This window comes from Capsicum annuum, chromosome 3 (genome assembly GCF_002878395.1).
Source record: "Capsicum annuum cultivar UCD-10X-F1 chromosome 3, UCD10Xv1.1, whole genome shotgun sequence".
In the NCBI taxonomy this organism is placed as follows: Eukaryota; Viridiplantae; Streptophyta; class Magnoliopsida; order Solanales; family Solanaceae; genus Capsicum; species Capsicum annuum.
Genome location: NC_061113.1, coordinates 217,156,850 through 217,226,818, shown reverse-complemented (window position 1 = coordinate 217,226,818; position 69,969 = coordinate 217,156,850). Strand labels below are relative to the sequence as shown.

Sequence of the window (69,969 nt, the reverse complement as noted above, 5' to 3'; positions counted from 1 at the left end):
AAAAAGAAAAAAATAGAAAAAGAAGAAGAGTAGAAAAAAAAGGGAAAAAATTAATATAGAAAAAAATGAAAAATAATAATACTAAAAAAAGAACCGAGAAATAAAAGCTAGAAATAGAATTGAAAAAAAAAAAAGAAAAAATCAAAAGGAAAAAAAAGAAGATGAAAAAACGAAATAAAAAAGAGAAAAACAAGCTAAAGAGAGAGAAAAATAAAAATGAAAAAGAATAAGAGGTTATTAAAATATTATTATTTTGTCATCGCATTTAAATTTTTGGAAATATTATTATTTAATTTAACTAGTATATGGGCTTGCGCGATGTGCAAAAATTATTAGAGAAAAAATATAATAAATAATATCTTGTTTGCTTCACATCCTATTATTTATTTATTTGTTGATTAATTATAAATTTCAAATCAGCTGATACGTTGTCGTTAATAAGAAGACCATCAAGAAGGAAAAACCATTTCCTCCATTTTAAATTATCGTAAAATATTGTGTTATGTGCGATACGATTCAAATATAATTTTACTAACTATAGTTAAGTAACAGAGGTGCATGTTGTAATGATATGTAATGTATTTAGTGGTTTTGTTTAAACTTGGTGATATAAATATTATTACCAAATATTTATGCTTACCTATATAGAGCGCCAAATCAGATACTTTCGGCCCTCTTGTTTCTCCCTCCATAGAAAGAATGAATTAAATCTTGAATATTTATTTATCTAGATAATAAATAAAGCAAAGATCATCTCTTAAATGATATTGTTATTGTCTCAGTGTTTCAGTAATTATGCAAAATGTCAGAATTTTCTATAATTAAGATCCAAACTATCAGAATTTTTGTTGTCTGCTTTTATTTTTAATAATAAATTTAATCCCAAGTGTAGAAGTATTTTTTAGCCCCAAGTATCGTTCAAATAGAACTTCCCTGTAAAAGCTTATTCTCCTATATTAGAAGTGGGAGTGGAGTCTGCTTTGTCGACATCTCTGCTTGTCACCTGCTTCCTCCGTGTTTTTACTATATCACCCCTAATTAATTATTATATGATATTTAAGTATTAAAAATTAATAATATTTGATAAAAAAAGGTAAAATAGATATTTATGATATTTCTGCTTCCGCATTTCAATCGTAATTTTTCTATATTACCCCTAATTAATTATTCTAAGTCATCTAAATATTAAAAATTAATAATATTTAATAAAAAAGATAAAATAAATACAAAATGATAAATCAACTCTTGATGTTTTGAATTAATTTGACATCTTATATGAGGTCCACTTAAATTTTTTTCGTAAGTATTTTTATAGCAGTTTTGTTATATCACTTCTAATTAGTTATTATGAGTTATTTAAGACATGCCTACTTCGATATTTCAATCGTGGTATTTGGTTGACTCTCAAAATTATATCAATGTCGGTTCAATTGGAATAGAAGAAAAATTATTATATTTCACAATAATTAAAAACTTAAATTATTTTTAAAATATAATTGACTATCAATGCCACAAAAGTTTGAACAAGAAGAGTATTATAAATTAGCTAACTACTTAAAATAGTAAATTATAAAATCAAAAATGTATTATTAATTATAATAGTTAACAACTTAAAATATCAAAAATATAATTAATCTATTATATGTTTCAAAAAATATATTATTTAAAAATTACAGAAAAAGTATTATAAATTACAATAGTTAACAACTTAAAATATCTAAAAAAAATAATTAATTTGTTATATATATCAAAAAAAATACTTAAAAAATATATTAATCACAATAATTAACAACTTCAAAAAAAATTAAATATAAAATATTTGATTGAATCTTGAAATTTTATGGATGTTATATTAACAACTTAAAATATTATTCTTATACAAATTACATTAATCTAAATATAATAATATATGTCTAACTATGAATTTATCAACTAAACAAATAGCTCTTTTAATTAAATAATAAAATTATACATAACGTAGAATTTTTAAGTATCAACATTGGGCCCATGTGTAGCACAACAAAGCTAACTAGTATGTAAAGAAGTCAACCCCTGCAATATTAGTTTATATTAATTTTGAATATGATTTAAACTAATACAACACTTCCCTATGATGGCATATATATAAGAATAAGAAGTCAACTCCTGCAATATTAATTTATAATTTTGAATATGTTATAAATGTACCATATATAGTGAATGTCTACTTTATCATATATCGTGAATACCTACTTTACCATATATTGTGTATGCCTATTTATGGAAATGTTACAAACCCCAAGGTTAGTTTTTCCCTATAAATAAAAGGGTTTTCCTTCATTGTAATTCATCCCTCAAGAGAAATAACAATTACTCTCTTCTCTCTACTCTTGTTCTTTATTATTTATTTTTTCATAACATGTTATCAGCACGAGACTCTGCCAAACAAGGTGAGATTATAAATCTAAAGTAATCCCAAGGTTAGTTTGTTTCTATAAATGAAGGGGGTTTTCCTTCATTGTAATTCATTCCTCAAGAGAAATAACAATTACTCTCTCTTCTCTCTCTACTCTTGTTCTTCATTCTTTATTATTTCATAACATCGATTTATGCCTAAGACACCTTTATATGGATAAGACGTTGAGTTTGAATCTCAATGCACCATATTGATGATATTATGATGGTTAAGGCAAAATAATGGGTGTTTGATGAAAATTCATGAAACATATCTCATTAAATATGCTCCATTCCTTGAATTGAATGTGGTAGCAATAAATCTTATGTATGCCTCAATTTGCTTTTGTAGTAGCTATCATAATTTGATACGCTTAAGGCATGATTTATTCCATTCCTGAGAATGAGAATTTCGATTATTATAAATATAGATCTATACCCTGGGGTGAATGTGACTATATATACACTTGAACGTATTTTTTGTTGTGAAGATATCACAATCCACCTCTAAAAGAGGTGAAATAATTGAAAGATTGAATATCTTCAAGTTACTGTGGTAAGAAACATGAATGTAAAAAGTTACCCAAGCATGATGAAATTACTTGCCATAATAAACTAAGAATTTATTGTTTATTGATACAAAATTTATGTCACAGTAAACAAGAAGTTCACTAAAGTAAAAGATACATGTCATGATAAACTTGGAGTTTACTAGTACAAATAAATTCATAAGTTGACATGAACGATTATGACATTCCTAAGATATGCATATTGAGTATTAAACATAGATTGAAGAATTCAAAAATTCTTCATGAACTTTAATGTTGCTTGTTCTCATGATTCGTCGGTTGGACCAACTTAAAATCTGAAAAGTATAAAAGGTGAATAAGGGCCTGTTCACCTATCATGTGATCTATTAAGATGCATCAATAATATGATCACTGTGTATATTTATTGTCAACCTGTAGTTTGACATTCATAAAATTGTTTGCTCAACAAAATTGAGTCAAGAACATAATTTTCAGATTGTGTAATCAAGACAATTCATCTTGATGATGATGGTTTGGCATTGAATGACTTCGATAAATAGCTAAACCATTACTAATGAGAACAAAGCCTCATGTGTTGGTCAAAAATATGATATGTTACATACCATAGCACTTGTATGCTTTAGACCAATAAATTATGATCAATTCTCCCTCAAAGTTGGTTCTGAGTCAGGAACCATACATTGTCCATCTAATAGTTTTGTTGTACGGTATATGATTAATAAATATACCATAATGCACAAAAGTGAATTCCTAAAAGAAAATGGAGGATGTATGTTAGTTTTCCTAACATAAGGGTGAGATTATAAGAAGCTAAAAAATATGTTAGGAATTATCATCAGATCCTCTTCAAAAGATAATTCAAATCAAATGCCGAAAGCATCTCATATTAAGTTACAAGTGCTCCTATTTTGTGTCCCTAAATGACAAAGTCTATGCATGTGTAAAGCATGATAGACCAATCGGTTCCAAATAAAATAATCCTTTAAAAGGATAAGGAACAAATAATCATAATAAGAAGACAATGTGCTCTTGAAGAGCCTACGACATAACACTTCATGAAACCTTAGGAGAGGTTCAGGTACCTGAAAATAATGAAGTAATAGCTCTCAAAAATGTTATGTTGCATTGTGAACCTATATGAAATGATATATCATTAATATATTTGACACAATATTGACGTAATATTGTGAAAGATTATGAGGATCTGAATTCTACATTTATTTAAGCATGCTGACGTAGAAACATTTATCAAGTAACATGAAATGGTGCACTTGGTAAGTGAAAACTTATTTGATTTACACTCCACACATTTGAAGATGTCAAACATAAAATGTTGAATATTGTCACTTGACAAAATATATCTTGCAAATACTACAAAGCCTGATATAGCCTTTTCGATTGATTTGTTAGCAAGGTATAGTTTTGCTCCTACTAGGAGATATCAAAATAGGATCAAATACATGATCTTATATTATTATAAAGATTTCAGTCTCGATCTTATTGATTATGCTGATGCTGGGTATTTAATTAACCCGCATAAATCTCAATCTCAAACAGGTTATGTGTTCATATATGAGGATACTGCCATATCTTGGAGATATACAAAGCTGTCTATCGTAGCCACTTCATTAAACTATGATAAGATAATAGTTATTCATGAAGCTAGCCAAAAATGTGTATGGTTGAGGTCCATGATACATTTCATTCGAGAAAAATGTGGTTTGAAATGTATGTACCCATAATTTTATACAAAGATAATACAGCATGCATAGCACATCTTAATGGAGGATTCATAAAAGGAGATAGAACGAAGCACACTTCATCAAAACTTTTCTACATACATGAGCTACAAAAGAATGGTGATATTAACGTGCAACAGATTCGTTCAAGTGACAATGTGACTGATTTATTTACCAAGTCTCCTCCAATTGCAACTTTCAAGAAGATGGTGCACAAGATCGAGATGCAAAGATTCAAGGATGTCATCATTAGGGGGAGTTAATACACGTTGTACTCATTTTCCCTTACGAGGTTTTGTCCCACTGGGTTTTCTTGTAAGGTTTTTAATGAGGCAACCTATATGCGTATTATCTATCAATTAGACATTCAAGGGGGAGTGTTATAAATGTACCATATATAGTGAATGTGTACTTTACCATATATAGTGAAAACTTACTTTACCATATATTATGTATGCCTATTTATGGAAAAGTTACAAACCCCAAGGTTAGTTTTACCTTATAAATAATGGGGTTTTCCTTCATTGTAATTCATCCCTCAAGTGAAATAACAATTACTCTCTCTTCTCTCTAGACTTTTGTTCTTTATTCTTTATTATTTCATAACAGAATATGAATTTAGACTAAGTGACCCATAGAATTCATAATTTAACTGTTAGTTTTTGTAATAAATAAAAAAATATACTTTCTTTGTCTTAATTTACATGTCTCACTTTTTTAGCCATTTCCAAAAAGAAATGACACATTTCTAATTAGACGTTGTTTGATAATAAGCTTGAAAAAGCATGTAAGTTTTCTCGTATTGGATTTTGACAAAAAAACACAAATTCATGTTTTTGAGTCATTTGAAGAAGTAAGACTCATACTATAGATCAAATTACTTTAATAAAATTTCAATTGCAATATTATTTGCTACTGTGATGAATAAATAGTAATGGTCTCTGTTCTACCTATGAACACTCCTGAGTCTTTATCGTATACTACGATGTAAAGCTTATTTATCTTATAGGATAGCACAAACTTACACAAACGTTAAGTCTTCATATTTGACTCTGTATTTAGTAATATTACATTGATATTGTTTAACCTCAACCTGTACACACATACATTTTCTCCTTAAAAATAATTATTAAAAATAAACTTTAAACCTTCTAAAATATGCTTGAGAACTAACTTATTGATATGTCAAGACTTAAATACGACTCTTTGTCAATTAAGAGTTTAATGTCATCCTTAGAGAATAAAAATTATCCGATAACTGAAACTCTGCTCTACTTTGGGAAAATGAAATATATGGATCAGAAGAAGATTCACAAATAAGGTTCAGGATTCTCATCAATTTGAAAAGACTTTTTCTCTTTCATAGAATGTGCTCTATATCCCTTCAAACAAAAATTAACGCTTCAAAATTAGTATCGTACTCAATATACAACATCCCAAATAAGTAAGATTAACATACTTAACCTGCATGGTACAGAACCACAAAAAAGAGAAGATAGGTGAATTGACGAGACAAGAATTAATATTATTATGTAAATAAATCTCCAGGATCTGAATCCTTAATTACCGAAATTGTAACTAAGACCAATGGAGTTTAGGAGAAATCAATGGTTGTTAGAAATAATTAGAATGAAATTCAGAATATAGAGCAATATGCAATGTTTGTGTATGAGTGCATTCCATATAACCACATTTGGTGGAGGGGTAAACAAAACAAAAGAGGAAGCCACTAAAACATGACATAAAAGGGATGTTTAAATCGATTAATACCACAACGCAAAATCTAAAGATAATGAGGGCACATCAGAATACAAAACTTATCAAAATTTTACTCAAGAATCTTCTATTGACATAGTGTTCTACTATGAGGCAGTAGTGAACTTATACCACCTTGCTTCCATAACTACTAATTTTGTCAAGTAATTAGATTAAAACCGACACAATCTTCATAATCGAATTAATTGAATTAGATATAACTGAATTATCGAGCAGTCAAAGCATTTTTACTCCAGGTTAATGCTCGTTATCGAGATAAAGAGGCCTCTTTTTTTTTAGGTACCATCAGTTTATGACTCTTTTTGTCTAATATTTTTGTTGGCACATATATTTTTAGAGGTTTGATGTTTTTTACCACTCTTTTGACATTGATGTAACTTTTGTGTTTCAATAAATGTTTTTGTTAAAATGACTGTTTTAAATATAATGTTGAAGCAAAATGTAACTTTTTACGTAATTGAAAGTTCAATGCAACTTAGTATGGCTATATGATGATATAAGTTTAATTATACGGGCACATATTATAGGTAGAAACAACCCAAATAATCGCAGAAAGTGCTATTTTAATATGCAAATTCAAAAATTAACAGATATGAGACATGTTGGTCTAAATCTAAAAATAAGTAGATAAATAAGTCAATTTGACATTTTGATAGCAAGGTTAGTCCAAACTTATCCTCTTCCATCTCCATATCCCCTTCACTATCTGACCCTTCTCTACACCAGCAAAATTCACTTTTCTCACCTCCTTACACGTTAAACTACTCATCCCATCCAAACGACTATCAAATTGTGATAAATTATCATATTATCGACCAATAATATGTAGCAAGGTTATCAAAAAAATTGAAATAAAATGCTTTTTTATTTTAGCCAAAAGATAATTACCTATTCTAAAACCAAAACTAAGTGGGCTTAACCTCTTCAAAGACCAATTTTTTGTCATAAACAACACGTCTTGATTATTAACAAAGTAAATTATAAACATTAATGCAGACCTCACACTCCTTAGATTCGGGATTTATAGTGACCATCTCCTATAGATTCATGAAGAACCCTTATTTTTGTGAATATGGGTTGGTTTCCTCGTAAATTTTGTCTGATGAATAATAATTGTTCCTTTTGCTTGTTAAATTAAAAAAATAAAAAGATAATAAGTTTCGTAATCTATTACAACTATCTTCCAGCAAGCCAAAAACAAAAAATAAAATTATTAAGATAGAAGTGGAAATCAAGTTATCAGAGGTATTGCATATAGCAAATTTCTTACTCGCTGCTGAGAGTAACATCGTAACTTTCTGTGTAATTTAGTCACATACTGCTCATGAACCTTCAAAATTTAAGACCAGAACTTGATAAATCCACATCAAATAATTACTACTTCTACAAAAAGAAAAAAAAAAGCGCATCATAATCAATTATTATCAATCAATGGCCATGAAAAAGTTTACTTTCCATTGTGGTAGATGGAGATTTCTATATAAAAGATCTCTAACTATGAAAACTTGCTTATTGCTTTGCTAAAGATTCAGAATTTTTTATCACCAGATATTGACATAAGCTCTTATGCCACTGAAAATTTGGTTTTACTTTAGTAAAATGGTAAAGTAATATAATTAATCCCATGTATCATCATCTATGCATTTCTATAACAAAACAATAGTAAAGTGACATAATTAAGAAATGACATGTTTATCAGATAAAAACATAGAATGGTAACAAAAGAAAACAACACCTTCAAGAACATCGCATGAAGATCACTGTAAGGATTTAACATGATTGTATAACTTAAACAATCTAATATAAATAATTCTATCAATTATTTAGGAACGTAGAACTTAGTAATTTTCATATAAACAAATTACAGTAATTCAGTAAAGAAGTACTTACCTGAATTCTCCATGGTTTTAGTGAAAACACAAAAGTATTTTTCTCTCTCTTAACCTTATATTTCAGAATAATATATGATGGAACTTATTCTTCTTTTGGCAAAGAGAGGACCCCCTTTATAATATGGAGAGCAGACAGTTATGTTTTCACATTTCATCAACATGATTTGTGGATATAATAATTATCCTACTAACAATTAGTCAGTAGTTTAATCCTACTAGGTAACTTCCCCATACAGATTTAGGATTTAACTTATTCAATTATTATTAAACTAACAAATAAAATTAATTATGTGGGCCATAGAAATTCACATTCTCCCACTTGGCACACACAATGTTAATTTAGTGGTTTAATATGTACGTCAATCATGTGCACAATTAATGTTAAATCCAACATCATTTGTCATCATTAAATAAATCAACTAAAATGAGTCATGATAGTTGTACGTCACTTTACTTGACATAATTCCTTCCATGTACTACAATATTAGTCTATTACCTAACATAACCTTTTAAATACATAATGAGTCCAACGATAATACTTAGAATCCTTTATCTAAGTCAGAACTTGTCATCATTATTCACAATATTATGTATACAAGAGAAAATAGGTAACAACAGAAACATATATAATTTGAACAAAGTGTCAATTACATAAATATAATAAAGTCTTTACATCATTGCTATCAATAAGACCCATTCTTTCAACATGTTCAACAAATGTTTTGGGCGGTAATCCTTTAGTCAAAGGATCAACAATCATAAGCTTAGTGCTAATATGTTTAATTGATACTTTATGTTTCTGGACTTCTTCTTTAAGCAAAAAGTATTTCAATTCTACATGCTTAGCACCTTTTGACTACTTATCATTTTTAGAGAAGAAAACTGCGGCAGTATTATCACAATGGCTATATTGTCGACTAGTACAAGTCTTGAAATAAAATTTTACAGCCAATTAGTCTGGACTGTGGCCTCAAAGCATGCCACAAACTCAGCTTCCATAGTGGATGCAGCTATAATAGACTGCTTCGCACTCTTCCATGATATTACTCCTCCACCTAACAGAAACAAATATCCAAATGTGGATTTTTTTGTATCCACACGACCAGCACAATCTGAATCTGAATATCCAACCATATCTAGATGATCAGATCTTCTATAGGTGAGCATATGATCTTTCTTACCTTGTAAGTATTGCAACACTTTCTTTGGAGTCTTTCAGTGATCCATTCCAGGATTACTTTGATATCGGCCTAGGATTCCAACAGCAAAACTGATGTCTGGTCTTGTACATATTTGGGCATATATAAGACTCCCAACTATTGATGCATAAGGAATATCTTTCATTTGCTTTCATTTCAAGTCATTCTTTGGACATTGATTGAGACTAAACTTATCTCTTTTCTGAATTAGAACGGGACTTGATGAGCATTTTTCCATTCTAAATCTCTCTAATACTTTATTAATATAGGTTTTCTGAGACAATCCCAACAATCCTTGTGATCTATCTCAAAATATTTCTATTTCAATCACATAGGATGCCCCTCCCATATCTTTCATTTCAAAGTTGTTAGAGAGATATTTCTTGGTATCATACAACAAACCAAGATCATTAGTAGCTAGAAAGTTTTCATCAACATATAAGACTAACATAATAAACTTACTTCCACTGACTTTCAGATATATACACCGATCAACAGTGTTTTCTTTAAATATAAAGATGACAATCATTTCATTAAACTTAAGATACCATTTTTGGGAAGCTTGCTTAAGTCCGTGTATTGACTTCGTAAGTTTACACATCATGTGTTCCTTTACTTTAATAGAAAACCCCTTAGGTTGATTCATATAAATTTTTTCCTCCAAATTTCCATTCAAAAAGGTTGTTTTCACATCCATTTGATGTAGCTCTAAGTCATAATGAGCTACCAAGGCCATTATAATTCTGAGGAAATCTTTTTTAGAGATGGGTGAAAACATCTCTTTATAATCAATGTCATCCTTTTGAGTAAAACCTTTGGTAACAAGTCTGGCCTTGTGATGTTCGATGTTGCCAGTTGAGTCGCATTTGGTCTTAAAGACCCATTTACACCCAACTCTTTTGTAACCTTCGGGTAATTCAACAAGGTCCCAAACTTCATTCTGTTCCATAGATTTTAACTCATCTTTCATAGCATTTATCCATTTATCAGAATTGTTGCTTTCAATTGCTTGTGAAAATGAAACTGGATCATCATCAATTCCCAAGTCAGTTTCTGACTCATGTAGATATACCAAATAATCATCAGAAATAGCAGATCTTCTTTGTCTTTGAGATCTTATTGATGCTACTTCTTGTGGTTCATCTACTACAGGTTCATCAATTATAGCTTCATCGTGATTAGTAGGAACATTAATTTGTTATTCTTGTTGATTACTCTGTTGTACAATAGCTTCAGGAACAATAAATTTAAAAGAAGTACAGGGTAGAGGAATTCGCACCCTAACTTCTTTAATTTCCACATTATGTGGTTCTTCACTCCCACTAACTTCGTCATTCTCAATGAACCTAGTATTTCCAGTTTCAACTATTCTTGTACTATGATTAGGACACTAAAATCTATACCCCTTTAATTTTTTTGGATAACTAATGAAGAAACCACTTATTGTTCTTGAATTCAGTTTTTTTTTGGTGGATTGTATACTCTAACTTCTGTCGGGAAACCCCAAACATACAGGTGCCTCAAACTAAGTTTTCTACCAGTCCACAGTTTAAAAAGTGTCTTTGGAACTGCTTTACTAGGAACCCTATTTAGCAAGTAAACGGCAGTCCTTAAAGCATACATCCATAACGAAGGAGGTAAAGATGAATTACTTAACATACTCCTAACTATATCCATTAATTTACGATTACGCCTTTCTGCCACACCATTTTATTATGATGTGTCAGGCATTGTGTATTGAGCACATACGCCATGCTTTTCGAGGAATTTAGCAAATGAACCTAGGTATTGTCCACTTTCATCATATCTTCCATAATATTCACCACCTCTATCAGACCTGATTATTTTCACCTTTCTGTCTAATTGTCTTTCAACCTCAGTAATAAATACATCTAAGGTATTAATCACTTGAGATTTTTTATGCAACAAATAGATATATCCATAACGTGAAAAGTCATCAATAAAAGTGATAAAATATTTTTCTTTATTGAAAGATGTGATATCAAAAGGACCACATATATCAGTGTGTATAATTTCAAAAAGTTGTATGCTTTTTGTGGCTCCTTTCTTTGTGTATTTTGTTTCTTTTCCTTTAATACAATCTACACAAATATTAAGGTCAGTAAAATCTAAATCTGGAAGAATTTCATTCTTAACTAATCTTTTTAGCCTTTCTTTAGATATGTTACCTAAACATTTATGCCACAAGTAAGCAGATTGTTCATTCACCAAACTTTATTTGGTTCCAATATTATGATTCAGAGTTAAGAGTGTTTCGTCAAACAGATTATCAAGTTTCGATTTGTATAAGTTATCACAAAGAGTACCAGTACCAATGAGATAATTATGTTTAAACAAACTAAAACATCCATTACCGAAGTTAAAGAAATATCCAGTCTTATCTAACTTGGACAACGAAACAAAATTTCTCAAAAGAGAAGGAACATAAAAAGTTTTAACTAAATCTAAGTGACACCCAATATCGAGAATCAGAAGATAAGTCCCGATAGCTTCAACTGGAGCCTTCACTATATTCCCCATATAAACATATCTTTCATTCTTGTTTATGATTTAGATTGTAAGGAATCCTGCATAGTATTAGAAACATGAACAGTACAACCATAGTCAATCCACCAAGCATTATAAGGAACTTTGATTAAATTTGATTCGAGACATGTAAAAGCACAAGGCTTACCTTTCTTCTCAAACCATGCCTTACATTTCTGGCAATCTTTCTGAAAGTGTCCAGATTTTCCACAGAAATGACACTTTCCATTCTTGTTTCCTTTCTTACGTACTTGAGATGATGACTCATTAACATTAAGTTGCTTCTGTTGTCTCTTAACATGCTTTTTTCCTTTCTTTTCAGCTCCTTGATGATTTACAAAGTTAATGGAGTAAGTTCCTTGATTCTTCAGCCTTGTTTTTCCTTGAACTAGCATACCATGCAATTCATGCACACTCCATTTGTCTTTCATGGTGTTGCAGTTTATTTGAAAAGGACCATACTCAGACGGTAATGAGTTGATGATGAATTGCACAAGGAAATTTTGTTCCACTTCTATTCTCAAATACTTAAGTCTTGCTTCTATGCTTGTCATTTCAATGACATTCTCATGCATAATATGTGAACCATAAAACTTTATGATGTTCAAATTACCCATTAGTGTCCTAGCAAGAGACTTATCAGCAGTTTGGGAAGACTCTTCCACAAGTTTCAGAAGTTCTTTTGCACTTTTAGTTTTGGGAAGAGTAATCTTAATGTTGCACGCAATATTCATTCACATAAACATTAGGCGTAATCTGTTAGACCGATCCCAATGCTTATAACAGGACTTTTCTTCATCACTGTTAGCTTCAGTAATAGCAGTTGGCTTCTCAGAGTAAAGTGCTACATCAGATCTAAAACCCCAAGATGGAATTTGATCTATTCGCACCAATCTGAAAAATTAAGTCCGTTAAAAGTCGTAAGAAAGGTAGAGTGAGAATGAAGGGCAAGTGTTGCAAGTAAAACATGCTCATTTATTAATACTTTGAGTTATGAGTTTAAACACATTATCAAATTCAGAAATAATTTACTTTCTTGAATGTATATTGATGTTCTCCTTTGGACGAAACATCAAAATACAATTTTAAACATAATGATGATTAAAAGTATATTTAACACAAATAGATAATATTTAATGCATCAATTAATAATATTTATTATCTTTGCATAAATAAATAAAATTAACGACACATTAAAATTATCTCCTTAATATTTATTGGTCATACGAACAAACAATCAACCTTTGGGTGATCCACAAATGTCTTATAACCAAAATTTTAATTTACCCATAATTATTAGATCATTTTTAAGCATCAACATTAATGGGTAATTAATTTAAATTTAATTTTTATTTTGAAATTAATTTCATAAAGATTCGACCACTTTGGTGATTAACGAATCTTACATATATAATTTCAAGTCACATTAAGAAATAATAAATTTTATTATTGAATACTACATTATTTTAACAACAAACAGTTGTTTCTGTGATATGAACAATTAATTAGCAAATCCTTGATGCCATAAAAAAATTACTTTCTATATATATGCATGAACAGTAATCGTGAATTACATATATTGCCAGAGGAAAAAAAATAAGGATTCACCAGTGGACAAAAAAGGAAGAAAAAGTTATACTTAATGATTTTAAGTAATCTTTTGGAGTTACATAACATTCTCAAGTCTCAATAAATTAAACCCATAACTGAAACTTGCATTAAGAACGGTTCGAGAAAAGGGCATAAATGGTCCCTTATCTATAGTAGTAGGTCTAAAATAGTCCCTTAAATATAAATTTATCAGTTTTAGTCCTTTAACTATTCAAAAACTTATCAAGTTTGACCTTTGTATATTTTTATACAAACAACCGCCGTTTATACTAACAAAAATTCACACCTCCATTAGATTTTCTCCATCACTAATTTCTCCATTGTTTCTCTCTCTTCGACACCTTTTCCTTGAATTGTTTTTATCAAAAATAGCTTAGAACTAAAAAAGATAATAACTTGAACACCATAATCAGTCTATTGAATTAACTCGATTTGGTTTAGTATGTTATCCACTTTCAAGCTGTGGAGGTGAATTGTATTATTGTTAATTGACTGATTATATGTTTTAATTTTTTTAGTCATTTCTTTGTTATTACATTATCTTAGCATTATGAATATTTTTTAATATCAACACTAGTTCTAAGGGTGGAAATGGGACGGTGCGGTGTGGGTGTGGTGCGATTTTTTTCTAAACCCGCGAGTTTAAAAATCGCACCGCATCGCAGCACCTTTAAATCCACATAAATCCGCTTCATACTCATACCCGTGAATATGCCGCACCGCCCCACTATAGATAAATTAAATAAGTTATGCACGATAAAGTGATTTAGTAAGGAAAAACCTTTAAACTTTTGTTTGATATTTTGAGTTATAAAAGTATTTTACTGATTTAAAAAAAAAGTTATGAAATTATTTATTTATAGTGTTATATATGTCGTTTTAAGTATGATAAATTTTGAAGTAAAGAGTACATATAATTTTAGGTAGATTCACGAGAATAATACTAAATTTTAGTTGTTGTTTTTTAATTTAAACTCATATATACCCGCAATTCGCCCCGCACTATTTTAAAAAATTTACTCCAACCCGCCCCACATCCACATAGCCTAAAATACGCACTGCCCCTCATATTCTAAAATTCGCACCACATCGCACCTGCACTGCCCCATTGTCATTCCTAATTAGTTCTGTGGTTGAAAAAGTTTGAAGGTTGAACTAGATTTCAGTGCAAAAGTTAATGAGGTTATCCATCAAGTAGTTTCATGTTATATAGACAACCTTCTAGTCTCGTAAAAAAATATTTTGACGTTTATTGTTGCAGTTTGGTGCTGTTTTTTTGCAACTTATTGACGTTTTTAATGAATTTTTTTGTGTAGTTTGGCATAATTTTTAGTGCAGCTTGGTGATAGTTTGACCTAATTTTTTTTTGTGTAGTTTGATGACTTTTTGAATATTTTAGTGCTGTAATTCGGTCAAGTTTGATGCAAACTGCTATTTTTTGTACTTTTAAGCTATTTTCTGATGAGAGAAATTTGAGAATAAGGTGTCCAAGAGAGAAATAATTGAGACATTAGTGATAGAGAAAATGTAATGGAGGAATATAAATTTCCATTAGTATAAATGAAAGTTGTTTGCACAAGAATATATAAGAATATACAAAGACCAAACTTGATAAATTTTTAGATAGTTAAAGGACTAAAATTGATAAGTGTATATTTAAAGGACTATATTAGACCTACTCCAATAGATAAGGGACCATTTATGCCCTTTTCTCAGAACAGTTACATTATTTCTCTTTACATTCAATAATAGGCCATATCTTAATTAATCTGTTATTAAGAACGGTTTAATCTCAATTAAAACATCAAATCATATTAGTCTTCTAATAACGGTAATTGTAAATCCCTAATTTATATAATTAGGATTCACAAAAATTTGGAGAAGACTTTTACTTTTATGTATGAAAAATCATTAGCTTCAATAACCTGGCTTTGATACCACATGTAAGGATTTAACATGATTGTATAACTTAAACAATCTAATATAAATAATCCTATCAATTATTTAGGAACGTAGAATTTAATGATTTTCACATAAACAAATTACAGTAATTTAGTAAAGAATTACTTACCGGAATTCTCCATGATTTTAGCGGAACCACAAAAGTATTTTTCTCTCTCTTAACCGTATGTTTCAGAATAATATATGATGGAGCTTATTCTTCTTTTGGCAGAGAGAGAACCCCTTTTATAATATAGAGAACAGACAATTATGTTTTCACATTCCATCAACGTGAGTTGTGGATATAATAATTATCCCACTAACAGACAGTAGTTATCCTACTAGGAGACAGTAATTATACTACTAACGGATTAGTCAGTAGTTTAATCCTACTAGGTAACTTCCCCATACAGATTTAGGATTTAACTTATTCAATTATTATTAAACCAGCAAATAAATTAATTATGTGGACCATAGAAATTTACAATCACATGAGGGTTGTGTTCGATCAAATAAAAGTAGATACACTGGAGTATTTCTAAGAATACTGTTATCGCCTGTAAAAAAACAAAAGACGGTAAAGATGACCCTCAATCAAAATACAAATGCTTGAAAATAGAATAATGTACAGACCTCAACATCAACTAAGTAAGATCGCTTTTTAAGCCATGAAGTTGTCTTTCAACAGTTTTATCTAAAGAATAATATACCAGCATATTCCTTTGAAATTAATAAATTTCATCAAACTCTTTCCTTACACTAAAACTTTAATATAACGTTTTAAGAAGACTGTAAATTAGAATAAGAAAATAGAATAGGCAGAGAGAAGAAAAAATACAATGAAAAAATGCAGCGTCATAGAAGAATGTTATACTATAAGAGCAAGGTGTAAATGCAGCATAAAGGTCTGTTATTTGTTGTTCAAGCCTTTTCTCTCTTGTATATTATAATATTTTAAATTAGCATTTCTTTTATTTTGTTATAATACTGATCTTTTTAAATGATTTTAGGAAATGATTATCCAAATCTAAAATAATATAACTACTCATTTTAAATGATTTTAGGAAATGATTATCCAATTCTACAATAATATAACTACCCAATTGCGGTAACTTCAAATTTAAAATATTCATAACTTTAAAATTAAAATTTTCATTATACTTATAGTTAGCTTGGTTCTTAAAAAAAAATCAAAATTGTCAAATTTCCTTGACTTTAAGAGAGGACGTAAGGCAGAGCAATTTTTTTTTTTTTTTGGTAAATAGTAAAATATTATTATTATTATTATTATTATTATTATTATTATTATTATTATTATTATTATTATTATTATTATTATTATTATTATTATTATTTGTTGATGTTGTTGTTGTAGTTAGTATTATGGATAATTATAAATATGATTACAAAACTGTAAGATTAAAAATTTAAATTATAGAAACTGTAAAAAAAAAAATTGAAATTTTATACTAACTTAAAACAAACAACTACTTTTTACTTAACTTTAACTAATTTGTCCTAAAATATTACACTTATCATTTTCATAGGTTGCCACTTGACACAATCTAAGTAAGAATTTCTTTCTATTTAATATATTTCTATTCTTTTCTATTTCTATTATATAGAAGAGGTGGTTTCAACCATCTCTTGCAATTACCAAAAATCCAACTACTTTCACTTAATTACATACCATGTCCCAATATATAATAATTTTATTATTTCATCATAATGGTTTAAATATTTAATATATTTTATTAATTTATATTAATTAACTATAACTACATATTGAAAGTAATTGTTTTTTATTTATTTAATTGTCTATCAAGTTCAAAACAAATTTGTTACCACAAATCACAATAATTAATAACTTAAAATATTTAAAAGATATACAGAAATTTTATTGACTCTTACCAAAAAAAACCCTCTACTCCCACTTAATTACATACCATGCCCCAATATATAATAATTTCATTATTTCATCATAATAATTTAAATATTTAATATATTCTATTAATTTATATTAATTAACTATAACTACATATTGGGAGTAATTTTTTATTTATTTATTTAATTAGCTATCATGTTCAAAACTAATTTGTTACAACAAATCACAATAATTTGTTACCACATATAGAAATTTTATTGACTCTCATTATTTTAGCAATGCCACATAAATTAAGATAAAAAAAGTACTGCAAATCATAATAATTAACAACTTAAAATATTTAAAAGATATATAAAAATTTTAGTTGACTCTCAAAATTGTATCGAAACCACATAAATTGGGACACAACGAGTAAATATATTATTTGATAATTACGTAAAAATTATTATAAATCACAATAATTAATAAGTTAAAATACTTTTTTAAAAATAGATAAAAGTTCTATTCAACTCTTAAAATTTTATCGGTGCAGTATAAATCATGACAAAATAAAAAGTTATCTTAATTAATTGCAACTAAATATTTAAAGTAAATCAATTTTATTATTTTAATTGACTTTTTGTCACCCCCCTAGCCTAGCCTAGGCATGGCGAACAAGAACCATTTTGAGTGTCAGTTATGTGGCTAACATATATACTGTGCGAAGGAGTTGCAATTTACAAATAATGAAAAGGGGCAATGTACAACTATGACCACGTATGACAACTAAACACTGTCTACGAAGCCTCTAAGTGAAATAGTAACTATACCGTAGAAGGTGGTCGGGGCAGGACCCCAACATACCCTAACTATAACCAAAAATATAATTAAAAAATACTAGACGTTTATTCACTCCAGGTAAGAGAGGATCTCATCGACTGCTTTGCTGAATACGGACGAGTGCCTAGTATAGAAGTCTGCTCATCGATATATCTGATCCTATGTCACAGAAACACTGCACCCCCAAACGTAGGGATGTTAGTACATATAAAATATGTACTAGTATGTAAAGGAGACAGAATAACAAGTAAGCATATAAGGATGCTCAATAAGTCAAACAATAGAATGAGCAACTGCGGATGACTGAATACTAGAACCTCTTATATGAAACTATAACTTATGGAAGAACGGGTGACAAATACACCATATAAGATTGTTACCTATGTGTTTACCTTATTAACTTATCATATAAGCACTTATGAATAAATTATCGTTATTAAGGGCCTAGCAATTTGCCTAAGTGATGACTTGTGCCTACTTTTAACACAAATAATCATATGATAGCCCACCAAGGGCACTCTATGTCAAGTGTACCATATGTGTTATCCAGATACTCCTGATTATGATGTTATATGTATAACTGTAACCGCGGTCTGATGCAGGGTACGCCCCTCCTTGGGACTCACTATAAGGGTCTGCCCGCAGGCCATATGCGCCATATATTGGCTCGAGTCAGGGGAACTAGTTCAACCGACTCCAAATATAAATGATGCCACAAAGGCAGGTACGCCACGCATTCGGGCTCCCTATAGTGGTCTGGTCTCAATTTTGTGCACATAATTACGTCGCGCGTGTGCCAAGCCAACCTATGATACCCTCCCGTCGTTAACTTTTATCGAATAGAATTTCGTGCGCCAATGCAAGTCTATATTATATATTAAGGAAAATATTGTTTAGTTATTCGAGTAATGCTTTTCATATACAATTGACTTCTTTAGTAGTATCGAACTATTACAATGCTTGTACTTTATATCATCACTCTTCTTTCACTTCCTTTAATTTATCTTAAGGTCTTAAAATTTAGCTAACTCTTAAATTTTTCAAAAATTTTGACAGAGTTTCCCCTGTAAATAGGCCTACTGGGAACCTGTCAGCTAAACAAAACACATACAAATACGCTTCACAGAGCGTCACTACCAAGCAAGCCAAATTACATACACATACGCTTCGTGGAGCATCACGACAAAGACAATATCCAACAGATAATACACGAGGCTTCATTTGGCCTTATAATCAAATGATAGCTATAAACAATACAGTAACTTACCTTATACTCTACATTTCAAAGTTGTATTCACGCAATTTTCTAGAATCATGGTTACATATCATGTACGTTCAGATGGTTCTTAAAATAAGTTAAGTATCTTGCCTTCTGCCCTTGTGTTGAAATAACTCACCGGAGCAAAGTAGTTCAGATTTCAGGGAGAATAAGTATAAAACATATCCTCAAAACGTTAGGATGGTATACACACAAGGAATGTTGGTGCACTATAGCTCTATCCGGAGGCTATCATCAGACTTAAGCCAACTGGATTGTCTCTGTATATTTAATATAGGAGTCATACATAATTTGCTTCTTCTTATACACCTAGAGCTCGTCTTGTCAATTTTGTGGAGCTATGTAATGCCTTTTCTAGGTAATACCTGTCTAATCATTCAAATCATACAATAACTATAACACATTAGCAAATAAGCATGAAGTACATGTGCTCATATAGATATCTAAGCCCAAAAAAAGAGACTTTTGACTTATAAATATATAAATTTTGGCAGGTGAGTAACTTATGAAATAGTAAAATATAGGAACATGTAAATGTGCAAGTAAACTCTGAAATCTATGAACATGTGGACTACATAAAAAAACTAGTATATGAATATATGAACTGGAGCACGAACTCTATCATTTGATCATATAGACGGGTATAATCTTAATAACCAATACATGTCGTTATAAAAAGTGAAACATATAACATATAATAAATTACTTCTTATGTATAAGAAGATATAAGAGCACCTAGTACATGTGTTCTAGAATTGTAAAAGTACATAGCGAGCAAGTAAGCAAATCATAACCCCTAACTGTCTCCATTATAAAACTTATAGATGAATATTTACACATAAATAAAAAAATTGTATATTATGCAAATAAATAGACCCTTGATACTCTTCAATGCATACCCTCAAAAACATATAATATTCAAATAACTATACCACATATAAACAAATGATTTATCCAACCCATAAGCTATGAATAACAATCTAGGATATATACATAACATGTAGATAAATAAACTATATCGTAACATTTATCGTATCCTTATATAAATAAGTAAACTATAGAAGTGCTTTATATATAAATTTTAACATTATGAAAACTCATAATATGTAAATAACTTGATTATGACCTATGAGCATGTGAAATATAATCTTTGATAAAATACATCTATAACCTATAAGAATTAAATATCTATCATATGAGCAACAAAACTTTACATTCTAATCATATAAACTCATGAAATGTATAACACTTACACAATTATAATATGTGACGTACAAACAAACGACATATGCCGATTGTGAAATGTAAATAATAACCCTAGGACCTTGAATGAATAGCCACTAATGCGTATGCACGTAGACTATAATCAAATATTCTCTGAAACATGTAATTTGACATTTTATGAAACATACTTATAAGCACGTTCTATATAAAACATGTAATATATAAACAACGATTCACAAAATATGTAACCTATAAACAAGAATCTATATTATAAATAACATGTATATAACTAAACCCTCATAAACACATAACAAATACTGTCAATCTATGAAAATAAGTAGTACGTAAATAATTAAGTTACCATACGCGCTATACGTATAATCCTGCAAGCAAGTTAGCTATAACATATAAATATTGAATTCATGACAACTTAAAATTGTTGAGATCTTGACCCTTTGTAACCTATGAGAAATTTCATGGAGTCATCTAGTCCTAATTTTCGTACGAGCATACTTCCGCTAGTTCCAAATAACACTAAGGCTACTTCTATCCATATTCTCCTATATTTTTTTCTAAGAGGGAGCATGGTCTATGTAACCTGATTATCCTTTCTTCCAATCCTAGAATATCCTTCTTCATATATGTTCGAACACAAGAACTGAACACTATTACTATTAGTTTAATTAGTTATCCAACAGGGCAATGACAGAGGGTAATACTTTACAAACCTCTTACTGGAGTAGCAAGTTAAACCGTTTTGCTTCTATCGATATCAGGTGCTACATCATGGAACTTGGTATCCAATATCTCATATAAATTGGTGGACAGATGGATGAGCGGGATGGTATAGACAACGTAACCAGGAACTCTTTTTAGCATATACTTATGAAGTCATTTGTTATCCCTCCATGACACGTAAGGATTAGCCGCCTTAAACTTAAAAACTGAGATTCGACCATGCTTGAAAAAATTTCTACAATCATATATAAAAAAAACTATGAACACAAATATATTTAAGGGTAATACTACATTTTTCTAAGCCAAGCTATGATTAGTAAGTTTATGATGAATATGTATCAGGTGAACACATACATCTCATCCCTTTCTTCGAAAGAAAATTCTTATAAACTTCATCAGTAATCAAGAAGTAGGTGGTTAGGCTGCAAAGACACCTAACAAATGAGTACGATCACATGAAATCAAGCGAACAAATAGTCATTATATCTTAAAACATCTGTAATCTACTATTGACAATCTATACATCTTTATCCAAATATATTCTTGTCCTCCTACGCGGGTGCATTCTTAAGCATTTTTCTAGATCAATGTATCTTTTACCGAGAGGATCTATTAATTGATTGCCAACTCTCACTATTGTATAGAAAGGGGAACCAAACCTCAAAGTGATACTAACATTATTTCTCACGATATGTCACCACAACCCACTAAAGTTCTATAATCATCTTTCTATATAATAAAATAAATCATAAAAGTCATATTCTAACTAGGCGCACTATTTCACATATATACATAATCTAAGATGTTCTAATAATATTTTACTATTCTTCAAATGTAACAATTTCCTTTTTATAATCAATTAATCAATACTATGTTTTGATCTATTCTAGCCACAAATGATAACTCTTAATTTATGTCTAGTTCCTCAATATTTTCAACTCTAACCTTAGACCGCACACTATTGCATTTTTTGTTTTGAAACAAATCACAATGGGGTAATCCCTGCCCATATATTCCTACAAAATGATATCACTTATACCTTAACTTGCTAGCCTACCAAGGATTCAAATATGCAGGCATTGCTTAATCGACATAATCAAATGCACGTATTCTATGGGGATGATCCATGCATTCATTTGGAAAAATGTATTATAAAGCATCTTTGCCTAGTTGACCAGCTAAGGATATCTTTAATTATCATTGACGAGGTACATTTACCTAATAATTAAAGCTATCAGTGAATTTTAAACTCATAAGGACCCAATTTGATTGCCTCTACTCTGAAAGTATATGTTATCCTGAAACTCATGAGTATATTATCGAGAAAAAACTAAACATTCTCCATGTACTCAAATCCTATAAGTACTAAAGGGATCACGCGGAGAAGCTTTCAAACTTGAAAATCTATTCTGTGCAACATTTATATTGGGATACGTCGCTTTCTAGGTTCGTAGTTAAACAATCCTTACTGAATAATCATATGAGTAATCTCCATATAGGTCCTACTGCAATTACCAACACCGATGTAATTATAATGGTAAGTCCACCTGAATCTCTATATACCTTTATTCTACAAGCAAATGTAAACGTGAAGGGTTAAACTCACCAAACTATTTCAAATCTTAGTTTAAGTCTGTGACCGGGCTTTTAGCTGTAAACTTCCAGTTGGAAATACTAGTATCTGATTCATTGGCCTGATTTGAGGTTGCCTTTAATAGGATGAATCGTATTATAATTAAGTAGAATGTGAATCAGAAATGACTTCTTAATACTTAACTTTGTCGCACGATCTAGATCATGAAAAATAAAGTCAAAAATCCTAAATGCCCAAGCAGCATCCCGATTATAAATGTGGTGCACAACACATCAATAATTGAGGCTCTACTAGACGCGGCTTCGTAGACTCCCTAGGACACCTTAAACCTAGGGCTCTGATACCATTTTTGTCACGCCCCTAGCCTAGCCTAGCCTAGGCATGGTGAACAAGAACCATTTTGAGTGTCAGTTATGTGGCTAACATATATACTGTGCAAAGGAGTTGCAATTTACAAATAATGAAAAGAGGCTATGTACAACTATAACCACGTATGACAACTAAACATTGTCTACGAAGCCTCTAAGTGAAATAGTAACTATACCGTAAAAGGTGGTCGGGGCAGGACCCCAACATACCCAAACTATAACTGAAAATATAATTAAAAAATACTAGACTTTTATTCGCTCCAGGTAAGAGAGGATCTCATCGACTGCTTTGCTGAATACGGACGAGTGCCTAGTATAGAAGTTTGCTCATCGATATATCTGATCCTATGTCACAAAAACACTGCGCCCCCAAATGTAGGGACGTTAGTACATATAAAATATGTACTAGTATGTAAAGCAGACAGAATAACAAGTAAGCATATAAGGATGCTCAATGAGTCAAACAATAGAATGAGCAACTGCGGATGACTGAATACTAAAACCTCTTATATGAAACTATAACTTATGGAAGAACGAGTGAAAAATACACCATATAAGATTGTTTACCTATGTTTTTACCTTATTAACTTATCATATAAGCACTTATGAATAAATTATCGTTATTAAGGGCCTAGCAATTTGCCTAAGTGATGACTTGTGCCTTCTTTTAACACAAATAATCATATGATAGCCGGCACTCTATGTCAAGTGTACCATATGTGTTATCCAGATACTCCTGATTATGATGTTATACGTATAACTGTAATCGCAGTCTGATGCAGGGTACGCCCCTCCTTGGGACTTACTATAAGGGTCTGCCCGCAGGCCATATGTGTCATATATTGTCTCGAGTCAGGGGAACTAGTCCAACCGACTCCAAATACAAATGATGCCACAAAGGCAGGTACGCCACGCATTCAGGCTCCCTATAGTGGTCTGGTCTCAATTTTGTGCACAGAATTACGTCGCGCGTGTGCCAAGCCAAACCTATGATACACTCCCGTCGTTAACTTTTATCGAATAGAATTTCGTGCGCCTACGCAAGTCTATATTATATATTAAGGCAAATATTGTTTAGTTATTCGAGTAATGCTTTCCATATACAATTGACTTCTTTAGTAGTATCGAACTATTACAATGCTTGTACTTTATATCATCACATGACTATATCGCTATGTGATCTAATATTTTAATGCGACTATAGTATAGCCATTTATTCTAATTTATAGCATATGGAGATATACGAGGTGACTTCTAAGAAGTCCTAATGAAGACGAACCAACTCTATAGATACTTGACTTGACGGGAGTAGTACAAATGTTTAACCTCAACAAATTGACGCAAGAAGCATGAATATGAGTAATTTCAAATGAAAAAGATACGTGGTCATGTACTAGGCATAAAGAAACCGTAAACTCTATTCACATATATCAAGTAAACTATCTCGGTTATTTTAGGAGGAACAAATGATTACAGGTGGTGCCTTGAAGGGGAAGGAGGTTTTAGCTTTACATACGTCAATTCTGAATTCCACAATATACAATGGGCTGCTCCTTTATTCTACAATAGGAAATCTTGAGGACTTCATAGATAAAGTAGATTTGCGGGTTCCAAACGACCCCAAAGATTCAATATACATAACCATAATTTATTTACGCCATACTCGACTATGAAATGAAATAATTAAATCACTAAGACATTTTATCGAACACCTAGTGGACATAAAGCTCCATAACCTTCATTAATAGTGTTTACACAATCACCAACTTCTATTCTTGATGAAGAAAATTCTCTAAACATACTTATATATAGAACGACTTACTTCACTGCGAGCGAGTTATCAGTTCACCTAATACATAATTCCATCAATTCTATCCAATTCAACTTTTACCTTTTATTCAAGAACACTAACTAATCGAACCCACTTCAAGATATAGTGTAAAGATTCAAATTAAATAACCCCAAATGCTTATCTATAATCATATTCAAAAATAGAATAAAGAATTTACCATTTAGAGCTCAAATTCCAACTATAGATACTATAAATTACTTTTTGAAATTGTCTGACGTTGCCACAAAATTCTTGAGCTTATGATCCGTAAAATGAGGTTATCCCTTCTCCGTTAACAGTCCTTTCTTGATAGCTTAGTTTAACTCTCCTTGTTAAAAGGAGAGAAAGAGAAGGGACAAAGAAAAAAGAGGAAGAAACATAGTAGTAACTTTGGTTCTTGTTCTGCAGGAAAGTTCCAGTGGAAGATAATGATATACTCCCTACCCTTTTCCTATTAATAGTAATTTTGAAAGAAAAATAATAATTGAAAAGTAGCCCCCACATAATTTTAATATTACAACAAATACATACAAATATATAGATATATACATACAAAACAAATATAAGGAGGCATCAAATATCGATATAAATAATTATCTTGTACCACCCTAGCTAATACTTAATATCATACTCTTCTACAATGTTAACTTAGATTAAAAAAAAAAATCTGAGGTGTTACACTTTTATATATAAAATTAATCTTTTTATTTGTTTATTTATTTATTTTAGTAAATTTAAATTTTAAAATTATTTTTTTCTTATATAGAAATACAAATATTTAAACTTAAATTTAAATTTTTAAAGTTAAAAAGTAATAAATTTAATTTAATAAAATAATTTTTTAATAAATATTTTCTTAGAATTTGTGTTGGATCAATATGTATCAAGTTAAAAAAAAAAAAATATATATATATATATAGTAAAATTTTATTATTGTGAAAGATAAATATAATGCACTATCCAATAATGTTTAATAATACCATATTTTGCATATACAAATATAACATTCCGTATTTAATTAATATACTATTTCGGTGAATTATAGATGATTACTATTGGATATGATAAAATTATATTAATTTTTATAGTAATAAAATAATAGTCGCTCTTAATTAATTATTATGAGTCATCTAGGTATTAAGAAAATAAATAACATTTCATGAAAAATAAAATAGACATAAAATACGAAATTAACTCTTAATGTTTTAAATTAAATTTTCGTCTTTCGAACGATGATTTTACTATATCATTCCTTATTATAAGTCATTTATGTATTAGAAAAATAAGAATAACAAAATGATATGTCAACATAAAATATTTAATTTACTATCAAAATTATATTAGTGCCACATAAATTGAGAAGGGACAGAAGAAGATATAAAGCAACATATATTATTTGAAAATGAAATAAAAAGTATTGTAAATAGCAATAACTAACAATTTTTTTAGAAAAAATTGACTGATTTCTGTTTCAGCTGCTTCAGTCGTGATTTTACTATATTACCCCTAATTAATTATTATGGTCATTTAAGCATTGTGCCACATAAGTTGAGATAGAAAAAATATTATAAATCACAATGATCAAAAATTTAAATTATTTAAAAAATATAATTGGTTATTGTCGACACAAAACTCTGGACAAGGAGAGTAACATATATTATTGAAAAATTATATAAAAAGTATTATAAATTACAATTGTAAACAACTTAAAATATCTAAAAAAAAAAATTAATATGTTATATATTTCAAAAAAAATTACATGAAAAATACTAGAAATCACAATAATCAAAAACTTAAAAAAATTTAAAAGATATAAAATATTTGGTCGGCTCTTGAAATTATAGTAGTGTCACTGAAATTGGAATAGAAGAAAAGTATTATAAATCACAATAATTAAAAACTTAAATTATTTTTAAAATATAATTGACTATCAATGCCACAAAAATTTGGACAAGAAAAGTAACGTATATTAATTTGAAAAATACATAAAAAATATTATAAATTACAATAGTTAACAATTTAAATTATGTAAATGCATATTAAAATAATATATGTTGAACTCATGCTAGATTTCGGATGAATCCTAGAAAACATATGCAATTCTTTTATTAAAAATTTTATTTAAATATATCAAGATTGAAAAGACAAATAAATATCTTAATGTCGGGCCATGCTGACACGGTTCAGAATCTATATATAGATATAGATTTTCTGAACTTAAATTTAATAGTATCTATTAAGTTATACTAGGATTTGCTTTGTGAGTTGTTCTTTCACTATAAAGCATTCCAAGCGAGTACATGGATGGGGTAAACGCTCTTTTCAGAGTTATTCACTGTCTTCTGTATGTTCGTCTTGAAAGAAATAAAAGGTCCACGTCACCTCAAAAGCGTAAATTTATTTATAAGATAAAACTTATCCAAAACTAATTACATATGATTCGAAAACAAATCAAATGAACTAAACATTTAAATTAAATAACCCCTTGCGAAAAACTTACTAAAACAACCGAACAAAACCAAGTTAGGCACACTCCTAATTGATATTATTTGCTCAAAAAGTAGCTCAATGGCAACTTCTTTTTCTATTTCCTCCCATTCCTCAACTACTACTCCTCCAATCTTACCTAGCGTTTCGCAATAGATTTTCAAATATTTTTAATACGTCATTTTTAGGTAAAGCTTTGAGTGAAATTTTATCATGTGTTTGGTCATAATATTTGAGAAAAATATTTTATTTTAAAAAGTTTTCAAAAAATAAAATTTACCCCAAATACTAATTTTTTTTAATACTTAAAAATTTCATTATTTATTAAAAATTATATGGCCAAACGGTCCTCTTGGTTTCAGGTTTTACCCATATCCAAGATGCAATTTAAACAATTACTACTTTTATTAAAAGAAGAAAAAGAGAAAAAATAATAGAACCCAATATACAGTAGCATAGGGACACGTGTTAGGCTAACTGGTATCCAAATAGAAAAGAATTTCAGGCACAAGGGAAATCATGAGCTTAGAACCATTCAATAATGTTCCTGCGTCTTGTCATTATGCGTAGAATCCATTAGTGCATCTATAGCCACAAGCCTTAACTGGACATTATCTTTTATGGTCACGAATAAATTGATTAGAATAATATAATATTTTTTAGATCTTTTTACATGTAAAAATAAAAGAAAATTTCAAGAATGTGAAAAGGAGACAAAAGAGAATCAGGAGACTATCAATGAACCACAAAAATCGCAATTTACAACCAAAAAAAAGATACTAATGTACTAGTTTTCCTCTTTCTGTTTTGACTATGAAGAGAAATCATTGAGAGTAAAAAAAAAATGGCACAATGCCAATGGCAACCCAACTTCCGCACATTATTAAAGAAAGATGTTTCATGGAAATGCAGAGGCCTAGAAGTTTCAATAAATAGAGGCAGAGGACTTTGTAATTGGAGAAAAAGATTACAGAAACCACAATGTAGCAGCAGTTCTTTTCCAGTTTCATCAACAACAGCAAGGAAATTAGATCAAGTGGGGTTGAAGTTAGAGGGAAAACAAAGAGGAGAATGTTTAGTGAATGATAATTATGGATGGAAAGTGAGAAGAATGATTGAGACTGAACAAGAAATGAGGAAAGTTGCTGCTGTTCAAGCTGAAGCATTTCATCAACCTCTTTTCTTCTTTGATGATTTGTTCTTTGAATTCTTTCAGGTTCATTCCAAACATTCATTATTACTGCATTTCGTGGACCTGTTTTCTTCTTCAAAAGATCCCCATGTCCTTTTCTTCTTGATTTTTCAAGCTGTTTTAATTTTTGCCGTAATACATAAACGTGCCCATCAATTTGGTCTCAGCTTGCCCTCCAACTTGTTCAACATTACGATAGTTTAGGTCTATTTATGCACACCCAAAGTGAAGGACATAGATGTCCGGTGCAGATGAATAAACCGGTTTGGTCTCAGCTGAGGTCAAGTTAATGCCATTTTTATATATTATGCCTTTCATTTTCAAGAATTTGTTCTTCCCAAAATCCCATTCTTGATTTTGCTTTGTCTTTGATTCTCGGTATGTAGTATTTTCTGCACCATTTTGTATTTATTGATCTTTCTACGAAAACAGATAGGGGGGGCAGGGGCAGGGGCATGGGCATGCAACATAGAGGAATGAATGTATTTTACCGAAAAAAGAAGAAGAATGAAGATCATAAATATTTGTTGCAGTTTCATATCGAAATGAATTTGGCTGCATTTTCTCTTTGTTATACTATAATCCCAGTAGCACTGTTCTATCTGTTATTGTTCATGTATATTATTATTTTTATCCACATATAAAATGAGAATTATGATTATGCAGGCTGAAGTATTTTCAGGACTTCTTTACAGACTGAAGAATTCTCCACCAGACAGGTAAAAATCAAAACTTGGGAATAAGGCTTGAATCTTTATTTTCTATTCCGTGGAGTATATTTTCCTCCTATTCTTAGGAAATCTAAGTGTATTAAACTATGCTTCAATCCCAAACAAGAAAATCTAAGTGCATTGTGATTGTTTAATATTGGTAGACAAAAAATAATTACACGACCTCATGTCTGCTATGGTAATTCTGAATTTGTCTTGATGTAGAGCAATATTTTACTTATGATGGTTTCCTTCATTATTAATCAAGCTCAAATTAATTCAATGTTTTTATGAAGTTTCAAATAGACGACCAACCTATAGGTCCACTACTCCAAGTCTCCAACTAGATCAATGCAATTCTTGTAGTAAAAATGAAAATAGTCATTAATGAAGTTCAGTTTAACTATCTGAAATTCTTGACTAACAGGTATGCATGTTTAGTTGTGGAGGCCTCAAATGACACTCCTGAGGTAGAAAAAGATATTGTAGGAGTCGTTGATGCTACAGTGTATAGACATAATGATGTTCTTCAGTACCTTCCAGGAGCAACAGAATATATCTACATTTCTGGAATCGCTGTATTGAACAAATTCAGGTCCAAGATTCAATTCTTGTCCATTAAGTGAATTTATCCTTTCTTTGACACGGTGCAAAATACTCTTTGTTTACACAAATCATTTGTTCATGTTCATTATCTCCAGCTGTTAAAAATGTGTTAAATTGTCAAGGTAACATGTTAAACAGATGTGGGGATATAGCTAACATCATAAACGAAAGTTTTTCATAAACATTATTTGTCACATAGGATATTTCCGATATGGCAAACATAGATATGGTATTTCTATACAGATGAGTTATATGTGCCTTTTGATGCCAAATGGTATTTGATTTGACACACTAAAATGTTAATCAACTGCAGGAGGCAGAAAGTTGCGACTGCTTTGCTTAATGCATGTGATGTTCTTGCAAGATTTTGGGGTTTTAAGTATCTAGCCCTACAGGCTTATGAGGATGATTTTGGTGCTCGACAATTGTATACAAATGCGGGTTATAAAGTAGTTTCAAGTGATGCTCCATGGAAGACAAAGTGGATTGGTCGAAGAAGACGAGTTGTTATGGTTAAACAGGTCTCAAATGAAATAACTTACTTCCATTGAAACAATTCAAGTCCTTTTAACAGTTTCATATATCAAATAAGTCATTTAAAAATACCTGATTAATTAATTATGCATATCAATATTCAAGTGTACAAAACTGTATCAATTGATCTTCATTGAAAAGCATTTCCGGAATCTTATGAATATATTTTAATTATCTTCAGAGTTTTACATAACTAACAGGTCTGCTGTTCTATCCTCATATCAAATACCTTAACAGATGATTATCTTTTGTCAAGTCTCATAAAAGAGTGCAAAAAAAGAAAGTGAAAGTATTTACCTCTTAAGGAGACATTTTGAGTATTTCTTACCCTTCTGCAGCTAATGTATGCATATCACTTTTGGCTATCCTTTATGTAATTCTACCTCTGTAAGCACAGTAACAATTTGCGTCTTTTATAATGCCATTTGTCTCCCCCATTATGTGATAGACAAACTTGTGAATGCTGGGGTCTAATTATGGTAAAAGTTTTGGCTTAACTTTTCATTGACTATATTTTAAAATATAAGCATAATAATTAAGGCAAATCATTAAGAAAACCAAAGAATATGGTGCAAAGTGTAAAGAAATGCATACACTAGAGAGGATTGTGTATCAGAATGTAAATATGTATAGAAAGAGAGTGCATAGCCAAGTAGGCAAGTAGCGATAAATGATAAAAGTTCTGATTCAAAGGAGGCGATGAAATTCCCTGTCAGTTCTACTACCAAGACAATACATTGGAGCACTATTAGAGGATAATACTTTTTTCCAAATCCTGAAACGTCAATGCAATTGAACTAGTCAGGGCAGGTAAATTATGCACCGGAACCTACTAGCGCTGGATGCTTTGTGCACCGGACTTCTCCTTTGCACGTAAATAATCCTCACTTCATCTTTAGCACAGGGGAAGATGAGAAGAAAAGTACATTTATAAGAAATTTAACATTTTGGATGATAGCTATTTTCGTAGTCTAGATAAGATTAAGCTAGAAATTTCAACTGTGCTTCTATGAAACTCAGATGTATTTCATCTCTTCAAACAGTTTTCTAACGAATCTTCACCTGATGTTTTCATTCATCCATATATCACTCAATTTCACCATCCCAAAGTATCTATTTACCTTAAAGTTATTAATTCACACTCTCCTCCCTTGATGTACTGCAAAATCATTGGCAAAATGTCGTTCTAAGAAACTTCAACGACTTTTGTATGGTATTGAAGTATCTAATCCTCGTTCTACCATCATTATCTTTATTCTCTTTACATCCTCTATTAGACCAGCATTCTTATAAATTTTCATCAAAAGCTCAAAATTATGCTCATTATCTGGCTCCAACTCGAACAAATGTTGCGCCGCTACCTCTCCTATTTTGACATTACCATGTCTGTAGCAAGCATATAACAGTGCACCCCAAACTGTTGGTCCAGCTTCGGATTCCATTCTCTTCATTACAAAATCAAAAGCTTTGTCTATAAATCCTAGTCTCCCATATAGATTCACCATACAACCATAATGTTCCATCCTTGGGCTAATATCATACCTCTCCTTCATAATTCTAAACAACCTCTCCGCGTCCTCTAGTTTCCCTAAATGAGCACACGTCGACAACAACGACACAAATGTGACACTATCTGGTAGGTCACCAGATTTCACCAGCTCCTCAAAGTACAGCAGGGCTTCAGGATGCTTAGAGTGAGCTGAAATGACTGAATTCCACGATATGACATCTCGTTCATGCATATGTTCAAACAACCATCTCACTTGCTTCAGCTTTTGTTGGTCTGCATAGAAATCGACCAATGAGTTAACAATGGACAATTCTTGATTAGCCCCTCGACGAAGAACCCATCCATGAATTTGCTTCCCAATTGAGAAAGGTAATCTAGCCGCAAGTAATACTGATATAGATACAGAGTCAGGTTCTGTTCCATCACGTATCATAAGACGAAACAAGTTTAACGCCTTAGTTATGAGCTCGTGCCTCATGTATCCAATGAGCATTGAATTCCACGAAACCAAATCCTTTGTCCCAATTTGATCAAAGAGCTTTCGAGCCTTAACAATATCACCACATTTTGAATACATATCAACAAGTGCATTTAGAATAAACCCATTACTTCCAAAACCACTACGAATCACGTGTCGATGAACTTCCTCTCCTACATGAATCAACCCAACACCTCCACAAGCCTTCAATGCACGCGGGAAAGTGTAACAATCGGGCTCCACACCCCCTTCCACCATTTGAAAATACATAGCTAACGCATCTTCAAACATACCCTTCTCAGCATATCCTGAAATAATCGAATTCCAAGGAAATGCCGACGCATTTCTCTTAGGCATTTTATCGAACAGTTGATGGGCTTTCTGAGTCTGTCCACTGAATGCATAAAGTCTAATCAGCTTCGATGAAATGCCGACGTTCTTACGTAAAAGTTTCTCAGGAATGAGGTGATGAACACGGATACCGTGATCAATTGCTTGCAATTGAAAGCATGTTTCTAAAAGGGAAGCAAAGATTTGTGGGTCGTAAATATCAGTGCCATTTTTCACGGTGAGTTCTAATTTAGTGATGACAGTTTCAAGTGCTTCGAGTTTGGTTTTGGGTTGGATTTTTTCATTACCAGCCAGATGAGTTTGGCCTGATTTTTGAAGACTGATGCGGCGGCGTTTACTATTTTTTGTATGTTCATTTGTATAGGAGAAAGTAACTGGGCATGTGGATTTTGCACAGATATAATTTGGCCATCTGAAATTCATGCTGACGGGAATGTTTTGGTGCAATATTAAAGACATTGTTGTTTGGTCAACTGAATTAGTAAAGAATCATCAGGAGAGTAAAAGCAACTGACAACAATCTTATCACCTCAATGTGCTTGTATGAATTATACCTCATCATATGTTAGTAAATTTCATTTATATACTCAAATATGATGTATTCCAATTCAATATCTGAAAAAAAAAGCTTTTGCACCAATTTAAAAGCGTACGTGGTGTTGATTAGTTAGACACGTATAACTTCTTTATTTAGACACGTCAATTCAATGAGAACATACATGAGGTTTGAGGTGAATAATATAATAAGAGATTTTTTTTAAGTGGTTGATTTATTTACGTAATGAGCGATTCAAAACATGCAAATTTTTTTTAAAAAAATGTTGAGTCGGATATCTCTAATAGGAGACTTTATCATATGATCAAAGTGTTCAACCAAAATATGTTTTAATTTAATATTTAAATAAAATTTACTGATAATTTAAGGAAATATCGTTTTCTTCTACCATTATTAACACTAACACCTCTAAAGTTGCAACTTGCAAGTTTCTATTGTATATCTTCACAAATAAAGAAGTAAAGGCTCATTTAGGGGTCGTTCGATAGATTATATAAAAATAATGTTTTATAAGGTGTATTAAAATACTTGCATTGCTGGTATTAGTTATGCAGACATTATTTCATTCACAATATTTGATTTGATGTATTAAAAATAATATATATTTACATAATTTTTATACAAAAATATTTATTTATCAAAATATTCCTTAGATTGAGAATTGTGATTGTTGGTACTGAAACCATCGAAAGAAGAAGTAACAATTGTGGAAGTTCTTAAGGTTAACGATTTGTTAGGAATTTTGGCGAAGTAAAGGTGAAAGAGAAAAGAGTAAGGGATAAACAGATAGGCATTTGAAAGGTCTAACAGTAAAAGGAGAATTGGAGAGGGAGAAGGAGGAGAAGGCCGCCACCATTGACAACCACTAAAGCTTCTTCTTTGTACCCTTTCTTTCAAGCTTAGAATCTTTTAGCTCTCCATTTTGGGTAGAATCATGGGAGAAAAAAGGTTGAAAAATAGGGATAAAATTATTATTTAATAAGTTAATGCATGTATTGAGTCTTTGTATTACTAATACATGAAAAATGGTGTATATTATTAATACACACCTCAATACACAATACACTGCATAATTAGTATAAATATTATTTATGCATAGTAAAAATATGGTACCAAACAAGGTACTACTAATACTCATTAACTAATACATGCATTAATTTTTTCAATACACTCTACCAAACGACCCCATAAAAGATTATATTCCCTAAATGACTGTGAGTCAACAGAGCATATTGAGGAAATTTATGTTGTGTACCTCTTAGGAACATAAAATTTATTGGAAAAATATCAATTCGAAAAACATTAGTAGGAGTACAATATATATCAAAAGGAAAAAGGAAAAAAGGCCAAAAAGGCACTACAGTCTAAACAAATTTCATGAAAATAGTCGATGAATTCAATTTTCACTTTTTAGCCAAATTCCCAGCTCCCTGCTCCCGCCATTTTTAATTCTTTTTTCAAAATTTAGCTTCTCTTTTATTTTTTCCACTTTTATTTTTTAGCTTTTATTACTAAAAAAAGTCTAGTTTTTAAATATTATTTTTTAACAGTCAAATATAATTTTATAACATTGAAATTATTGTTCTCTATTTATATATATATATTATATAATTTATATGCATTCTAGACGTATACATATTTTGTACACTAATGATACAATTTTTATACACATCTTTTATATATATATATATATGCAATAATAATATTTCTTGTATACACATCATATACATAGAAATATTCTATACAATTTCTATACACGTCCTAATAACCTACAATAATTATTTAGCTACAAGTTCTATACACGTTCTATACAAATTATACAATAACTATATTTTTTTTATACGATTTTCACGTATTTCTTATAGAAATACGAATTTTATACAACAATTATACAGTTTCTATATAATTATAAATTTTTATAAAAAAAAAAAAAAAAAAAAAAAAAGCAGCTCTTTTAGCAAAAAAAAAAAAGAAAAAAGAAAAAAAAAAATTGGAGCTAAAAAAAAGGAAGGAAAAACAACAATACTAAAGAGGTCAACGTAGCCCAAAACTGAAAAGGCTATTTATAGGTATTGTTTTAGTCGACAGATCATTCAATGACCAATGGTCCAAACTCAGGAAGTTACATCCTATATCCTCAATATTTGGAGGCTTTGAATTTTTTATCCCAATAAAAAAAATCTTTAAAAACTAGTTTTCATACTCATTTGTCCCTTAAATTCTATTTTTATTTTCATTATTTTCACTTTTTTATTTTTTTCTTATTATTTTCATGTTTTAATTCATTTATCTCAAATTTTAGTTTTTCTTTTTTTTCTTTTTTTTTAAATATTATCTATTTCTTCATTTTACTTTTTATTTTTTAAATTCATTTGTCTCAACTTTTATTTTTCTTTTATTTTTTATTTTTATCATTTTTCTTTTTTCCATCTCAATTTTTTCAAACTTTATTTTTATTTTTTCCTCTCATTTTTATTTTTCTCAATTTTTTTAATTCTTTGCTTTTTCTTAATCTTTATTTTCTTATTGCCTTTTTTTTCTCAATCTCTTTTTTTTTATTTCTCTATTTTGTTTGATTATTTTTTTTCAACTTTTATTATATTTTGCTAATAAATAAAAAATTGTATAATCTGTAAAGGGATCCTTTTTGTTTTTACATCAAAACAAATTTAAGGACATGAATGACGTGTAGAGTCAATTCTTGCCCGTGGGGCATAATTTGTTGTTTGAAAATCCTTGAGTTATGTCTTGCCTCTAAGGCAATAGTTGTAGAACATCTCATAAATGAAAACATAACGTGGTAATTTGTAGTTTGAAAGTCCTTGAGCTAAGTCTTGCCTCTAAGACAATAGTTGTAGAACATCTCATAAATGAAAACATAATGTGGTAGAGTCAACTCTTGCCCGTGGGGCATAATTTATAGTTTGAAAGTCATTGATCTAACTCTTACCTCTAACACAATAGTTATAGAACATCTCATAAATGAAAATATAAGTGGTAGAGTCAACTCTTGCCCTTGGGGCATAAGTTGTTGTTTGAAAGTCCCCGAATTAAGTCTTGCCTTAAGGTAAGAGTTATAAAATATCTAACAAATCAAAATAGAATGTGGCAGTGTCAACTAACCTGTTGTTTGAAAGTCATAAGTCTTGCCTCTACAATGTGGTAGTGTCAACTCTTACCCATGAAACGTATCTTGTTGTTTGAAAGTCATAAGTCTTGTCTTTATAATGTGATAGTGTCCTCTCTTACTCATGAGATGTAACTTGAATGAAAGAAATCAAAAAAAGGAACAAAAATAATAAAAATTGCGAAAAAAAAAAAGAAAATGAAGAAAAATATTAAAAAATAGAAATCAAAGAAACAGTAGAAGTTGATAGAGAATGGAAAAAAAAATAAAGGTTGATAAAAATAAAATAAAAATTTAATAAAAATAAAGGTCGAGAAAAATTAAAAAGAAAAAAAAAATCATACAAAAATAATTTTTTTTATAAAAGTAGATGTTGAGAGGTGTAAAGAAAAAAAGTAAAGATTGAGAAAAACTAAAAAACATAAAAAATAAAATAAAAATCAAAGTAAAATGAAAAAGAAAAAAAAAGAAGTTCAGAGGAAAAAAGAAAAAAAAAAGTAAGAGTTGAGAAAAAATTAAAAATAAAAAAAAAATTGAAAGATATAAATATAGAGTAGTTATCCATTATGAAGATCATTTATATAATTTACTCCATTAGTCAGGAGAAATTTCGTTCATAAAAATATTAGTTAATAGGTAAAGACTATTTTAAAAAAATAAAATTATTTGAGACTAAAATTTAAAAATCACTTAAATTTGAGTATATTTCTAATATTTACCCGTCCAAACTTAGGTCATTTGTTTTGAGATGGGCCACATATTCGGCCACAATTTTCTTGACCATAATGGCCCAAAAGTTTTTTTTTTTTTTGGTAAAGAATGGCCCAAAAGTTATAATAATGCTTTTCACACTATTAACTAATTTAATTTTTGATATTTTTACCCTTCCATTTAAAATTAGAAGACTCTCTTCAATGTTATTTTCAATATCTTGATATGACAGAAAAAATTCCAATACCTTAAAAATAATTTATCATATATGGTACTCCTAGTTCCCAAATTCTATATGAAAAAAATAAAATAATTAATTCTCATATTTTCATTATTTCTAAATTCGCATAGATTTATCTCTATTCTCATCTCCTCATTAAATACATACATGATTAAATATGTTACTAAGAAAATAGAAGTACGTTATCATAAAGATTTGACGAAAAAAAAATCAAGTTATATTTAAAATTTACAAGTAAGATTTTGTGAAATTGATTGAGACAAATAATAAATACCTTTAGTAGAATAATAATTTTCATAGCATTTGATTAAGATAAATTTGTGTGAGACTTATTAAAATTTTATTTCGATTTGATATAATGAATTAATCAAAATTAATATAATTACTTATTTTTAAAAATTACATTTAAAATTACATGCTATAAAATTGGATCCAATTATCGACAACTCTATGTGAGATAAGAATAATTGAATTCAATTGTTGACAACTCTATGTGAGATAAGAATATCAATTAATTTTAATCGTGAATATATATTTATGCTTAAGATACTGAACTAGCTATCATTATTGGTATCCAAGCAATAACAATTCATACAAGCTAAATCTTCTAATCGATAATTAAATAAAAAAAATTGAAATTTAATTTATTCATTTTTCTCTTTATAAAGAGGTTTTTTTTTCTTCCAAAAATTGATTATAATTTCTTACATAGATTTCATTTAAAATACTGAATTTCTATCAATGCTGGAGATGGCAATTGAGCGGTGGGGTGTGGAGAGGTGCTGGTTTTATGGTATGCTGGGCGGTGCGAGTTTTAAATTATGTGGGTGTGGGGCGGGTTGAAGTAAGATTTTTTAAAATGGGACGGGGCGGGGCGAATTGTGGGTATATATGAGTTTAAACCAATAAAAAGCTAAAAATTAAGATTATTCTTGTGAATCTACCTAAAATTATATGTATTCTTTACTTAAAAATTTATGATACTTAAAACAACATATATAATTAGATAAACTAATTGACTTCTAATTTTAATTTCTTTATTCATCTTAATAAAAATCTAATATTTGATCATTACTTGTACACATGATATTTCTTTGATAATTTTTTTTTGAAAAGTGATATAATAGAAATTGGATATTACTAGTTGTAGATTTGAAAATATTATGATTTTCAATGAAATTATAAATTATTAAAAAATGTGGGCTGGTGCAGTGTGGATATGCGCGAATTTATGCGGGTTTAAAGGTGATGTGAGGCGGTGCGGTGCGGTTTTAAAATTCGCGAGTTTAGAAAAAACCCACATCGCAGCCGCACCGCACCATTGCCACCCCTAATCGATGCCATTGCAATAAAGATGTTATTATTGAATCAATATAATGTAACGCTTAGTGAATTTAATTTGTTTAAAATTAAGATAATTAGTTGATTAAAAGTAATTAAATTTAATTATCTATTTATTTAGATATAAATTATTGTATAAATACTTTTATAATACTTATGTCTAGTTATTAATCTGTGTTCAACTAACAATAATTACATTTGTAGTAATTATTGGTTAATTTAATTTAATAGTCGATCGTAAAAGTATTATTTCAAGAAATAATGTTTGAGTGTCATAATAATTATCAAAATATTTTATCAAGATAAACTTAAATTTAAATTAGCTATAATTAATTAATTAAAAATAATTACATTTTAATCACCGATTCTATTAAATTATATTTCAAATTTACTTGTAAGACTCGGGAAGATTGTATCAAATCAAATCAAATGATTAAAAATCTAAGTTAATAAGATCGACAAATACTATCGTGATGAAACTTAGTGTTTGATTTTATGATAAAAAAATTTAATTGTTGTGTAGACACAATATAATTTTCACTTTTAGAGTTGATCCTTTTTAGTATTTGCTACAATAAATTTTAGCTCGTGATAAAAAAAAATTACGTAGGAATTTAATCACATAATTACTTCTTGGGTATATTATTTTGTTTAGACAAATAGTTATAGTTACTAAGCTAATTGTTGTAATATATGTGGAGGGAGGAACTGAAGAATATATTATTAGTGATCATCCAACTTGAGCTTATCACAAACATTTATACTTGTTTTTTGGTACATAAAAAACATCTAATTTAAATTTATAACACAAAAAATATTTTTTTATTTATTTAGTGTTATATCTTTAAAATTTGTCACAAAAAAAATTATTTTATTTATTTTTGAATGGATATATTAGTAAGGGAAAAATAGTCTAATCATATTTTCTCTTAAATTTAAAATTATCTTTTTACTTTTTAGTTATTTCCAACACATGTGTAGACGTTTTTTTTTTAAAAAAAAATAAAAATTGTTGAATTTTCCTTTTATTTGACGAATTCTGCACAAAAGGGGAGGCCGGTACGGGATAAGTACCTTTTTCTTCTTTGGTGCTAGATGAAGAAATTGAGAAATATGGAATAATTTATGACAATTTATAAGAAATAAATTTGGTTAATATTAATTTGACTTTTTAATTATTTTTAAAATTTTATAATATATAGTATAAATTTAAACTTATATTACTATGATCTCTAATTAAGTAATTCCATCACATATTATGTCTAAGTAAATTTAAACCACATATTTAAGTATATTTTTAATATAATTTAATACCATTTCAACAACGATAATCAAAACTCAAAATACTTTAGATACAATAGACATCGACATATTATAAAAATTATAAAGATTATATAGTTCAAAATTTGGCTATTTATACCCAACAATCAACATAGTCACATATTTATGTTTATGTCTTGCTTCCTTAGGTTACACCGATTTGATAATTTGCGAGTCATTACTTATATTTGTTATTAATATAACCTCTAAAAAGTAAATTTTACTAATCATTATGTTTAAGTAAATTTAAACCACATATTTATATAATTTTTGACATAATTTAAAATATTTTACTAACAACAGTCAAAACTCAAAATACTTTAGACATGATAGATACTTACACGTTATATAAGTCATAAAAATTGTATAATTTATATGTGTCGATCCTAGTTAACAATGAACCAAAAGAATCACTCATTAATGTTGCAGTCTTGCGCAACTATGTTATATCAATTTGGTAACTTGTGGAACATTACTTATATTCGTTATTAATATAACTTTCAGTTAAGTAATTTTATTAATTTTATGTTTAATTAATTTAAATTACAACTCAAAACATATTTTTAAATATTTCAATAGCAACTGTCTTAATTCAAAATACTTTAATTATAGTAGACGTCGATACAATATAAAATCATATAGTCCATACGTGTCAACTCATTTAACAACAGTTCAAGAGAGTCACTCGTTAATATTGTAGTCTTGACTCTTGCGTTCCTTATGTTACGCCGATTTGATGGCTTACAAGTCATTACTTATATTTGTTATTAAATGACCTCTAATTTTAATAAGTGTTATGTTTAAATAAATTTAAACAACATATATTGATTATTTTTTTAATTACAATTTTTTAAAATTAGAGAAAAAGAGATTTATGATGTATATTGTTACTCCTTCGGACTCAAATTTATTATCACATCCCACATATTAAGAGTTAAATCGTGTGAATTTTGATTAATAATTGGAAAAAAAAAAAGTCATCAAATTTATTTGAGAAAAATTGTAACTTATAGTACTTTTCGTATAATTTTTAAATATTTAAATTTTAATCATAAAATATTGAGTTGCTCTAATTAATTTAGTTTCAAAAATAGTTAAATGGACTTCTGAGAAGCAAAACATGATAAAAATTATGATATGAAAGGAGTATGACATACAAAAAATAATTTAAAATGATTAATGGATGTAAAATGAGAAGGGGGGGAAAGAGTTACAAATTTAGAATTTTTTTGTCTATTTAATTTGACTTAGATCCTAAAATACAATACTTTTAATTAAAAAAATAATAGTTAAATTTTAAAATTGTCAATTTTCTCACTGTGTTTTCATCGCTGATTTGGAGCTCTTTTACTTTTTAATTTTGTCATCTAGCTAATTGGAAAAAAAATATAAACTTTAGTATTGCATTTTTGTAATCTATTTTCAAAGAAGTTTATTCTACCTAGTTAACAACGATTTAGGAGAGTATTAACACATTAATATCGTAGTTTTTGTGCCCTTACTTTATGTCGATTTAACAACTTGTGAATCATTACTCATATTTACTATTAATATGAGGTCCAAATAAGTAATTTTATAAATTATTATGTTTAAATAAAATTTAAACTACAGATTTAAATAATTTTTTAAATATAAATTTTAAATATTTCAATAGCAACATTCAAAATTCAAAGTACTTTAATTATGATAGACATCAACATATTATAGAGATCATAAATATTATCAATTCATAAGTGTCAACCCTAATCATGAAAATCAAGCATACATCAAATCTTACACTCACACTCCCACTAATATTATATCTATTTTTAAAAAATATTTTAAAATTTTATGTATAAAATAATTTTAAAGTGAAAGAATAAAACAAAATATTACATTTAAATAAAATTATAAATAGCTTAAGTTTTTTTTTTTTGGTTGCCCAAGGTATCCCCACAGCTGGCAGCCGTGAAACTAATCCTTCGTTCCTCGGTCAGCGCATTTTGCGGTAGGAAACTGGCCACAGAGTTTGCTCCATTCGCCAGAGGCGGGGATCGAACCCCCGACCTCTTGCTTAAGGGACATAGCGCTGAATCATTATGCCAACTCTGGTGGTTTTAACTTAAGTTGTTAAAGTGAAAGCAAATTATTGCTAATAGTTGATTTATCCTATTAAATAATTTATATCATTTCATATCACACTCATTAGACACAACAAAATTACTTTATAAAATAAATAAATAAATTATACATTTGCTAACTTTTTATTTTAAATTATTTCCAAATTAAAAATAAAAGAAAAAAGATTAACAATTTAGCCTCTTTCATCAATTTCTCTCCGAACTAAAATGTGTCGCATGGATATCTCAGTTAGTTTTTCTGTCTAATTGTTTATAGGGGTGAGTACTGATTATTTCAATTTTTATTTATTCCGTTCAGTTCATTCAATTTTTTTATTACTATTTTGACTTTTACTTTTTAATCTTAATTTTTTTATTTTACATTATTTATGTTCCATTTCCTTTCTTTTTATTTCTCAATCATTACTTCTTGTAATTTTATGTTATGTCACGTACTTTGATTTTTATTATTTATTTATTTCCTCATGTACCATAACTGATTAACTTCACTACTATTTTAATTATTGAATCAAAGTAGAATTTTATTATGTAACGAAGTTATATATTCATATTTTCTTTTCTTTTGAATTAAACTACATAGTTCATGTAAAGTTATCAAAAAATATGAACCAATTATTTTATAATATTAGTTATAAATATATATTTATTTATTAATATATTAATTAATAATATATGTACCTTAAATATCAATTTATTATCATTTATAAGAGTTAGTTGCTATCAAATATGAGTCTTACTTTAGATATGGTGGACATCAACACATTATGGGAATCATAAAACTCATATAGTTCGTGTGTGTCAATCTAGTAAACAAAAATCCTAGAAAGTCATCCGATATGTTGTTGGGGGCTTATGCTCTCGTGTTACGCTGATTTGATCACTTGCAAATTATTATTTATATATGTTATTAATATGACCTCTAATTATTAATTATGTTTAAATCATTTTTTAATAACTGTGGTGTCCGAGTCAACTTGCAATAAATTTAAACTGTATATTTAAATAATTTAAATTTAAACTATATATTTAAATAATTTGAATAATAACAACAGTCAAAATTTTAAAACACATTTTAAACATAATAGACATCGACACATTATAGAATCCTAAAAATTATACAGTTCACATGTGTTTATCCTAGTTAACAAAAACTCAATATATCAAGACGCATCAATATTGCAGCCTTGGACCCTTATGTTATACTGATTTGATAATTTGTGAATCATTACTAATATTTGTTTGAATATATCCTTTAATTAAGAAATTTTATTAAATATTATATTTAAATAAATTTAAATTCTATTTAAATAATTTTTAAATATAATTTCAAAATATTTCAATATTGACAGTTAGAATTCAAAATACTTTTGTCACGACCCAAAAGTGAGGGTCATGATGACACTTGTCGTGGCGTACCTTGACAAGTAAGGCTATCACCCAAACTGATACAAAAAGAGGAAAAGACAAAAACATCTCAAGGTAAGACTTCTAGAACAAAGCCGAACCATATAAGTAATCATAACAATGCAGAAAAAACTTCTCTAAAATACCAATCATGCCCAAAATCAAGTGTCAATAGTGTAAGAACTACTAATACAATCCGAGAATCAAATACACCAGAAAATAACCACAAAGAAATAATATCTGTCTCTGAATACTAATAAAGACACAACTAATATAGAAAGATAGAAGTGAACTTCGAACGCATAAATGTCCAACCGCTCTCTTGGAAGCTCCAACAATCGCCCGAGTCAAGGGTGCAGTAGACATGAGTACGGTCCACTTGTACTCAGTAGGTATCATAGGACGACCAAGAAAGTAGTAAATAAAGCATACAAAATATACACTAACGGCACGTCTCTTACAATCAGAAAATGCCCCACAACGGTAGCCCATACCTCTTGCACTAATAGTTCTAATATATCACATATATTATAACATCACACCAAGATAGAACACAAGTATGCATTACATCACATATAAGTAGAACAAGGGAAACATGCATATATAAGATCAACAAATACATAGATAACAAATCAATATGGCAATACAACACAATATAAACAAAATAAAGTAAGTGCAATGTATATGATGATGATGATGCACGAGATCGTCGCACAACCTCCGGGATTGTCGAACAATCTCCATGTACACCTACGGAGCTAAAGCTCCCCGATGAGTACCCATGAGGGGTTCGTCAATCTGTATACAATCCACATATCTCCTTTTCGGCACATTCATATAATCGCCGTATACATCTATGGAGATAAAGCTTCCCAACGTAGGACCTACGAGGGGTTCGTCAACCCGTATACAAACCACATATGTTATATATCCTTTCTGGCATATCCCTTGAAAAGAGTTTTATAAGGTGTTACTATATCTCCTCTCCGGCACATCCCTCGGGAAGGGTTTTTTTAAAAAGGTGTTGCCAATGTTACTTAGGTGTTGCCACAATGGTACCAATGTTTCATGAATGAGTATGATATGAGGATGTAATGCTCACAACCAATCACAATGAGTATTTCCACAACCATCCACAGATACATATCCACAACCAACTATAATGATACATTTTCACAACTATGTGAGCCAATATCCACTTATTATTTTCATTCATCCATAAATTTTCACATGTCTCATATGCCAATAAAGTATGAATGTAATCACAATAAAACAATGGTACCACATTAATGCATCGAAAACCATACCAATCACTCCCACACCCCAGAAATACCATAATGCAACAATGGAAAGGGGTAAAATAGTCAAATCATACAAAATCACAAATTTCACATATTTTATCGAATTTTTAGATCGTTACATCATCCATCACTAAAAATCTAGTTCGTCCTCGAACTAAGGCAAAGAAATACTTGAATCAATAAAGAGCTGGGGATAGGAACTACGTATATCAAACTCAAACTCCCAAGTAGCCTCATTACAGGTCAATGTCGCCACTGAACCTTAACCACAGAGATAAATCTAGAGCACAACCGTCAAACATGCCTAGCCAAAATAGAGATTGGCTCCTCAACAAAGAACAAACACTCATTTAACTGAACCGACTCCCAATGAATGGCATGAAACCTATCAGAAATATAGCGACGAAGCATAGAAACATGAAAAAATAAATGAACAACTGATAAATCAGAGGGCAGAACCAACTCATAAGCCACATCGCCAAAAGTCTGAAAAATCTCAAATGGACCAATATACCTGGGGCTAAGCTTGCCCTTCTTCCCAAACCTTATCGCACCCTTCATGGGTGAAACTCAAAGAAAAATACGATCACCAACACCAAATCTTAAGGAATGAAGTCTACGATCAGCATAGCACTTCTACCTACTCTAAGTCGCTCTAAGTCTATCCTGAATGACCGAGTATATATAAAAAAACTCATGAAAAAAGTCCGTACCTCGAGGTCTCACCTCTGAAATATCAAATCAACCCACTGGGGAGCGATAACGTCTACCATACAACACCTCAAAATGAGCCATATCAATACTGAAACAGTAGCTATTACCATATGGAAACTCAGCTAAAGCTAAATATTGCTCCCACTGTTCATCAAAATCCATGACATACATGTAGAGTATATCCTCTAAAACCTTAATAGTCCACTCTGACTGGCCATCAGTCTAGGGTGAAATATTGTGCTAAGTTAACCCGAGTACCCAACTCATCCTGAAAAGTCTTCTAAAAGTTAGATGTGAACACATGGCCTCGATCTGAAATAATGGACACCAAAGTACCATACAGATGCACAATCTCATGAATATAGATACGAGTCAACCTCTCAGTACTGAATGAGACTTGAACCAAAATAAAATAAGATAACTCAGTCAATAGATCCATGATAACCCAAACACCATCAGAACCATAATATGTACGAGGCAAACCAGTCACAAAATCCATGATGATCCATTCCCATTTCCACCCGGGAATGGGTAACCTCTGAAGTAATCCACCAGGTCTCATATGCTCGTCCGTCACATGCTGATAACATAGGCAATGAGCCGCAAAATCTGCCATATCTCGCCTTATACCACCCACCAGTAACACTGCCTCAAATCATGATACATCTTAGTCACATTGGGGTGGATAGAATATCTGGAACAATGGGCCTCCACCAAGATTAGCCTAATCCAATCACCTACTCTCGACACCAAACTCGACCCCCAATCCTCAAAACTCTATCTGAATTAAGCGAGGCTTTCTTAGCCTTCCCACTCAACACCTTATCTTAAATTAACCTCAATCCAACATTATCAAACCGATAAACTCGAATCTGCTCCATTAAAGAAGATCTAGCCTCTACAAAAGCCAAAACATGCCCACGTGTCAAAATATCAAGCCTAATCATCTGGTTAGCTAAAGACTGAACTTCTAAGACTAAAGGCCTCTCTTGGGTCAAAAGATGTGCCAAGCTGCCCATGTTAGTTGACTTTCATCTCAAGGCATCCGCAACCACATTAGCCTTGCCCAGATGATGGAGAATAGTTAAGTCATAATCCTTAAGCAACTCAAGTCAACGGCGCTGCCTCACATCAAGATCTCGCTGGGTGAAGAAGTACTGAAGGCTACGGTAATCTGAGAAGATCTCATAATGGACTCCATAAAAGTAGTGCCTCCACAACTTCAAGACAAACACTACTGCACACAACTCTAAATCATGAGTAGGATAATTCCTCTTATGAGGCTTTAACTGACCAGATGCATAAGCAATTACCTTATCCTCCTGCATAAACATAATATCTAACCCAACACCTGAAGCATCACAAAAGAAGGTAAAACCCACGCCCTCCTTGGGCAAAGTCAAGATAGGAGCTAAAGTCAACAAATCCTTGAGCTTTTGAAAGCTCGCCTCATAAGCATCGGACCACTGAAAAGAAATCTTCTTCTTGGTCAACTTAGTCAATGGAGCTATAATGGATAAAAAAACCTCAACAAAACACCGATAATAGCCTGCTAAGCCAATAAAACTCTGAATCTCGGTGGTTAAAATAGGTATAGCCCAATCACAAACTGCGATAATCTTAGCTGGATCAACCATAACACCCTCCTCAGACACTACATAACCCAAGAAAGGAACAGACTCTAATCAAAACTCGAACTTAGAAAACTTGGCATACAACTTGTCATCCCTCAATCAGTAAATGTTCCTCATGCTCAACCTCACTCTTGGAATACACCAAGAAATTATCTATAAATACAATAACAAGGAGTCAAGATATGGTCGAAACACCCATTTATCAACTCCATCAATACGGGAGGCATTGGTCAACCCAAAAGACATGACCAAAAACTCATAATAACCATATCGAGTTTGAAAAGTTGTCTTCAAAATATTCGAATCTCTAATCCTCAACTGGCGATAATCGAACCTTATATTAATCTTTGAAAACACCTTAATACCCTGAAGCTGATCAAATAAATCATCAATGCGAGAAAGAGGATACTCATTCTTAGTCCTCACCTTATTCAACTGTCGATAATCAATACACATCCGTATAGACCCATCCTTTTTCTTCACAAATAAGATAGGCACACCCTAAGTTGAAACACTAGGTCTGATAAATCCTTTATCCAACAACTCATACAACTGATTATTTAGTTCTTTCAACTCTGCTAGGGCCATCCTATAAGAAAGAATAGAAATAGGCTTGGTGCCCGGCTCAACATCAATAGTGAAATCAATATCTCAATCTGGAGGCTTACGAGGCAAGTTCATAGAAAATACATCCATAAACTCACGGACAACACAGACAGAATCCAAAGAAGGAGGTGATACAAAACTGGTGTCACAAATATGATCCAAGTAAGATAAACAACCCCTCTCAACCAATTTACAAGCCTGAACTAAGATATAATCCTCTTAGGACCCGAATGAAGTGCACTCTTCCAAGCTATTCTTGGCATACCCGGTGAAGCTAAAGTCACAATCTTATCAAAATAATCTAACACAACATGATAAGGAGTCAATAAATCCATACCCAAAATAACATCGAAATCCACCATGTCTAACACAAACAAGTCTACCAAAGTCTCACGCCCGACAAAAGTCATAACACAAGATCGGTGCACCCGATCCACCATTAAAGAATCACTTATCGGGGTAGATACACGAATAGGCATGTGAAGAGGTTTACTAAAATAATCAAACCCAAAGTAAAATACACATACATAGAAAAAATTTAATCTAGGATCAAATAATACAGATGCGGGTCTAAACAAATGGGAACGATACATGTAATCACAACAACAGAAGCCTCTGCCTCAGGTCTGGCTGGTATAGCATAACACTGACCCCAACCACCAACTGCCTGGGTGGCCCCAGGGCCACCATCATATTTACCTCTTGCACCTTTGGTAGAACCCCTACCTCTCACAACTAAAATAAGAGTAGCCTAAATCACCCAACGGGGATAGTTCCTGGCCATATAGATAATCTCATCACACTTATAACAACCTTTATGACCAGCCTCAACAGGAGAAGGTACAACTAGGCCCGAAAGACCACCCTAAACTGATGAACTAGAAGATCCACCACCTGAACTCTATAAAGTCGCCTGCACTGTCCTACCATGGTATCCACGAGAACCTCTAAAATCTCTACCTTGATAGGTCTGACTCCTGAACTCACCAAAAAGTCATGCCTTATTGGCGCCTCCTTAAGATGCACTAAGAATATCCTCTTTCATCTTAGCATGATCCACAATACTCTGAAAAGAAGCCCTAAACACAACAATTTGAGATGTAGCCAACTAAAATAAAAACCTTCAAACCCTTCACAAACTTTTAAACCTTCCCAAACTCGATGAAAATTCTATCATAGAAATATCTGAACAGGGCATGAAAGCGTGCCTTGTACTCCACAACTATCATAGAGCCTTGCTCTAAATGATCAAACTCGTCCCTCATAGTATCTCTCAAACTGAAAGGCACAAATCTCTCCAAGAAGGCATCGACAAACTGATCCTAAGTCATCTCAGGAGAATCAAAAAGTCTATAGCTCACAAACAACCTTCAATAATCTCTAGTACCATCTCCCAACTGATAGGTCATATAAGCAACACCATCCACACAAAAAGAGTGAAACATAACTCAAAACACAAGGTCTAAAACAACTTTGCACGATAAAGAATAAAATGAGAAAAGTTTCCTAAAGACGTCCTATAGTCTCTGAAAGATAGATACAGACATCTATGTACCGATCCGCGAGACTCTATTAGACATTCTATTCTTACACTGTTGAGACCAATGAAACATGGCTGCTCTAATACCAATTTGTCACGACCCAAAAACGAGGGTCATGATGGCACTTATCGCAGTGTACCTTGACAAGTAATCCTATCACTCAAACTGATACAAAAAGAGGAAAAGACAGAAACATCCAAGGTAAGGCTTCTAGAACGAAGTCGAACCATATAAGTAATCATAACAATGCGAAAAAAACTTATCCAAAATATCAATCATGCCCAAAACCAGGTTTCAATAGTGTAAGAACTACTAATACAATACGAGAGTCAAATACATCAGAAAAATAACACAATACAATAATATCTGTCTTCGAATACTAATAAAGACATAACTATTATAGAAAGATAAAGGTGAACTTCGGATGCGTGAATGTCCAACCACTACCTTGGAAGCTCTAACAATCGCTTTAGTCAAGCAAGTTGAGCGCACTCGAGCTAGGACCTGCATCGAAAGGGCGTAGTAGACATGAGTACGGTCCAGTTGTACTCAATAGGTATCATAGGCCGACCAAACAAAGTAGTAAATAAAGCATACAAAGTATACACTAAGGGTACGCCACCTGCAATAAAAAAATGTCCCACAACGGTAGCCCTCACCGCTTGCGCTAATAGTTCTAATATATCACATGTATTATAACATCACACTAAGATAAGACAAAATTATGCATTATATCACATATAAGTAGAACAAGGGAAACATGCATATACAAGATCAATAAATACAAGTAAAAGAAGATAAGACAAATATATAGATGACAAGTCAATATGGCAATATAACACAATATAAACACAATAAAGTAAGTGCAATGTATATGATGATGATGATGCACGAGGTCGTTGCACAACCTCTGGGATCGTTGTACAATTCCCGTATACACCTATGAAGCTAAAGCTTCTTGACGTAAGACCCATGGGGGTTTCATTAACCCGTATACAATTCACATATCTCATATCTCCTTTCTGGCACATCCCTCAGAAAGGGTCTTATAATGTGTTACAATATCTCTTCCCCGACATATCCCTTGGGGAGTGTTTTTTTTTAAAAAGTATTGCCACGGTGGTACCAATATTTCATGGATGAGTATGATATGCGGATGTAATGCTCACAACCAATCACAATGAGTATTTTCACAACCAACCATATGATATATATCCACAACCAACCACAATGATACATTTTCACATTCATATGAGCCAATATCTACTCATTATTTTTGTTCATTCGTGAATTTTCACATGTCTCATATGCCAATAAAGTATAAATATAATCACAATACAACAATGGTACCACATTAAGCATTTTAACAACATAATACACTTATTCACAAGTATTCAAGGCTATCAATATCACATAGGACCCCACATGGTTACACATATCACATAATATCTCAATTTCGACGATTACATCACATATAGGCCCCACACGAACACAAAACATAGATAGCCATTTTTCATGATTAGTTCCCACCCTTAACATGTATTTGTACCATCATTTACTACCAGCCCAGTCTAAAAGAGTTAAGTCATAACCTACCTCAAAAGCCAAACCCGGTTCGCTACACTTTGAACCAACAATCTTACTTTTCACGAACAATATCGTACTCTACTAAAAATATCAAATATGAAATCTACACGTCAAAACAATACCAATGACACCCTATTGACTACTTTTAGTTCGGGATCAAAACGGACCCCCGAAATGGATTTTCGAAAATGAAGGAAAAAATGAAACTTTACTTCAAAACATGTTCCCCATATTTTTAAAAACCTACAGCTAAAAATCCAAGTTAAATCGAGTAAAAACGAGGTTTAAATTGAAGAAAAACTATTTTTGAGCTTTACTAGGTAAAAATCTTTCAAATTCGGGTTAAAATCAAGAATCGAGGTTGTTTTGAAGGTTAAATTGATGAAAAAGTAATAATTATAAGATAAAAATATTATTCAAGTGAAAAGGAGTGAATTGAGGTTTAAAATTAAGCCCTAAGATTTTTGGAGTTTTAAGAAATTTATCAAGAAATTACTAAAAAAGGTGAATTCTTACCTTAAATCCGTAATAAAATCAAAAAATAGGTGTTAATCTAGCTTTCCAAACTCCCACAAACTTCACTTTTAAGGTCCCATACTATTTTAGGGTGTAACTTTAAGAGGCAAGATGAAAAATGAGCAAAATAGGCCAAAAAAAAGGGAAAAATTGCTATATATAGTAGAAAATCTACTATAACAACTGTCTTTTCTTTTTAAAGTTCAACCTGCACTTCGACGGGGTGTTCGAGATTCGTTTGGAGTCCGATATATGCAAATTAACTATGTAACCACACTAAATTCGACATTCTAGATGCGTTGGCGAATTCAAATTTTTGAAAAAATATCATTTCACAAAGTTGACCCTCGAAACTCGAAATTATAATTTTTCAAATCGAGGATCGAAATGAGATTTGAAAGTCGTAAAACCACACCAAATATGCTAACACCCTAAAATCGACATTGCAGATCTGCCGGAAAAGTTAATTTTTTTATCCGAGATCGTTTCGATCAAATGTGGGTCCCACACTCATATTTTTAATTTTTTTAACTTTCTGATCAATAGGTCAAAGTGAGCTCGGGTGCACCGAGATCTGAAATAAAGGTCTACCTAGCCTAAAATTGATATTTCAGAACTGTTGTCCAATCCGTTCGTCCATCCATTGTACATATCAAAAGATATTCCTATAAGTCTAAAATAAGGCTCTCGAAGCCATCAAAAACCACAATATCGCATAAATGGTATCAAAATGCATCGAACACCATGCCAATCACTCCTACACCCCAGAAATACCATAATGTAATAATGGGGAGGGGTGAAATTGTCAATCACACAAAATCACAAATTTCATATATTTCATCAATTTTTTTATCGTTATAACTTTAAACATGGTAGACATCGACATAATATAAAAATCATATAGTTCATATGTTTTGATCCTAGTTAACAGCAACTCATGAGAGTCAAACATTGATGTTGTCGTCTTACGCCCTTATGTTACGTTGATTTTATAATGTGAAAATTATAATTTATATTTGTTATTAATAAGATCTCTAATTAAGTAATATTCTATTTAAATAAAATTTAAGCTATATATTTAAATAAATTTTAAATGCAATTTAATATATTTCACTAACGACAGTCAAAATTCAAATCATTATACACATAATAGATATTGACATATTGTAGAAATCGTGAAAATCACAAAGTTCACATGTGTGAACCATAGTTAACAACAACTAAAGATATCAAGACGCATTATTATTGTAGTTTTGTACCTCTATATTACGGTAATGTGATAACTTGTGAATATTACTTATATTCATTACTAATATGTCCTCTAATTAAATAGTTTTAATTAATTATTATATTTCAATAAATTTAAACTATATTTAAATAATTTATAAGTCTAATTTCAAAAATATTCAATAATGATAATCAAAATTCTAAATATTTTAGAGATGATAAACATTGACACATTATAAAAATTATATTTTTCATATTTTTTAAAACTTTTTGTTAATGTTTTAAGAAAAACACTTTTGCGATAAACTATAGAATGGAAGGAATTTTATATAATAAATAAATAAATAAATAAATAATTTTTTGTGATAAGTTCAAAATTCAGCTAACCATTAATGGCCTTTATCTAAAAATATTTTAAAAAATTATGATCAATATATAATATGTTATAAACTACTAAAGAATAAAAGAGAAGAGTAGAGAGAGAATACAGAGTAATTCTTATTTCTCTTGAGGGATAAATTACAATAAAAGAAAACCCCTTTCTTTATAGGGAAAAACTAACCTTGGGGTTTGTAACTTTTTCATAAATAGACATACACAATATATGGTAAAGTAGGTATAGGTATTCGCTATATATGGTAAAGTAGACATTCACTATATATGATACATTTATAACACTCTCATTTGAATGTCTAATTGATAGATAATACGCATATATGCTGCCTCGTTAAAAATTTTACAAGGAAAACACAGTGGGATAAAATCTCGTAAGGAAAAAAGAGTACAAAGCACATGACTCTCCTTAATGAGAATATTCTTGAACCTTTGCATTCCGATCTTGTGCACCATTTTCTTGAAAGTTGTAGTTGGAAGAGACTTGGTGAATAAATCAATCATATTGTCACTTGAACGAATCTGTTGCACGTTAATATCACTATTTTTATAGAGCTCATGTGTACAGAAAAGCTTTGGCGAAATGTGTTTCATTCTATCTCCTTTTATGAATCCTCCCTTAAGTTGTGCTATGCATGTTTCATTATCTTCATATAAAATTGTGGATACTTTATCACATTTCAAATCACATTTTTCTGGAATGAGATGTATTATGGACCTCAACCACACACATTCTCGGCTTACTTCATGAATAGCTATAATATCAACATAATTCGATGAGGTGGCTACTATTGCTTTGTAGATCTCCAAAATATGACAGTACCCCCACATATAAACACATAGCTTGTTTGAGACCGAGCTTTATGTGGGGTAGATAAGTACCCAACATTAGCATAACTAAGAAGATCGGAACTGCAATCTTTAGAATAAAAGAAGATCACATGTTTGATCTTATTTCGACGTCTCCTAGTAGGAGCAGAACTATATCTTGCTAACAAATTAACTAAAAAGGTTATACCAGGTCTTGTAGTATTTGCAAGATACATTAGTACACCAATTAGACTAAAATGTGATACTTCAGGACCAATCCAATTCGGTATGTTTCTCATTTCAGAAAATAATCTTATTGCTTTTGAAAACTCTCCAAGAGTTTCAATGATTTTCAAACCATCAACTTATCCCTTATAAGGATAATAAATAAGTTTTCCAGAAACTTCATATGTTTCGGGCATTTTGAATCCTTTAGGAATTTTCATATAGATTTTTGTCAAGTGACAATATTTAGTATATTATGTGCGACATCTTCAAGTGTCTGAACTGCAAATCAAATAATTTTTACACTTACCAAAATGCATTCTTTAATGTCACTTGATAAATATTTCTACGTCAGCATGCTTAAATAAACATAGAATTAAGATCCTTGTATCTTTTACAATATTGCTCCAATATTGTATCAATGATATTGATGATACATCATTTCGTATCGGTTCACAATATGACATAACATTTTGAGATCTCATCACTTTATTATTTTTAGGTATCTAAACCTCTAATAAAGTTTCATAAAGTGTTATGTCGTAGGCTCTTCAAGAGCACATTGCCTTCTTGTTATGATTATTTGCTCCTTATCCTTTTCAAGGATTATTTCATTTAAAACTGATTAGTTTACCACCCTTCATGCATGCATAGACATTGTCCTTTAGGAACAGAAAATAGGAGCACTTGCAGCTTAATATGAGATGCTTTCGGCATTTCACTTGAATTATCTTTTGAATGAAGATCTGATAATAATTCCTAACATATTTTATGGATGCTTATAATCTCCCCCTTATGTTAGGAAAACTAACATACTTCCTCCATATTCTTTGAGTAATCCATCGTTGTGCATCATGATATATTCATTAATCGTATACCGTACATCAAAATTATTTTGAAATAATTGGTTCCTGACCTTGAACCAATTGCGAGAGAAGAAATAATCATAATTTATTGATCTAATGCATACAACTGCTATTGTATGTAACATATCATATTTCAGACCAACACATGAAGTTTTGTTCTCATTAACAATGGTTTAGCTATTGATCGAAGACATTCAATGCTAAACCATCATCATCAAGATAAATTATCTTGATTACACAATCTAAAAGTTATGTTCTTAAATCAATTTTATTGAGTAAACAACTTTATGAATGTCAAACTACAGGTTGTCAATGAATGTACATGTGATCATCTTACTGATGCATCTTAATAGATCACATGATAGGTGAACGGGCCCTCACTCACTTTTTATACTTTTCAGATTTAAGGGATCCAATCCCAACATTAGTTGGTCCAACCAACTTATCATGAGAACAAGCAAGATTAAAAGTAATAAAGAATTTTCTAATTCTTCAATATATGTTCAATACTCAGTATGCATATCTTTGGGATGTCGCAATTGTTTATGTCAATTTATGAACTTTTATTCTAGCAAACTCCAAGTTTACTATGACAAGTACCTTTTACTTTAGTAAATTTCAGATTTACTATTACATGAATAAATTTCAGATTTACTACTTTAGAAGTAGATTTTAAAATAATTCTTCTTAATTATTCAGTCTCTTTCGGAGGTGAGTTGTGATACCATCATAATCACGTGCACATTTGTATTTACAAGCTTTACTAAATATTATCACATTCACCCTAGAGAATGGATCTGTGCTTATAACAATTAAAATTCTCATTCCCCTGAATGGAATATAATCGTACTTTAAGCCTATCAAATTATGATAGCTTAGAACCTCTTTCAAGATATTGCTACTACAAGAGCAAATCGAGGTTTACATATGATTTATTGCTACCACATTCACTTCAGGGAATGAATTATATTCAATGAGACAAATTTCATGTCTTTCACCAAAAACATATTGGTTTACCTTAGCCATCATTATATCATTAATATGATGCATTGAGATTCAAACTTAATGTCTTATCCATGTAAAGGCGTCTTAGGCTATTAATCGATGGAACTTGAACACAACATCTTATCATTCCTTTAAACAATACTATTGTTCGGGAATAAATTTTAAAGTATAAATGGTTCCAAACCATTACTTTCTCTCAAATCCAACAAATCCAACAATAATTATATCATCAGTAGCAAAAGACAAATAATATAAGGAATTACTAACCTTGAAATTACCTATATATTTATAATCTCACTTTGTTTGGTAGAGTCTCGTGCTGATAACGTGTTATAAACTAATAAATAATAAAGAAGAAGAGTAGAGAGAGAATAGAAAGTAATTCTTATTTCTCTTGAGGGATGAATTACAATGAAAGAAAACCCCTTTATTTATAGAGGAAACTAACTTTGGGGTTTGTAACTTTTCCGTAAATAGACATACACAATATATGATAAAGTAGGTATAGATATTCACTATATATGGTAAAATAGACATTCACTATATATGATACATTTATAACATAATAAAATTAGTTTTAAATTTTGATGGTAAAAAATAGACTAAAGAGAAATTGAGGGAGAAGGACGAAAAGGGAAGGGTGAGACTGAGCAGAAGGTGAAGTTAAGATGGGTCTCCCATTTTAAAGTTAAATAAATATTCCTCTTCCATATTTAATGATAGTCATAACTCATAATCTACCCAACATAAATTTTAGTTGCATTTAACATTTTGAATTTAGAAGATAGTAAATATTGATTTTTTTTTAAGGAAAAAGAATAATATAGTCTTTGTACATTTGTGGTCATTTTTGGGCAAAAAAATTATGGCCATTTAGCACTTCCTATATCAAACTCCCCCTCTTCTAATTTATGGGATGCAGTTTGACTTCACATGAAGTTAAAGCAAAAAAGTAAATTTTTTAAAACTTGTGATCTAAAATTTAAAACATAAAAGTTTGTGCAGTTGTAAATTATTTTAGTAAGGGTAAAGTGAATATTTTAAAGTTAAATTATTACTAAAAATAAAAATATATCCGTAAACATCAAAATTTTATGAATTCTATAAAAAGAATACAAAATCGTTTAGAATTCGTGGAGGCTACTTTACGTTATACCTAGCTTCAAGACTACTCTATCCTAAATCCTAAATCATGTCTTTTTAAATGGTAACATCTTCCTATCTTCCTCTAAGGAGACATCTCCAAAATTTCATAAACTCATGGAATATTCACAAAAGAGACCAAAATTCTGTCATCTTTTCGGGATAATCAAATACTTCAAGAAAATCTACAAAAAATTCCTTTGATGGAGGTCAAATTTAAATCTTCCTACGTTAAAAAAATACGCTACTAACGACCTTCGAATTACGAAGAAAATTCAAATTAAATTTGAATCTTCCTACTTTCGAGAAATATGCTACCGACGATCCTTGAAATTTTCCTACGTTCGAAAAATACGCTACTAACGCGCTCGAATTACGTAAAAATTCATATCAAATTTAAATCTCTCTATTTTTGAGAAATACGCTACTAACTAACTATCCTCAAATGACGGAAAAAATTTAGAGAGAAAAATCAAGGGAACAAACAGAAATTGTATCCACATATTTATCAATAAAATTATATTTTTTCAGATTTGTTTTGTGATTGCAATTTATTATTTGCCATGTTAATTTTTATTGCAAATAATATCAATTTTTGGGACTAACTAAAAAAATATGTCATATAAAATGGGACAAATAAAGAATTTAGATGAAATTTGTGTATAAAATCTCACATAATTAACACAAAAGTAAAATTTGCACAAGAAAATCTCACTCTTAAAAAAGTTAAAACCCAACATTTTGGAAATCGCATACACGAGACCGGGAAAATTTTATTACGATTGAGGCTCAAATATGACTTGATGTGTGGGAAATTACTTTTTGAATTAAAAAATAAGTGGGTCCCACCAGTTACCGTCTCACCCTTTATCTTTTTTTTTTTGGTTAGCCTCTCACCCTTCATTGTTTTTTTGGCTCCACCTTTTTAACTCATCAACCTTTTCTCTCCATTTTTTAAATTTAATTTTTTCATAATCTAATTTTTTTAGATCAATTTTATTTGTGTGCACTTTGATTAATTTTATGAAATACTGAAAAGAAATCATTTAATATTTATCTCTATTGAATTAAGACCTCATCGTGCTCAACCCACTTTGTGGAACCACTAAGCCACACCATTGGAAGCATTTTTATATATTTTCATCTCATGATTTATTTGTTGTCTTTTTCAAAATCTAATTTTTTTTAAAAAATATATTCAAACACAACTCCAACTCTATTTTGTTAAGCTCTAAAGGCCAAATGCTTACTTAATTACAATTATGCATTTTCATTAATTATAAATGTCTAACTAAAAAATGACAATGAAATGAAATTACTGGATAAATTATGATGTTAACTTGTACAAAAATAAGAAAATTAACTTTATGAGTGTTTACTCGTAATCAAATACTATAACTTAAAGTAAAAATAAAAATCTTTATTTTTATCCTTAACTTTCTTCATCATTAATGACCTTAATTAATTAATTATGAAAAAATAAATTACTATTCACTTCGTTCCATATTAATTGATTTTACTAAAAATAATTGTCTTATATTAGTTACCACCTTACTAAATGAAGAAAATACTAATTAATTCTTTTCATATTACTCTTATAATTAATTCTTTTTGAAAGTGTTAACATTTATTTGTAAAGTTCTTTTAATTTTTTTTTAAAAAAAGTGTGAAAAGAGAAATGAAAATAGAGACATTAATGGAGTGAGACCCATGGTACACATGCCAATTAATAAGACCTCACACAAGCATGGCCTGCGCACCCTACCCACAGTAAAATTTTCCAAGAGACAGATACCCAGCATTTTTTCTTTCTGCATAGATAACTGAAAACAAAGAAGAAACGAAGGTGTCAAATGATTCCGCCAGTCGTGCGCACGTTAGCAACAGCCTCCATTGTGCTTCTTGGTGGAGCTATGACTATATCTGCACTCACCACTTCAATCCTTCGCCGTAAAGCCTCAATCAACAAGGTAAATAATTACGCATAGTTCGAATTTTGATAGTCAAACAGTTTAAAATTGATCGTGAAATCTTCAAATTTGAATCTCAAAATGCTATAGGTGTGACATAAATTTTCACAATCCCATTTTCAGACCTTTCGTCTTCTTTGATTTTGTGTGGCAGGAAAAATTTGGGAAACGTTGTTTCTATTGTAGAGGAAAGGGATTTTATAAATGTAAGGTTTGCAAGGGAAATGGTACAATAAGTTGGTCGCCACTTTATGATCCTGTGTTTATAAATCCATGTGTTTGTCCTACTTGCGATGGCCACAAGTGAGTCACTTCCAAATTTCAAATTTTCTCACAGTTTTTTGAGTTAATTTGCGAATGAGAATATGAGGATTTTGCAGGGTGCAGCGATGTCTGAATTGCTTGGGAGATGGACTGGTGTAGTTATGAATGAAAGGTATGCACTCTACATGTTTGATGAAACGATAATGCCAAGGTTTGGAGTCCAGTATCTTACGAATCAAAATTTTGCGGAACTCTTACGAGATGTGCCCAACTTTTGTTAAGCTTCTTAGATGCTGCTTTACTCTAACTCTAGCTTGTTCTTAGATGCTGCTTTACTCTAACTCTAGCTTGTGTCTATATAGTAGGATTATATATTTCTTTTACACATCCCATGAAATTTTTGGGGGTATTCACAAACCGAGCAAGACATCAAATATGGTCTTCTTCAAAGCAAAGTGTTTGTTTGCAACACTTTGTTGATGATGAAACATAAATTTTATTGATGAATATTTATGAGTATAATTTTGTTTCTTCCTTAATTCTTTTCTTTGAATTTTCTCTATAATTCGAGGATTGTTAATAACAGTTTTCTTGTAGGATGACCCGTTTGGATTGATTTATTTTAAGTGCTTTTAAGCTAAAATTGACTTTTAAATATTTTTGAAGTGTTTGGGTAAATTTAAAAAGTGTTTATAAGCATTTAATTTTTAAGCTAAAATGTTAAAAATAAGTCAAAAGTCATATTTAAAAATTTTAACCTATGACTTTTGGCTTAAAATGCTACAAACAAATCAAAAATTATAAGTTAAAATTTGTACCTTATGACTCATACTTATAAGTCAAAAGTCAAAAGCCAAAAGCCAAAAACCAATCCAAATGGACACTATAGACATCTTGTGATATATTTGTTCTCCAAGAATATAGAACAACATACAAAGTTTAATACAAAGGCTTGAAGGTGCAAAAGGCTCATTAGGTTTTTAATAAAATTTTGCTTCCACTATAATAAAGCAGCAAGATCGAATTTTTGCTCTAATGGAAATAAAAACAGAAGTACAGAACCAATGAAGTACCCCATTGCTAATAAAACACATCAATACTCTATTATAAGATAACAGGGAAATAGGCCGAGCAGGGGGAATGCATTGTAGATCTCTGAGGCATTTCTCCACCAGTATTGTGAAATGTAACAAAACACACAACGATACAAATCTATCCTATTAACTGGGTCAACCCAGAGTCCTTATTTTAGTACTAGTAGTAGCTAAAAGCTATTGTATACTTATAATGCTAAGTTTAATGCAAAAACTTTAGTGAATTTAGAAAGGAGGCATTGCAGGAGCAATCATGAAATTGAGGGGCTTGACATCTGATTCCGGTGCTGGTGCGACAAATCCCGAGCTTCTGATCTCAGCCATTTCACGGCGTCCATGTCCCTTTTTCTCTGCACACAGCTTGGGCAGATATACACCTATGGCCAAACAAAGAAATAAAATTGACATGAGATTTTCCTGAAAAACGTAATTCGACAATCATATTACTCACATAAAATATTTACAAGTAAAACTATAATACATTGATCGATAATCTAGTCAAATAATAACTAACTTGCTATTATTTTTATGTGACACCCTTATATTTTTACGTCTATTCACACTTTTAAATTAGGAAATAAATAACTTTAAATTTCTTATTCTATACGAGAAGTTTTTAACCACGAATGTTATAGTATGTTTAATGTTACAAGATTTAAAAGCTTTATAGTTATACCTAACACTGTGACATGTTTTAAACGACAAGTTTCAAAGATCAGCATCTCTCGTTTAAACTTTCCGCCTATTCAAGACTACATCACGTAACGTGGAACAGAGTATTAGAATTCACTATTAGCTAGTGTAATTTTTTAATGTCATGTTAATACCTTCACCAGCAGCAAGATTGAAGTAGAGGTCAATAATGTTGGGGCAGTGCTTGTAGCAGGCAGAGGAACATAACTTGTTGGTAAAGCGAGACTCGAGCAGAGCGTCCGAAGAAATGCCGAGGGCGTTTCTATCGACGCCACATGCCTCAATGCATTCATCAGTTTCGATCCAATCGTTGAGCTTATCAGCTTCGATTTCTGATGCTCGGCATGTGTATACTTCTTCACCGCTCCTTCGCAGATGCTTCTCTAGCACGCAACGATTCCCTGTGCTTGATATTGCAAATGCACAAGAATCTTCATTTAAGTTCTCGCACGCAATGTCCCCTGCATACAAACGCATATAAGATCTTTTGCATATGAAAGAGTTTAAGTGTTTGCATTGACGGTGCAAAAAAGTATTTATACAATCAGACCATTTAAGAGCTAGTAATTAAACAAACTTTATTTGATATTGTTGTTTGATAAGGTAGAATAAATGGTAGATAACATGTTTTAACAAGTTAAAATATACTGATGATGTAAAAAAATTCATTATACTATTAGTATAAAATTAAAATTCATTAAGAAAAAGGATGCTTACCTAGGGTGACTTGCACCAAGGAGGCAAATGCAAGAGCAACAATGGCCAAAGTCTTCAAGTTATGTAATGAAGCCATGGCGATAACTAGTTAACTTCTAGATAGGAGGCTTATCAACTCTATTGCCTTGCAACTCTCTTTTTGTGTTTCCTAACGACAACTTGATGAGAGTGATCAGGAATGCTAGCTATTTATAGAGGCAGATCTGCATGCACTTTGAGCAATTACTAGTACAACGATGTGTGTGCATTGCTGTCTGTACACTCCCAACACGTTGGGTTTGGGGGATTGATAATCGATGGTGGGACCAGCTTATTGGCAAATCAATTGACTATATCAACCTTAATCAGAGAAAAAAGTAGTTACTGGTCAAAAGACTCCGTCATCAGTGGCCGCCTTGGTTTTATAAATTCCACATGTTTAGGCTTTGTTGAAAACTGAATTTAATTTCTTGCACTCATATTTCTCCTGTTTTCGGTTTCTATAGAGAAAAACATGTTTCTAAGTTTCCACTGATTGTGCAATGATTTTTGATACATTTTTAACTTGTAATAAGTTGATATTAGTACTCCCTCAGTTCGAATTTACTTATCTAGGGTGGGCGTTCGATATTTGGTTCTGTATTTTTAAACTTTGGATTCGATAATTTGGTAATAGGTATTTGAGAGAAGATACCACATACCATACTTGTAAATATCGGCTCGGTAATTCAGTAATCGGTAAATTAAACTTCGGCTCGATACGGTATTTGGTAATACCATATTAAAATCGGAGATGTACAAACTACATTTAAACTTCAAAAAGTATTTTTAACAGAAACCTTACTTAGTATTCTTTTTTGTGTGTTTTTACGAATATATTACCAAAGTTCAAGAAATTCTTCGGGATGACTAAGACTATTGTCTATGAAATTAGTTAGACATATTACATTGTTAGCCGCAAGGCGTTGGTCTCTAACTAGAAAAGTAAATGCTTGAGCTTGAGAAGCTTTTGGTCCAGCGTGTGTGTGTATATATGTGTATATATATATATATGTTAAATAATTCGGTATTCGGTAAATACCGAATAACAAAAGGTATTAATATCTTGTACCAAACCCAATCTCGAATACCGAAATATTGAAATTTTACTCCCAAACACCATATCAAATACCAAATTATCAAATACCAATTACCAAAATTTTTTATTCGGTTCGGTAATTTGGTTTTCGACATTTTATGCCCAGTCCTACTTATCACTATTTTTCTAATTTAATTTTCATTTTACTTATCATTTTTGATAATCAAGAAAAGATAATTTTTTTTCCATTATTACTCTTAGCATTAACTACTTATTCTCTAAATTATTTTGTAATATCTATTATTAAATATCAGTTAATAGAGATAATCTAGTAACATTACTATATCAATTATTGTTTTCTTAATACATGTGTTGAGTCAAAATTAGGGGTGTGCAAAAGTCGAACAGATCGATAAATCGAACCGATAAAAATGCTATTGGGTTATTGGTATTGGGTTAATGTTTTTTATTGATTTTATAAAAAGAGTTATTGGGTAAACGGTTCGATTTCGGTTTAGCTTATTGGGTTATTGGTTAAACCGATAACCCAATAAGGATACACTAAGTTATTGTTTTATCCTTATTTATGTTATAATATATATATATATATATATTAATTATGCACTACTTATTCACAATTCAGTGATTCACAAAGTATTAACCTATTCAAGACAACAAAGGCACAATATAAAACTCGGGTATTATCGTATTGGAAAGCTTGAAGCATTTCGTAGTTTTCAACAATTAGGATTCAGTTTTTTTCCGAACTAACATTTAGTTCAAGTTTGAAGATTCTTGGAAACTAAAATATATTGCGTAGGATTTTGGTGGTAACTAAGATTTCATTTTTTTATGTTAGTTGTTACTATTTTAATTTTATGAGTATTTTTTTATTGGTTAAACTGAAAATCGAACTGTTAAGGAACAAAAACCGATAAATCGAAACCGATAAGAAAATATCTTATTGGTTGGTTATTGGTTTTACATATTTAAAAACCGAAAATCAATAAACCGAACCAATAACACATAAAATCGAACCGAATCGACCGATGCACACCCCTAGTCAAAATGTTACGATTAAATCTAAATGAAGAAAATATTAGTTTTAGGCTATACCTGTCAAGTGGGCCGGGCCGGGTCAACCCGGAACCGGCTCGTGAAAGTTATCCGAGTTGTGGGCCGGTCTGAATCCGGGCCTGATTAAACGGGTCAGTCCGGTTTTGGGCCCAATAGTAATATTTTTAAAAACAACCTTGAACCGGCCCACTTAACCCAACCCGGTCAAAACCGGGTAAATATACGATCAAAAACGGTCTAAAAACATTTTTTTTATCCAATATACACTATATATACCCACCTATATACATTTTAAATACGTTAAACAATATATATATACACTATATATAGTATATACTATATTAGAATTTAAAAAGAAATATACACATATACACAATTACACATGTAATCATATATACGACTATACGTTAGTTAAATATATACATTACTCTAAATAAAACATATTCTACAAGATATATACTACAATATAATGATATATATAATAATTTATAAAATATATACACATGGATACGTTAAATATATACTTCTATAGAAGAAATATATACACATATATACGTACCATTCAATATATACGTACTACTTTAAATAAAATATACTACAATATATACACACACTATATATATAATTATATACTAATTTATAAAACATATACACATGTATACATTAAATATATACGTCTATATAAGATATATACACGTATATACGTACCATTCAATATATATGTACTACTTTAAATAAAATATACTACAATATATATATACACACACACACTATATAGTTATACACTAATTTATAAAATATATACACATGTATACGTTAAATATATACGTCTATAGAAGATATATACACATATATATTGAATGGTACGTATATATGTGTATATATCTTCTAAATATACTACAATATATACACACACACACACTATATATAGTTATACACTAATTTATAAAACATATACACATGTATACGTAACATTCAATATATACGTACACATATAAAATATATGTACTTCTTTAAATAAAACATATGCTACTTAATATAATAAATTAATAATACTTTATAATAAATTAGTAATATATTAAAACTAAGTATTTAATTTAAACTAAAAATTCAATTTAAATCATTAAATGGAAAAAATTGCAAAGTAAGGACTAAGGAGTGAATGAATGTTGAATTTTATTGATTGCAAAATGATTCAAAATTTATAATTTACATGGATGAAAAATCTACAAAATTTGCATCATTTTTTCTAATTCATTCATGTTAATATTAACGGGAACTTCCATAGGATAGTCAAAGTCAACGGGGACAAAATCATGCATTGGACTTGATTCTGCTGAGTTCTCCCATGAAGTCATAATTTCTTCAAATCTCTGCTCGTCGTTCAGCTCCACTTCCATTCCTTGATTTCTTTGTTCTGCTCTAATCCAATCTCTAAGGCAAACTAGAACATTCATTGTATTTGCATTGCTTCCCAATGAATGTCGGTTGTCTCCAAGTTGCTGTTGTCCCTGACTAAAAGCGCTCTCCGATGCAACGGTTGACATTGGAACATTCAGGATATCTCTAGCTAATCTTGAAAGCAAAGGATATTGTGCTTTATTATTTCTCCACCAATCCAACGTGTTGATCCGTGGTCTGTGATCCTCTAGCGGCGATCGGAGATAATACTTCAGCTCTTCCCTATAAGTTGATGATGTGTAAGCTCCCTCGTCAACACTGTTCCAATAAGGTAAATCATAAAAGTGATAAGAAAAATCACTATGTGCCGGCCTTTTAGAAGATGATGGCTTCTCGGGAGGACGAGGAACGACAGTTGGAGTGATATTTGTCGGCACAGCTAAATCAACTAAATCAACATAGTGGTTATATAATTTATCTATGTAAGCGTTCGCATCACCCATAGCCATCCACAAATCAGGTTGTTCTTATTTTTCATCACCAGAATCATTGTTAGTAGTTATCTCTAAGTTAGCATAAATAAGAGTACTAAAGTGGCACATAGTATTATATTTCATGCACGGATTTAGTATAGCATCAACCAAGTAAATAGGGAGAATCGAAAAAAAATATTTTCAAATTTAGCAAACATGACACCAACAACTTCTTTGTAACCTTCTTTATTTTTATATTCTTTGAACAAAGCAGAAATATCAACTATATATGTCAAAATATTACAAACAGTAGGATAATAAGCACCGAAAAAATCAAATGTAGCTACATAAAATTTTTCCAAAAACTTAACTAGATCATTAATTACAGTCCAGTTAGAATCATGTAGCATGCAGTGGGCAGAATCAGCAAACGAACCACAATGTTGGTTAAAAGATAGTGTAATAGGAACTCTATATTTATAACAAGTTTTAAAAAATCATACGTAGAATTCCATCTAGTTTCACATTCTTCGGGCATCAATATCGATGCAAGTCCATTTGTTCACATTTAAGTTTAAAGTCTTTAATTTTTCTTTTACGATTATTTCCGTGAATAAAACCAATGACAAGCTGAATTTTTTCAATATAAAGTTCAAAAAACTCAAGACCATCTCTCACAATTAAATTATATATATGACAAGCGCATTTAACATGAAAAATTTCAGGTAACGACGGAGATAACTTAGATTTTAACTTTGTTATAACAGTCTTTTTGTTAGAAGCATTATCAAAAGCAATACATAAGATTTTATTTTTAATACTGTAAAATTCTTTCACTTTAGCAATCGAATCAGCAATAAAATCTACAGTATGTTTACGATCTTCATCATATAAAAAAGCAAGAATACATTTTTGCATAAGAAAATTACTATCTATCCAGTGACAAGTAATGGTTAAATAATTATATTTATTTACAGCACGACCAAGATCAGAAGTTAGGGACATTCTACATTGAATATTTTTTAACAATGTTGATAAATAAAAATAATATTGTGAATGGAGTCTAAAAATATCGGCCCTACAAGTAGTTCTAGGAATACCATTAAACATAGGATTATAAATTACTTGAATATAATGAATAAAGTCATCAGAAGAAGGAAAACTAAAATGCAAACAACCCGCAGCTACCATTTTAGCTATTTCTTCCCGGTCCTTCAATTTATTATACTTCTTCATTACCTGACTGGTTGCTGGGTCCATTCTAGTTTGCGTTGGCCCATCAATATCCGCACCAACTCGTGTAATATTTAACTCTCTTTCGTAGTTATCACTTATATGTCTCATTAACGTACCCGTACCCCCTTGTTTGACTCCTCTTTTATGCTTATATATGTGTTGACAAATATTATATTGCACCTCAATATCTGATATTCGTTCAAAAAATTGCAATACAATACTAGTTGGTTTATGGCTTTTGGGGCACGGGGAGGACGGGAAGGGAGATTAACCGATTCAGATTTAACGTTAGCATTTTCTACTGCGGGTGTCTCACCAATATTTTTATCATCTTCGTCTAAATTAACCGCATCTACTTCATTTTCTTTTTCTATACCATAATTTTCCTGAGCTTCTACATAATCCATATCGTGGGTACCTACACCTAAAGGTACACCTACACTTTCCTCAAAAGGTTGACTAATCGGTGTCGGAGGCACATGAGTATATCTACTACTTGAAGTACTTCTACCGCTAGTAATTCGCTTTTTATACCACTACCGCTTCCGGAATAAAATTTTTTAACACCTTTGGTGACGAGGTTTCTTAATTTATCCATAATATAAATTAAACTAAAAAAAATTAAAATACACAAATATAATAAAATTAAATATTCAACAATTAATACACAAATTAAAAATTGAAAGTAAGAGATGGAAGGACAATACTAAATTTTGAAAGTAACCGAAGGTTGCGACTTTAGAAACTTCCACTCGTACTTTGTAATCGCAAAATTAAAAAATTAAAGTGAACACTTTAGGAAATTAAATATATAGAATATTTGAGAATTGAGAATTGAGATTTGAGAGAATAAAAATTTGTGTGGAAAATGATTTGAAAGTGTAGGGTATTTATAGGAATTTTTTTGGGGTTAAAAAATAATTTTAAATGTAACTTGTTTTTTGTAATTAAAAGGGCCAAACTAGCCGTTTGGACCTAGAAACGGCTATATAGCCGTTGGGCCAACGGCTAGTTTGACCTAATCTCCAAAATTAAAAAAAAATAAAATTGAAATCGGGCCGTGCTGGTTAACCGACGGACTTGGACCGGTTTTGGTTCGGACCGGGTTAATCGGGCCTTCCAAAAAATTATATCGGCCCGGGACCTGGTACCCGACAGACCGTGGGCTGACCGGACCAATTTTTGTAAGTGGTCCGAGTCGGGCCGTGTAGGGCCCGGTCAACCCAGCCCGTTTGATAGGTATAGTTTTAGGATTTAATTTATATTTACACAAACAATGTGATAAACTTAGGTTAATTTTGATTTATGATTGTAGGTTATATGCATTGCAATTGTGAACTATTTGAGTATTTTCTAAATTATCAATGTGTTTGGACCATAAAAGTTACTTTCGGAGTTAGAAAAAGGCAGTTTATCCATATTTCAATTTATGTTTAAGTTATATAATGTTTGGTAGTTAGTCGTTAAAGAATAAATTATTTATGTATAAAATTAATACGATATATGATTTTCAATTTAAGAACCTATATAATTAATATATGTACAAGTTATTAAGAGTTTGCATATAAAGTCAAACTTCTCTATAGTGATATCGTTTGTTCGAAAATTTCATGACCGCTGTAGAGAGGTTATGTTATATATGTATATTGGCTTCTGAAGTTCAAATCTCATTTAGCTGTTATAAACAAAAGTATATGCAAATTTAGAAAAGCACGAATATAAAAAAACAAACATTAATATTCTTTTTCTTGTGAAGCTATAAAATAATTGATGTGCACCATTTGAATATAATTTTCTCTTTAAACTAGATATTCATACTTGAAATTTATTGCTTACAACGATAAATATTTTGGTATTTTATTTTGTACATGCTGAATATATGAAAGATGGATGAATCAAATTTCTAAAGTACTTTCATTCTATTGCAGATAGACAAAAGGGTTTTTTTGTCTTTTACCCTTAAGCTCTCCTCTCTCCTTACCCTCTCTCCATCTCTAGCGCACCGGCCCCCGGTCCCCGGCGCCGTCGCTGACCTTCGGCGCCGACCCGATCCGGCCGCCGGCACCGACCGCCGGCCACGACCTCCGGTCGCCGGCCCTCTCTCTCTCTCCCTACCCTCTCTCCATCGCTAGCGCACCGGCCCCCGGTCCCCGGCGCCGTCGCTGACCTTCGGCGCCGACCCGACCCGACCGCCGGCTCCGACCTCCGACGCTGACCCGACCCGACCTCTGGTTGCCGTCCCCCGGCGCTGACCCGACCCCCCCGTCGGTTCATACCCCCCCACCGGTTCATACCCCCTCGCCG

General features: G+C 30.7%; 4 protein-coding genes across 4 annotated transcripts; 2 read left to right on the top strand and 2 right to left on the bottom strand.

Annotated features, from left to right (window-relative positions):
- Positions 1 to 28,539: 28,539 nt before the first annotated feature.
- Positions 28,540 to 31,130, top strand: LOC107858886. The gene is made up of 4 exons (XM_016703690.2): positions 28,540 to 29,130; positions 29,773 to 29,825; positions 30,244 to 30,411; positions 30,736 to 31,130. The coding sequence occupies exons 1-4, from the start codon at positions 28,759 to 28,761 to the stop codon at positions 30,971 to 30,973; spliced, it is 831 nt and encodes a 276-aa protein (XP_016559176.1). The 5' UTR covers positions 28,540 to 28,758; the 3' UTR covers positions 30,974 to 31,130.
- A 438-nt stretch (positions 31,131 to 31,568) lies between these two features.
- On the bottom strand, positions 31,569 to 33,999 carry LOC107858885 (pentatricopeptide repeat-containing protein At4g25270, chloroplastic). The gene has a single exon (XM_016703689.2). It carries the CDS (start codon positions 33,752 to 33,754, stop codon positions 32,153 to 32,155), a length of 1,602 nt encoding a protein of 533 aa, XP_016559175.1. The 5' UTR covers positions 33,755 to 33,999; the 3' UTR covers positions 31,569 to 32,152.
- A 25,387-nt stretch (positions 34,000 to 59,386) lies between these two features.
- LOC107861067 lies at positions 59,387 to 60,456 on the top strand. Its single transcript, XM_016706458.2, has 3 exons — positions 59,387 to 59,653; positions 59,808 to 59,956; positions 60,034 to 60,456. Exons 1-3 carry the CDS (start codon positions 59,537 to 59,539, stop codon positions 60,074 to 60,076), a joined length of 309 nt encoding a protein of 102 aa, XP_016561944.1. The 5' UTR covers positions 59,387 to 59,536; the 3' UTR covers positions 60,077 to 60,456.
- Positions 60,457 to 60,869: 413 nt separating this feature from the next.
- Positions 60,870 to 62,585, bottom strand: LOC107858884. Its single transcript, XM_016703688.2, has 3 exons — positions 62,422 to 62,585; positions 61,839 to 62,165; positions 60,870 to 61,388 (listed from the first exon to the last, which is right to left on the bottom strand). The coding sequence occupies exons 1-3, from the start codon at positions 62,495 to 62,497 to the stop codon at positions 61,237 to 61,239; spliced, it is 555 nt and encodes a 184-aa protein (XP_016559174.1). The 5' UTR covers positions 62,498 to 62,585; the 3' UTR covers positions 60,870 to 61,236.
- Between the last annotated feature and the right edge of the window lie 7,384 nt (positions 62,586 to 69,969).

What these genes read in the sequence shown, in the direction of transcription:
- LOC107858884 (XM_016703688.2), bottom strand. Translation starts at nt 62,497, where the DNA reads ATGGCTTCATTACATAACTTGAAGACTTTGGCCATTGTTGCTCTTGCA. An exon ending in CTTGGTGCAAGTCACCCTAG is followed by an intron (nt 62,166 to 62,421) that starts GTAAGCATCCTT and finishes GTTTGTATGCAG; the next exon opens with GGGACATTGCGTGCGAGAAC. An exon ending in CAATCTTGCTGCTGGTGAAG is followed by an intron (nt 61,389 to 61,838) that starts GTATTAACATGA and finishes GTTTGGCCATAG; the next exon opens with GTGTATATCTGCCCAAGCTG.
- LOC107861067 (XM_016706458.2), top strand. Translation starts at nt 59,537, where the DNA reads ATGATTCCGCCAGTCGTGCGCACGTTAGCAACAGCCTCCATTGTGCTT. An exon ending in GTAAAGCCTCAATCAACAAG is followed by an intron (nt 59,654 to 59,807) that starts GTAAATAATTAC and finishes TTTGTGTGGCAG; the next exon opens with GAAAAATTTGGGAAACGTTG. An exon ending in CCTACTTGCGATGGCCACAA is followed by an intron (nt 59,957 to 60,033) that starts GTGAGTCACTTC and finishes AGGATTTTGCAG; the next exon opens with GGTGCAGCGATGTCTGAATT.
- LOC107858885 (XM_016703689.2), bottom strand. Translation starts at nt 33,754, where the DNA reads ATGTCTTTAATATTGCACCAAAACATTCCCGTCAGCATGAATTTCAGA.
- LOC107858886 (XM_016703690.2), top strand. Translation starts at nt 28,759, where the DNA reads ATGGCACAATGCCAATGGCAACCCAACTTCCGCACATTATTAAAGAAA. An exon ending in TGTTCTTTGAATTCTTTCAG is followed by an intron (nt 29,131 to 29,772) that starts GTTCATTCCAAA and finishes ATGATTATGCAG; the next exon opens with GCTGAAGTATTTTCAGGACT. An exon ending in GCTGTATTGAACAAATTCAG is followed by an intron (nt 30,412 to 30,735) that starts GTCCAAGATTCA and finishes AATCAACTGCAG; the next exon opens with GAGGCAGAAAGTTGCGACTG.